General features: G+C 36.8%; 3 protein-coding genes and 1 gene segment (V, D, J or C); 1 reads left to right on the forward strand and 3 right to left on the reverse strand.

Annotated features, from left to right (window-relative positions):
* Positions 1 to 1,341: 1,341 nt before the first annotated feature.
* On the forward strand, positions 1,342 to 4,874 carry LOC140535560 (immunoglobulin kappa variable 1D-17-like). The segment is given in 5 exon segments: positions 1,342 to 1,381; positions 2,633 to 2,941; positions 3,574 to 3,699; positions 4,637 to 4,671; positions 4,866 to 4,874. Coding segments are annotated over 5 exon segments (519 nt in total).
* A 4,252-nt stretch (positions 4,875 to 9,126) lies between these two features.
* LOC140535561 (adhesion G protein-coupled receptor E3-like) lies at positions 9,127 to 22,473 on the reverse strand. The gene is made up of 12 exons (XM_072656959.1): positions 22,446 to 22,473; positions 18,456 to 18,625; positions 15,870 to 16,056; positions 15,371 to 15,484; positions 13,826 to 13,831; positions 13,337 to 13,518; positions 12,789 to 12,956; positions 10,632 to 10,838; positions 10,082 to 10,314; positions 9,823 to 9,889; positions 9,539 to 9,630; positions 9,127 to 9,313 (listed from the first exon to the last, which is right to left on the reverse strand). Exons 1-12 carry the CDS (start codon positions 22,471 to 22,473, stop codon positions 9,127 to 9,129), a joined length of 1,641 nt encoding a protein of 546 aa, XP_072513060.1.
* Positions 22,474 to 29,745: 7,272 nt separating this feature from the next.
* On the reverse strand, positions 29,746 to 48,394 carry LOC140535562 (uncharacterized). The gene is made up of 20 exons (XM_072656960.1): positions 48,154 to 48,394; positions 48,009 to 48,068; positions 47,044 to 47,439; positions 45,126 to 45,197; positions 41,546 to 41,713; positions 39,468 to 39,881; positions 37,775 to 38,161; positions 36,908 to 36,954; positions 36,746 to 36,823; positions 36,442 to 36,628; positions 35,706 to 35,819; positions 35,582 to 35,590; positions 35,106 to 35,287; positions 33,580 to 33,747; positions 32,243 to 32,449; positions 31,785 to 32,017; positions 31,440 to 31,506; positions 30,850 to 30,941; positions 30,498 to 30,660; positions 29,746 to 29,796 (listed from the first exon to the last, which is right to left on the reverse strand). The coding sequence occupies exons 1-20, from the start codon at positions 48,392 to 48,394 to the stop codon at positions 29,746 to 29,748; spliced, it is 3,336 nt and encodes a 1,111-aa protein (XP_072513061.1).
* A 12,387-nt stretch (positions 48,395 to 60,781) lies between these two features.
* The window catches only part of LOC140535563 (adhesion G protein-coupled receptor E3-like), a 14,954-nt gene continuing 3,646 nt past the window's right edge, over positions 60,782 to 72,089 (reverse strand). Inside the window, exons 4-17 of the mRNA XM_072656961.1 lie at positions 71,221 to 71,637; positions 69,883 to 70,052; positions 68,233 to 68,310; positions 67,929 to 68,115; positions 67,351 to 67,464; positions 64,655 to 64,660; positions 64,149 to 64,330; positions 63,558 to 63,725; positions 62,840 to 63,046; positions 62,508 to 62,740; positions 62,117 to 62,183; positions 61,758 to 61,849; positions 61,442 to 61,604; positions 60,782 to 60,832 (exon numbers count right to left, since the gene is read on the reverse strand). Coding sequence (XP_072513062.1) covers positions 60,782 to 60,832; positions 61,442 to 61,604; positions 61,758 to 61,849; positions 62,117 to 62,183; positions 62,508 to 62,740; positions 62,840 to 63,046; positions 63,558 to 63,725; positions 64,149 to 64,330; positions 64,655 to 64,660; positions 67,351 to 67,464; positions 67,929 to 68,115; positions 68,233 to 68,310; positions 69,883 to 70,052; positions 71,221 to 71,637 — 2,135 coding nt within the window. The remainder of the gene's footprint in view (positions 60,833 to 61,441; positions 61,605 to 61,757; positions 61,850 to 62,116; positions 62,184 to 62,507; positions 62,741 to 62,839; positions 63,047 to 63,557; positions 63,726 to 64,148; positions 64,331 to 64,654; positions 64,661 to 67,350; positions 67,465 to 67,928; positions 68,116 to 68,232; positions 68,311 to 69,882; positions 70,053 to 71,220; positions 71,638 to 72,089) is intronic.

Genomic DNA, 72,089 nt, shown 5'->3' on the forward strand with positions numbered 1-72,089 from the left:
ATGGCCTTTTAAGATCCACAAAAGTCGAGCGTCCAGACTTTTTTCTGTCCTGCACCGAAGTGGTGGAACAAACTTCCCCTGGGTGTCCGAACAGCAGAGTCCAACGCTCACTGTCCTTAAACCCAGACTGAAGAGAGTACTCTGGTCTCCATATTGACTTGTGTTGAGTCTAAGCTTAGAGGATCTTTAAATTTTAGTCTATTTAAACTAGCTGAGGTTTTTCTTGAGTAAACAGTGAAGCACTTTTTAAATCACTCTATTTATTTATTTATTTATTTATTTATGTATTTATTTATTTATTTAAGACAGAAGTTAAGGTTAATTCAATCTGGTCAGCCACCTACTGGACAATACAAACTGGAGGATTCAGAGAGGGGAGTGTTCATTGTGACCATCACTGACCTCCAGAAATCAGACACTGGGACTTATTGGTGTGGAGTGGAGAGATGAAATATCAAACATTATATTCGTATGTATGAATATTACAAATCATCTCTTAAAAAAAACATTTTCCTTCTTACCTTTTCTCCCACATGCAAGCTTTTACTCCCTCCTGCACATACCCATTAAAACCTACTCCAACAGTATCATCTGCGAGGACTTTGAGATCTGATGAATCTTCCACCTCCTCAATGTCCACCATCTCCTTTCCCACATCATCCATCATCTCCCCTTTCACAGCTAAACTTCTAGCTCAGAAATACCTTAGCATCTCACCATCACCCACAGGTAACCTAACTTACTACAGTATTCACATATCTGGCTCCTGAAGCTTTATCCAAATAATCATTTAAATGTATACATTTTTAAATCTGGTATAAATGCAAAATATCATGTCATGCTACATTTCGCTTTGTAGAGTAAATATAAATATTTTGATCCAAAATAAGAAATAATCTTTCAAAAAATGACACAACATCATTTTTAGCAGCTCTTTTAATGTCAGTGTAGTACGTATAACCCAGCCCTCGATCTACCCTAAACCAACCAATTTCAGTAGTTTATTAATGGTAATTTAATTAGTAATATTAATTTTAATTGTTGTAATGTTTTCAATATTGCACTCATAATATTCATCAATCAGTATTTTCAGCCTTATTTTCAGAGAGAGAGAGAGAGAGAGAGAGAAAGAGAGAGAGAGAGAGAGAGGCCTGCTTCCTGGCCTAAACCGCTAAAGTGAGGTCAAGACCAAAGACTGATGCTAAACTATCACTTCCTGTTTATGAGGCCCTTCTAACGACACCAGCAGAGACACAGACATGTGAACAAAGGTCTATCTGCTACTTTACTAAAGAAATAGTGAACCACCGCTGCTGACGGAGAATATCTGTGGACGTCAGGATGAGGTACCCCATTTTGGTCGGCTGGATTCTTCTCTCTGGTAAGTCCAGGCCTCTGATATGTCTTGTTGTAGATGTCCCGCATGGCTGGGAGGACAGCTGCAGTGATGTTCTGAACAGTTGTTGAGACGTTGTTGGGTTTTTCTGTTGATGTGTGATGTGTTGAGTGGCCAGGTGAGATCCTCAGCTATGTTAACACCCAGGAACTTGAAGCTGCTCACCTTTTCCACCGTCGATCCTCAGAAGTCCATCAACTCCATATAATAATATTTGTGTTTCACGATGTGGAATACCATTACTGCTGTAAAGGCACTCCTGACTAATTATCAAGTACCATCAAGTACCATCAAGTACCATTGTTTAAGTGATGCAATCTGCAAATATCTGGCCAGTGTTGATTCTTGTGGCCAGAACTTGAAAACAACCCAGGGGTTCTGGACTATTTGGCAACCTAGTACTGGGTCAATACTGGACAGAACCTATGCTGGATTGGGTTATCTCAGGGTTTAGTATGTATCCACTGGGCTGATTTGTTGCAATGAACCAACTCTGGGGTCTTTTCACACAATGCTGGGTTGTAAGGTAGTCGCTATGGGGTTGCTAGGTGGTAGCAAGACTATTGCAGGGTGGTTGCTAAGGTGCTACTATGGTAATAATAACAATAATAATAATAATAATAATAATAATTACAAAAGTGAAATTTCTGTGTTTGCACAGCTTATGTGGTTCCTACTGGTAGGTGGTTGGTTCAGGCCTAGTTTGCCTCAGGAAGGCGATGTTGTTACCCAATGCATTACAACCATCAACTCGATAGCTAATAGACAACAATAACGGTTGATTGGTTGACTAATTTGACTAGAGTTTACAAGCTAAACTTGATGATGTGGTGGCTAGTTGACTTTATAAAAAGTCCAGAAAACACACAGGATCACTGCCAAGAGTGTTTATTATTTTAATAGGTAATATTAATAAGGTATCAAAGTATTAAGTTCTTTGTTAAAATGATTAACAGAGGTTTTCCATAGCGAGGAACATATTGTCAAGTAATCACTAATAGCATCACTAACCACACTGACAGTGTAGCCAAAGCCTACAAAGTCCCTGCTGTAATTAAACAGTGCATATTGTAAGTGTCGAGCAGCTGACCCCTGTGTAATCCGCTGAAGCATTTAGTGACCTGAGTCAGAAAATGAAATACGATTAAAAATGCATTTAAAAATCCTTCTGGAATAACGCACTAATGCTAATGTGCTAATGCTAATGCTGTATTTTATTTATTAAATTTATTCCAGAAGTAAGTGCAGCATCAGAAATCAAAGTGTCAGGACATGTTGGAGGATCTGTGAAGATCTCGTGTTCTCACTTGATTGCTTATTCCAACACCAAGTATTTCTGCAAGGATCCATGTAAAGAAAATAAGCACATTTTAATTCAATCTGCTCAACCATCGACTGGAAAATACAAACTGAAGGATTCAGGGAGTGGAGTGTTCAGTGTGACCATCACTGACCTTCAGAAATCAGACAGCGGAACTTACTGGTGTGGAGTGGAGAGATCAATAAAGGACACATATCACAAAGTGCTCCTCACAGTTACACACGGTAAGAATTATGGGTTATGGGTCCTTGACAAATGAAAGGTCACAGGTTGTGTAGGAATATTAATAATCATAAAAATAATATTTTTCTTATCTTTTTTATCTCTCACATACAAGCTCCTACTCCTCCCCGTCGCACATACCCACCAGATCCTGCTCCAACTGCTGTTCCTGTAAGGACTTTGAGATCTGAAGAACCCTCCACATCCTCAACGTCCACCATCTGTTCTTTCAAACCACCAACCATGTCTCCCTCTAACACTCCACCAGCTGGCATCTCCTCAAGACCCACAGGTATCTTCATCTTAAGATGTTTGTTCTTTATTTAAAACAATACAATTAAATAATATTTATTTTTAATATTTTTCACTTTCCTAAGAATAAACTTATGAATATTCTGAAAACAAACTTCATAAAAAGAAATTCATAAAAATGGGCCTCATTAACCAGTATATTTCTAAGAATGGTCTTTAATTGGTTATTGATAAAGGTCCAAACAGGAAGTCTAGGTGAGGTCTTATATAGAAGGCCCAATAAGAAACCACTGGTAAATGTCAGAATCTTCATCAAAACTACATTAGTGGATTTTTAAGAAGGTTGGTGAACAGGGACTGATGTTCTTCCACTTCTGTTTAGATCCTTTCCATGGACTTACAGCTACCCTGCTCTACACTTGTGCTGGGCTGGTCGCAATTGTGATTATATTTGGACTGAGTCTGGTCACTTTTTTAAAATGTAAAAGGACAGCCAACAAATCCCAGGGTAAGTGCACACACAACCGCCCACCAGAAATCCATAATCAGACAGGGCTAAAAGTTAGTTATGGTCCGAGGCCAAAATGATAAGGGGGACCTTATCAGGAGACAGGGCTCGTACACCAGGGTACATGAGGAAATGTTGACTCTCTTTGTAATTGTAATAGTGACAGTTGTTCTATTCTTCAACTAATGTGATGGATTCCATAAATAAGGAGCACACTAGCCTTCACACCAGCCGTCTCAAAGTTTCACCTGTCAGTTAAACTCCATTTCCATCAGGTTTATTATAACTGGCATTATTACTGCTATAAAACACATGCAGTAGGATAGGATTACTACTACTACTACTGCTTCTACTACTACTACTACTACTACTGCTGCTTCTACTACTACTACTACTACTACTACTACTGCTACTAATAATAATAATGATCATAAAAACTCAACAAAAACATCACTATGCAAAAGTCCAGCTTTTGTTTTTTTTACACTATATTGACAATATTGACAAAAGTATTGGGACATTTGTTTTGTGCATTCTAAAATCAAGGGTTTTCAAAAAGTTTATTTTATTTTGGGAAGGCTTTTTATTGTTTTATTTTTAATGTTGGATGGTCATAACCACACCTCATCATCCCTTAACTTCCCAACTCATCCCAAAAGTTCTGGATGGAGCTCCCTCATCCACCATTCCAGAGAACACAATTCTTCCACTGCTCCACAGCTTAATGCTGGGGGGCTTCATACCCCTCTACTAGCCCACATCTGCCATTAGGCAGGTTTCCACAAATATTCGGACATACAGTGCACAAATGCCATGATTAAAATATAAAACAAATGACATACCAAAATATTTTTTCTTGGACAATGGGGGTGTGGTACTAAGGACAAGTCTCTAGCAGATCACGGTTCAAGTTTTTTTTCTTTGCATTTTTCTACAGATATTATCGCAGAACTAAAGAAACCCCAAATGAAAGTAAGTGTTTATACATCTCCATAACATGTTCAGTAGTTTTACATAACTATGTTCTGTATGCTATATATATATATATATATATATATATATATATATATATATATATATATATATATATATACACTGACAGTGCTGCATGGTCTGGACAAGGCTTGTGTTTCTGTGCTAAGATTCTTTTTCTGGCCATTATGAAGGCAGTCTGAACATGCAGTGCTGAGTTAATACTGCAATAGTGAATGCAGTAATGCAACATTGCTCTAAACTGTGTACATTTTTGCACTATTTGTGAAAACCTAATTTACTTCCATTGCTACAGACCACCTAGGAAAGCTTGTTAACCAATGGCTTGTTCCCTAACAAGTCTATTTATTCAATTTCTTTCCAGTAGTCTTTTTTCTAATATTCTACTGTATTTAGTTCCAAAGCTCCAACACTCTACTGTATATAGCTCAGCACATAGCTCCAAAGCTTCAATATTTTACCATATATAGCTCAGTATATAGCTCCAAAGCTCCAATATTCTACCATATATAGCTCAGTATATAGCTCCAAAGCTCCAATATTCTACCATATATAACTCAGCACATAGCTCCAAAGCTTCAATACTCTATCATGTATAGCTCTGTATATAGCTTAAATATTTTACAGTTTATAAATCGGCATATAGCTTCAAAGCATCAATATTCTACCACATATAGCTCATTATATAGCTCCAAATCTTCAATATTCCACCATATATAGCTCATTATATAGCTCCAAAGCTTCAATATTCTACCATATATAGCTCAGCATATAGCTCAAAAGCTTTAATATTCTATCATATATAGCTCATTATATAGCTCCAAAATCTCCAATATTCTACCAAATATAACTCAGCACATAGCTCCAAAGCTTCAATACTCTACCATATATAGCTCAGTATATAATATCCTACCATATATAGCTCAGTATATAGCTCCAAAGCTCCAATATTCTACCATATAAAGCTCAGTATATAGCTCCAAAGCTCCAATATTCTACCATATATAGCTCAGCACATAGCACATGACACAAGTGGTAAAGTTTATGTCTATATAACCATGTTCTGTATAGTCCCCTCTAGTGGACATGAATGAATCAAGTAATAACACAGCTATCATTGCTTTCATAAAGGTCAACCAGCCAAACAGTTCATCCTCCTTTACTGCAACATCAGACACCAAGATTCTGGAGAACCCGCTGTATGGGACTGTGGAAGTGGAGGAGGAAAGAGAACATTCACACATTTACTTTACAGCTCAGTAACATACAATCATTAAGATACCCGCATTATCTCATGTTGGCCTGAAGATGCCAAGTGTATACATGCGTATCCTGTAGTTTCAGTGTGAGAACTAGGCCACGTGTAACGTGTAACCAGTCAGAGCCTTTTGAACAAAGTTTTACCAGATCTCACCTTGACTTCCACAGTTCCCCTGAACTGCCTTTACACATTAACAGTCTGCACTGTAGAAACTGCAAGCTAAAAGCTGAATGTGGCTACCTTCTTATAGCTTTCCTCTGCCTTGTGGGCAGATGGTGAGTATTGGCACAAGGTTTAAAAACTTATAGAATTTAAAAATCTTGGAAATTTTATTCAGCAGGCACTTTCTAATTACAACTGGGGACACACCAGGGTCTGATTTGCTAAGAAAAGCCTTTACAATGCTTCAAACTTTTACACAGACCATGGTATTATTGATTAACTACCTAATTTAAAGAAAAATGAAAAATGCATCAATGTTTAAACAACTTCTGATCATCCTCACACTGCTAGAAAGAGCATTTCCACATCTGAATTAATCTGCTAAAACACTAAGTTAGATTTAGATTTTAGAGCCAGGCAGTAACATCATTATTTACACGTATTTACATCAACAATCACATGACTAAAATGTACCAAACATTTTATTTTGTGAATTATTACAAAAACAGATAAAAAAAAATACATTTTGAAATATGTACACATTAAAAAAGGGAATAATATGACATATTAAACACTAACATAATATCTATAAAACTGGACACCAAAACTACCCATTAAGACAAAAAGGCCCAGTGCAAAATGTTTTACATGAAATTCCTCATATTCTACATACATTCCAATACAGTACATATACTGTAAATCCAATAACGTTCACATTGTTGAAGTTGAAGTTGATCATCTTTGGACAGTAGAGACAGTTACTCCAACAAAAGCAGGATCAGCTCTTTTTAATAGACTTGATTTCAGAAGAAAACAATGAATGAGCAGGTGTCCCAAATATTTTGTCCAAATAATTTATATACGAAATTCACATATATAAGTGTAATGCTAATAAGGAAACACACAAAAATGCAGACCCTTAAATGTAGCGTAGAAATGAGAGCCCAAATATTCAAATATAAAACAAAAGAATATATAAAAGACTATGAAAACTATTCAAAGCCTTTAGTGATGTATAGTAATATTACACTCTAATTTTTGCTAACTGTAAACCTTGCCTTTACCTTAATGCTAATGGTGGGAAGGGGGCTGTAGTGTCCTCTTCAAATAAAGTCAGACTGAAAGTGATTAATTTTCATTTACAAACCGGATTCCAAAAAAGTTGGGACACTAAACAAATTGTGAATAAAAACTGAATGTAATGATGTGGAGGTGCCAACATCTAATATTTTATTCAGAATAGAACACAAATCACAGATCAAAAGTTTAAACTGAGAGAATGTATCATTTTAAGGGAAAAATATGTTGTTTCAAAATTTCATGACGTCAACAAATCCCAAAAAAGTTGGGACAAGGCCATTTTTACCACTGTGTGGCATCCCCCCTTCTTATTACAGCACTCAACAGACATCTGGGGACAGAGGAGACCAGTTTCTCAAGTTTAGAAATAGGAACGCTCTCCCATTCATGTCTAATACAGGCCTCTAACTGTTCAATCGTCTTGGGCCTTCTTTGTCGCACCTTCCTCTTTATGATGCGCCAAATGTTCTCTATAGGTGAAAGATCAGGACTGCAGGCTGGCCATTTCAGTACCCGGATCCTTCTCCTACGTAGCCAGGATGTTGTGATTGCTGCAGAATGTGGTCTGGCGTTATCTTGTTGAAAAATGCAGGGTCTTCCCTGAAAGAGATGACGTCTAGATGGGAGCATATGTTGTTCTAGAGCCTGAACATAGTTCTCTGCATTAATGGGGCCTTTCCAGACATGCAAGCTGCCCATGCCACAAGCACTCATGCAACCCCATAAAGAACTTCAAATCGTGACTCATCTGACCACAGAACAGTCTTCCATTCTGCCACACTCTATTTTAAAAGACCTCTGGCCCAGTGCAAACGTCTGAGCTTGTGGAGCTTGCTTAGAAATGGCTTCCTCTTTGCACTGTAGAGTTTCAGCTGGCGACGGCGGATGGCACGGTGGATTGTGTTCACTGACAATGATTTCTGGAAGTATTCCTGAGCCCATTCTGTTATTTCCTTGACAGTGGCATTCCTGTTTGAGGTGCAGTGACGTTTAAGGGCCTGGAGATCACGAGCATCTAATAGAGTTTTACGGCCTTGACCCTTACGCACAGCGATTGTTCCAGATTCTCTGAATCTTTTGATGATGTTAAGCACGGTTGATGATGATAACTTAAAAGTCTTTGCTATTTTACGCTGGGGAACACCATTCTGGTATTGCTGCACTTCTTTCTGTGCAACAATGGTGGAATTGGTGATCCTCTTACCATCTTGGCTTCAGAGAGACACTGACACTCTGAGAAGCTCTTTTTATACCCAATCATGTTGTCAATTGACCTAATTAGTGGTAATTGGTCTTCCAGCTGTTCGTTATATGCTCAATTTCCTTTTTCTAGCCACTTATTGCTACTTGTCCCAACTTTTTTGGGATTTGTTGACACTGTGAAATTTTGAATCTACATATTTCTTTAAAATGTTACATTTACTCAGATTAAACTTTTGATCTGTCATCTATGTTCTATTACGAATAAAATATTGACATTTGCCATCTCCACATCATTGCATTCAGTTTTTATTCACAATTTGTTTAGTGTCCCAACTTTTTTGGAATCCGGTTCGTAAATATAATATTCCTTACTAAGCCTTATCTGCTGTAAAGTGCCTGGAACACCATTATTTAACTTTTAATGGTTAATTATTGAGATATTTTACTGCTGAAGTTCACCTTCAGTTCTTATGTGAATGTGGAGTTTCTTCAGTATCTTCTGGATGGTTGCTGAAGCTCATCACTTGAAGACGCAACAGGAACTCATCCACTTTCTGTACTGCTGCCTGACCTGAAAGTAGATCATATAAGTGGTCAGTGCTACTGGATCAGATGGACAGCGCTGAAACTGACCAACATGAACATGAAACCATTTGTTTCTTCTAGGTCACATCTTAATGACCTAGAGTTGCTAATTAATACACCATAAATTAATTAACTGGATAGGACTAGAACAACAGACAGTGGCTGACCGCTCGGTTGAGGACACAGTAGACCAGGAAGATGAAGGTGCCCTGCTGGGAGTTGAGGAAGAGGAAGACCATCTCCAACACCTTACTGCCATCAACGAAGAAACCCAGAATCCAGGGGCAACCGAGGATGGCACTCTGGACCAGGATTTTAAAGACAAGAACTCTACACCGAGAGAGAGAGAGAGAGAGAGAGAGAGAGAGAGAGAGAGAATGAGAGAGAGAGAGAGAGACAGAGAGAGAGAGAGAGAGAGAGAGAGAGAGAGAGAGAATATATATAATTGTTTTATATTCATTACGTTTTTTAAACTTTTGTAAAGTGTAGAGATTTTAAGGAAGTTCTCAGATTTGTTAGAAAGTGGCAACAGAATGAATGTGAGCTGTTTATTACTTTATCTGTTTTATCTGGGAAAGGTCACTGTTTAGTCGTGCCAGAGCAGATCTCAGGGTGAAGATGATGAAGACAAAAATAATCACGTTAACCTGCAAATGTGGTGAAGGTTTATTGATTAAAGATGTGAAATGAATGCTCCTACTGAAAAATTCTGCCCAGTAACAGGTTTTCGTTATATTTCTATTTTGTATGTCATGATTTTTAATAACAATAATAATAATAATAATAATAATAATAATAAACACTTAATCCTAAACTTAGACTGTAGGGTTGATGCTTACTGTAAGAATAAAACACACAGGACCCAGAAAACTCCACACAAAGTTCCTGTCTGTCTTAATCCAGCATCTGCAAAAAGGAAAACAAAAAACTAAATACTAGAGTAATAAACAACACAATATTAAAAACCTTTTGTTTGAAGCTGTCTGGGTGAGCACTAGTTACTTTTATCTTGTACCCATGTGTCCCACGTCTTTCTCAGCTTCTAGGAGCTAAAAAATTAACAACACACCATCTGACAAAACTAACACCTCAACTCACTGTGGACTGCCGTATCCATCAGGAAACAGTCCAACAGACACGCCCACCACAACCAGGGGAATAATGTATCCAATCACGATCAGACATTTCCAGCCGAGAATCTCCTTCTGCTTGGATCTGATCTTTGTGAGGTTCTTCACTGAGATGAAGAGCAGCACAGCTTCAATGAACATCCACACAAAAGCAGAGAGGAAGAGGAAGTGCAGAACACCTGCCAGCACTGCACACAACAACTAGAGAGAGAGAGAGAGAGAGAGAGAGAGAGAGAGAGAGAGAGAGAGAGAGAGAGACAGAGAGAGAGAGACAGAGAGAGAGAGAGAGACAGAGAGAGAGAGAGAGAGAGAGAGAGAGAGAGAGAGACAGAGAGAGAGAGAGAGAGAGAGAGGGACAGAGAGAGAGAGAGAGAGAGAGAGAGAGGGACAGAGAGAGAGAGAGAGAGAGAGAGAGAGAGAGAGGGACAGAGAGAGAGAGAGAGAGAGGTTAAACACTGCTGTGAGACACTCTGATCTTCATCCAGACCTGAAGAGCTTAATCAGAATGGAAAAGTTACCTGATCAGGCTGGATGTACTGTAGGAAGCTCTGTGTGAGGAGGAAGAGGAGGTGAGCCAGCAGCAGACTGATACACAGGTTTATCTGAGAAGTGTTGTTCACTCTCAGGTTTCGCCGACAAAGGGCAAAGGTCAACAGAGTCAAGCTCAGGAACATCAGCCCCACTGCCACAAGTACAGTGCTGAGCAGGTCCAGGTGAGGGTCACTCTGCAAATCAACAGGCAGTCCTTTATTTTCTCACTAGTTTTACTAATTGCAGTTAGACAATGACCCGTTGATTCTGATTTACTCTAAACAGAAATGATATACAATTAAGATAATAAAAGGGAATTGTGAGAAGTTCTATTGGACTATCAGGACTGAAACTAACTTTAATGAGGCACTGTGGCACCAGTATTGAGCACAGCTTCCAAAGAAAATATGCCAGATTTTTCTTTTATAGCAATAAGGTATTTATTTGGATATGGAACATTCAGTGCTTTGAAAGATACTTTACTTTTACATATCATCAACTATCTACCTTTTCCTTTAACCCTAAATCTGTTCCTACCTTTAACCTTAATTCTAATCTCAACCCAAATCCTCAATCAAACCCTAATTTTAATCAAAAACCCAACATGTAAACCTAAACATACCCTTATCCTTCACTTCCTAAACCTTACCTTAGCCTTAATCCCAAACCTTATATCAACCAAAATCTTATATCAAAATCAAAAACCTAAGCCTAACGCTTACCTTAAGACCAAAACCTATTATAACTTTGACTTTACCCTCAAGCCAAAACCTAAATCCAACTCTAATCTAATGTCAAAGCCAAAACCTAAGACTAACGCTTACCTTAAGACCAAAACCTATCCTAACATTATCCTTAATCTCAAGCCAAAACTTAAATCTTACTCTAATCCTAATACCAAAGCCAAAACCTGACTGGCACATTCCTTAACACCAAAACCTATCCTAACCGTTCCCTTAACCTCAATTCAAAACCTAAATCTAACTCTAATCCTAATATCAAAGCCAAAACCTAAGACTAATGTTTTCCTTAAGACCAAAACCTGTCCTAAGATTAACCTTAACCTCAAGTCAAAACCTAAATCTTACTCTAATCCTAATACCAAAGCCAAAACCTAAGACTAACACTTTCCTTAAGACCAAAGCCTATCCTAACATTATCCTTAATCTCAAGCCAAAACTTAAATCTTACCCTAATTCTAATACCAAAGCCAAAACCTAAGACTAGTACTTTCCTTAACACCAAAACCTATTCTAACCATTCCCTTAACCTCAGTTCAAAACCTAAATCTAACTCTAATCCTAATATCAAAGCCAAAACCTAAGACTAATGTTTTCCTTAAGACCAAAACCTATCCTAACATTATCCTTAACCTCAAGTCAAAACCTAAATCTTACTCTAATCCTAATACCAAAGCCAAAACCTAAGACTAACGCTTTCCTTAAGACCAAAACCTATCCTAACATTATCCTTAATCTCAAGACAAAACCTAAATCAAAACCAAAAATAAACCTAACCCCAACATTTACTCCTAACCAACCTTCTAAATCAAACATTAATCTCAAACCAAAACCTAAACTCAAACTTAATCCTTACCCTGACTTTAATCAAAACCTAACCCGAACTTTAACTTAAACCCAACCCTAATCTTAAACCAAAATTTAAACCTAACCCTGACTTTAAGTTGAACTCACAACCAAAACTTAACCTTAACCTCCTCAAAACATGATCCTAACTCTAATCCTGATCCTAAATTTATGACTGGTCCTAATCCTAACACATTTTTGATTAACTGGAACATCAACAGTGTGTCAGGCCTGTATCTGATCTTACAAATGCTCTGTAGACTGAAGTTCTCCATAGACAGAAAGCCTTTCCAGAAAGCTCCAAAAAGAGGGGACAACTTTTTTTGTGTCAAACATCACCAGAGTGCATTAATACAGAATTCAACACTGAATATTTCATAACAGCTTTGAGCATTTGTCAGCCAATCAGAGCAAAGATGCAATTTATGCTGCTCTGTGATGATCTGGAAGAATAAAAAAATGTATTTCTGGATACCTTTACTTTCACTCTTTTTGTTTTGACATCACTTTTAACTCTCAGTCTGGTCTACAGTGTTTTCACTGAGTGATTGATCTTACTGCTTCTCCTGAGGGTGGATTGATCTGCATGATGAGAGCGAAGGTTGACAGGTGTTCACTGGAGCACACAGTGTGACTGCTGTTGGTCTGGAGAAGGTAACAACCATCTTCAACCCATTCAGTGTTCTTCCAGTACACACAGGAGAGTGTAGCGTTAGGCTCAATTTCCTAAAGAAATGTCAGGAGAGAAAATCTCTGAATGGTTTTCATATGTGATGTGATTCAGAAAAGCACTGAAAAGTCACCAGGATCAGGGTTTAGAAGCACAAATTTAATAACCTACTTTTACGTTTTTGCCTTTCCAAAGTAAACATTATCGTACTTTTTAAAAAGTGCCATAATATGTATAAATCTATATTAAAATATAATCATATTATTATTGTTGTGGTTCAGGCATAAAAATTGAATAAATACAACATGAATAAATAGAAATATACTGGCATATAAATAAAAAATAAATAAAAATACTGACAAAACATTTTATAAAAGTATGCTATAACACAAAACTGGTCTAACTGAAGATGTATCAGGTTAGTTAGAAAACTCACTTCAATGTGTTTCATAGTGAAGTTGACCGGTTTGGTGAGCCGTGTGTTGGTGGTTTTGGGCAGTGTGGCCGACACCACAGTGGACATCATGGTTTTCACCGTGTTGTTAGTTGTGTTAAAGAGGTTGGGGCTCAGCATGTTACCCATGTTGGCGTAGCTCATGAAGGCCACAGCAGCTGATCCTGAAGCACAGGGGGAAAAAGCTACATCATCTAATGAATGTTGGGTTAGGCTAAAGTGGAATTTGTTGAGCTCAGAGTCCACAAGACTGGAACTAGGGACCACTATCTAAATCTGTTTCTGCAGTGTTGGAGAAATATGTGCTGGTACCATGTCTTCACTTTTTATCATTCCTGATATTGTTTCAGTAATGACTATAATCAATTCTAGTATAAAGCAAATTAATCAGATTTATTCATTTCTTGATGTCAAAATTGTTGGTACCCCTCTGTTAATGAAAGAAAAACCCACAATGGTCACAGAAATAACTTGAATCTTACAAAAGTAATAATACATAAAAAATAAACAAATAAAAGTCAGACATTGCTTTTCAACCATGCTTTAACAGAATTATTTAAAAAAATAAACTAATGAAACAGGCCTGGATAGAAATGATGGTACCCTTAACTTAATTTTTTGTTGCACAACCTTTTGAGGCAATCACTGCAATCAAACGATTCCTGTAACTTTCTGTGAGACTTCTGCACCTCTCAGCAGGTATTTTGGCTTTGAATTTTGGCTTTGGATTTGAAGGGTGCCTTTTCCAGACGGCATGTTTCAGCTCCATCCAAAGATGCTCAATAGGATTTAGGTCAGGGCTCATAGAAGGCCACTTCAGAATTGTCCAATGTTTTCCTCTTAGCCATTCTTGGGTGTTTTTAACTGTTTTGGGTCATTGTCATGTTGTAAGACCCATAACCTGTGACTGAGACCAAGCTTTCTGACACTTTGCAGCACATTTCTCTCTTGAATCCCTTGATAGTCTTGGGATTTCATTGTATTCTGCACAGATTCAAGACACCCTCCTCCATGTTTCACAGTAAGGACAGTGTTCTTCTCTTGATATGCTTCATTTTTCCATCTGTGAACATAGAGCTGATGTGCCTTGGCAAACAGTTCCATTTTTGTCTCATCAGTCCATAGGACTTTCTTCCAGAAGCTTTGGGGCTTGTCAACATGTAGTTTGGTAAATTTCAGTCTAGCTTTTTTATGATTTGTTTTCAACAATGGTGTCCGTGGTCTCCCATGAAGTCCACTTTGGCTCAAACAATGACAGATGATGCGATCTCACACTGATGTTTCTTGAGCTTGAAGTTCACCTTTAATCTCTTTAGAAGTTTTTCTTTTGTTACCATTCATATTATCCGAGTCTTTGATTTGTCATCAATTTTCCTCCTGTGGCCATGTCCAGGGAGGTTGGATACAGTCCCATAGATCTTAAATTTCTGAATAATATGTGCAACTGTAGTCACAGGAACATCAAGCTGCTTGGAGATGGTCTTATAATCTTTACCTTTAACATGCTTGTCTATAATTTTATTTCTAATCTACTGAGACAACTCTTTCCTTCGCTTCCTCTGGTCCATGTTGAGTGTAGTACACACCATGTCACCAAACAGCACAGTGACTACCTGTAGCCCTATATATAGGCCCACAGACTGATTAAAAGATTGTTGACACCTGTGATGCTAATTAGTGGACACATCTTAACTTAACATGTCCCTTTGGTCACATTATTTTCTGTGGTACCATCATTTTTGTCCAGGCCTGTTTCATGAGTTTACTTTTTAAAATAATTCTGTTGAAGCAATGGTTCAAAATCAATGTCGGATTTTCATTTGTTCATTTTCATAGAATTATTTATTATTACTTTTGTCAGATTCAAGTTATTTCTGTGACCATTTTGGGTTTTTCTTTTATTAACCGAGGGGTACCAACAATTTTGTCCATGTGTGTATGTCCTGACCTGATCATGCATTGATGGAATGATGCCAAAGGTGGACGAATTAAAACATGCAAAGTCTCTTATTATACCATTATTATTCGTTGAAATTTCGATGAGGTCGATTTCCAGCTGAGTGCTGTTCAGGCTGAGCTGAGGAACTTCTTTCATGGAGGCTTTTGGTCCAACTGCAAAGACTTGAATATCTGAGAGATGTAAACCATAACCTCAAGTCATGAACCATATTAATAACATTAAGCTACAGTAGAGCTTTGGATGCTAAATTAATAGGACTGTTTTAAGTATATTGTCACTGTCATACCACAAATGTGATGGTTTTCTTTTTCAGTTGTTCTTTAATGAACTAAAACAGTTGATCATGATGAATGGACCCATAGAAATGCTACAAAATGACTTGGAAAGAAATAATTTTACACTGACTTCCACTGAAAGGTTTTTTTTCATGTTCCTCGAAAGCTTGTATTTTTTTAACAGTAAAATTAAATTAGAAACATTTTTCCTTTCACTGCTAAAATGTGACCTTGCTGTGAGATTTAGGGGTGAAAACATTTATGTTTTTTGTTTTTTTACCTAAGCCATTGCGAGAGATGTTAACTGAGTAGTTGGTTTCTGTTGGCTTCACCAGTGTAGACACCAGTTTCTCAGTCTTGTTCAGCACTGCATTCCCATAAGACACCAGTTTCTCAGGATTTGTTGTTTCAACTTTAAGGAGCTTCTCCTGGGTGTTCAGCACCATGTCTAAATACTTTGTTACAACCTGATCAATAATCAGAAATTTACAGTTTAATGATGCATCCAGAACTACACAGACAGACGACTTTGTTTTATTTTTAGTTATATTTAATTACTTGTTCTGTTTTATTACAGCACTCACTTCTGGTGGGAGGACCTGAGCAGTGATGTTCTCAATTTGGTTAAACAGATCTGCTCCACATTGTGAGGTGAAATTGTTCTAAAAGAAGAATTCAGTATGTTTTAAACTAGGTCAGTGTATAAAGGTCAGAGATCAGATTGATCAGATATAATGTAGAATGAAATTGACACAGACCTGGCATTCTGTCGACTCTGTGATATTCGGAACTGGAAGAGTTATAAATGTAAGAGGATAAAAAAGTATGAATACAGTATCATCAGGTGTATTTAGCTCCACTGCAGCAACATAAAAGCCACATAGCATAATACAATTTCTTTGTATCATTAATTTCAATTCCATTTGTACTTTTAATTTAAATACATCTATTTTTAATGATTATTCTACTACCATTCTACTAGTACAGTAGAAATAGTAGTAGCAACATTAGGAGTAACAGTAGTAGTTGTGGTAATTGTAGCAGTAGTAGCAACAGTAGCAGTAGTAATGGTGGTAGAATTCAAATTAGTAGAAAGAATAGTAGTAAAATAGAATAATAGTAGTAACATCAGTACTAATACTAATTGCAATTGTGGTAGTTATAGGAGTAGTAGAACTAATAGTAGTATCTTTAGCAGTAGTAGTAGTCTTAGTAGTAGTAGTAGTAGTCGCAATAGCAAAAGTAGTAGTAGCAGCGGCAGCAGTAGTAGTGGTAGTACTTTCAGTAGGAGCAGCAGTAGTTTTATTATTAGTAGTTGCAATAGTAGAAGTCATAGTAGTATTATCAGTAGCTTCATTAGTATTATTATTAGTAGTAGTGGTCGTAGTAGTAGTTGCAAAAGTAGTAGGAGAGGTAGGAACTACTGTGAGGAGTGAACGTTGTATTGGAAAACATGTGGCACTGTTCAAATTGTGTTAAATCTGAAAAGAGAGATAGACACATATATTTATAATCTAGATTCTTTTTGTGTGTACATATGTGTGCTTTGATTTTAGAATGATTTCTTGCAGAAGTATTAATTAAGTTAAATAACAACTGTGTTAAAAAAAACAAAAAACAAACAAACAATCAAAAAAATAACAATAATAATCAATGTGGGCTGTGCAAAGGTTAGCCATTCTAATGAGTCAGTACTTTATAATTTCCCATTGGCAGAAATCACAACTTGCAATTCAGCTTCAAGTGAAACACTCCATGAACAGGGAGGAACTACAAACAGCTGAAATAAAGACCAGGCAGAGCATCAGTATGTAAAACCTAGTGCCTGATGATATTTCAGAGGCAGTCTCTGAATTCTTACCAAAAATTATAATGACAGCTTATACAATCTGTACAGAAAGACGACTCAACAATATATATGAACAAGAAACCGTCTGCAAATTAGAGTGGGGGGGCATTTGCAAGACCTCAAAAAGTTTTTCCTTAAGAAAGTAAAATTCAAGCTCAACTGCATTGTGGTCAGGTGGCTGACATAGCCATTACAGAACATTATACTTCTTTGTCCTAAAAAAGTCTTTGGCCTGGTTGGTTGGTCTGCACACAACTGAGAAGATACAATCTGGCAGTTTTACCCCAACACTAAATTTCCAACAGCTAATTACAAGTATGCTAAAATGTTGAGGTAACGGTGATTCTTTGAAAAACCTACCTAGGATTGTGGTTGGTTGAGTGCTGATGGGTGCTGTTGTTGTGGTTGAGACTGGCATGCTGGTATTCACATCTGAAAAGGAAAGAGAACAAAAACATAAAAAAAAAACATTTACCAAAAGTTTTTGTAATTTCTGGGTCATTCAGCTAATGGGATGTCAGTACCTTCAAATTAAAGGTGAATGTCTGAACTTATCATCATCTAAATTCAACTCAAATATGCTGTTTTTAACAGCTTACAGAATAGTGCCTTAATCAGAAGAAGCTGCAGTAGTTACATCTAATACAAGACAAACTGATGTAAAAACACACTCAACTCAAATCAGATAAACACTTAATACATAAATACATCCCTCTGTAAAAGAGACCCTCAAAAACAGAATAACAGTAGAATATAAAAAAGTAGAATATTATAATCTAGCTTATAAAAACAGTAAGTACCTGCACAGTAAGCTGCATGGCAGAAGCTTGTTTTCACAAACTCATAAACATAATAGTTTCCGGGACACGCTTTGACTCGAATTGGGATAGATCTGTAGTAACAGCAGTCACTCCCTGAATTCCCACAGACTCCACGAGTAACTATTCCATCTGTTAGTTGGGGGTGAGAACCATTGAGCCACAGAGATATTTCAGTGCCACATCTGAAACGACTCACACAGCTCTCTGGCATCCGGACACTCATCCCGTTATAGAGCAGTCGGTACCAGCCGCTCCAGTTTAAAGAGCTGTCACAGTAGGATCCTCCAGTCTCATTAGTGCCTCTCCATGACTGGTTCAGAAAAGTGTAGTTACTGCAGGGATCATAACTGGGAATGTCGAAAACAACTGTCAAAACAAAGAAAACAGACAAAAATATTAAATAGTTAACTGTATCAGTTTCAGAATATAAAAGTAAATGCCTCAGTAAAGCCTTTAGTCTGAAATAAAATATGAAGGGAAGTTTTGAATTGTGGTGGGATGTTTACATACACTCTTTATGAACGTGAGAAGATTGAGTGACAACATACTTTTTTAAAAGAAGAAAACAATCATTTAATCAACTTTACATTTTTTAGCTGTTTTGATTTCTGCACATTATACATTTTGTATACATTAGTCATGTGTCTAATTATATATACAGATATTACAGATATATGTCCCTACTGACAAGAGGATCTGTTTTATTTCTTCATAAAAGAGTGAAACACAACACTCTTGACTCTGCAGAAAGAAGATTTTAAGAAACTGTGATGTAAAAATGCAATTAAGCAATAGTTTTTTATATATATATATAAATAAATATCTGGAATAACATGTTTGTGCCAAAATATTGATCTGTTGTGAAGCTCTGTCTCACATTATGGATGGGGTAAGGAGAACTGGAGCAATTGGAGTCTGCTAATCTGCCTGATTTTGACCAACTAATGAAAAGCCAACCTCCTATGAGCTGTTTGGTTTGTTTGCAGCTATGTTAACTGTTCTACAGGATTCTAAAGAAAATGTGGAAGATGGCTTTTCTGAATATTTGACTGCTAAAAGATTGCTTGTTAACCAGGTAGGTTTTAGCAGTCGGGTACTAGCGAGGCAATTATGTCAGCTAGGTCCATAGCGACTAAATCTTATTGTTTAGATTAAAAATCCAATTTTTGCTCATTTTTGTTTTTTCAGAAGATTAAAATTTTGCACCTTTTTGGTCCCATTAAGACCTCAAGTAGGTACGGATGAATTGCTATGTACAACACTACACTGTTTTCATTATATTACAGAGGACATACAAATACGTACCAAATAGTATCTGAAAATGTTAGTTAGCTAGTTGAACATGCTATTATTAGTTAGGACAGTTTCACTTTGTCAGTTATCACAACAGAGAAGTTTGTTTAGTAAAAGAAGACCTGGTCACCAGCAAGACGTATCAGTTAAAGTTAAATAAATTGAGAACTATTGTTTAATGAGAGGACACATTAATGTAATGTAACATTGTAAGACAACATAAGCAAGAATAGACTTTACCTGCACAGTATGTGGGCATTGGAAGTGATAAGGCTGGTCTGATGAGTCTGTAGACATAGTAATTTCCTGGGCAGGCTTTAACTTGGATTGGGTTTGATCTTGATCCTAAATTGCACTGTCTACTGGAAGAGCTGTCAATATAGGATACATAGATTTCTCTGGTGACAATGTCGTCCTGTGGTACTGGATGAGATCCACCAAGGTAAAGTGCTGTGTAGCCTCCACATTCTCTTGATACCACACACCAGTCCAATTCAGGAATCTGAGCACTTTTTCCCTGAAGATACAGCCGATACCAGCCATTCCATCCAACAAGGGTGTCATCATAACCACTGTAGCCATTGTAGATTGATCTCCATGCATTATCAAGAACACTGTAGACATTGCAGGGGTCAAAAGTGATGCTTGTAGTGCTGACTGTAGGGATAAAAAAGTCAATATAATACAAATATGCAAAATAGAGTACGCATCACATCATAATAATATGTATTTACATATTTACAAATATATTCATAACATAGGAGCTGATGTTCCACTATTTTAATCTTTAATGACTTCACATGAAGTCATCAAAGGCTTCTACTGTTAAACTCTCTTACTGCTGAGAGACGGGGTTTAGAATAATGGATTTGGGGCTTAAAATCATCTGTTAATATACTGAACCCCAAATCCATTAATCTAAACCCCATCTCTCAGCAGTGAGAGAGTTTAACTGTAGAAGCTCCAGATCTCATCAGAACAGATAAAGCAGGTGAACATAAATCCAGTAAAAAGGAGAAACAAGAGCTTCTCATTCTGAAGAAAGAAAGTAGTGAGATCTTGTCGGTGAGCTAGTCTGAAGAACAGAGCTCGGTTCCTCCAGGTTTCTCCTGGACGCCTCCACCCAGTCCAGCCAGCACAGCGTATGTTCAACTCCATCAGCAGCAGCAGCAGCAGCTCACCTGATTTACCATCATTAAGCCCTGATTTACCACCAAACCAGGTGTTGATCTGAGGAGAACTCTAAATAATACTAGACTCTATGAGGAGAACTTTGGAGATGTTCTAATGATGAACACAGTGATGGAATTCCAAGACTTTTTGGAGGAAGGAAAAAATGTACATCATATCATCAATCAGTGCTCTGACCGCTGAGCCGCCACTGCCCACACTGACACTAGGTGGTGTATTTTGGCATATTGAAGTTGCATGGTGTGAATATATTAATAACCCAGTTATATCATGTTATATATATAGGTTCTCAAAGAGGTCATTAATTATGTCATTGTCACAAAAATGGTTCATCTCAATTTCTGCTGTTTTAAAATAAAGTAAATCTGGCAGTTGTTGGACCAATAGAAATACTCCAAAATAATGTGAAATAAAATCGAATGACTTTTTTTGCTTGAAATTGATGATATACATTGCATGTAACAATACACTGGATATTCTGCATTCTACAGATATTGATATTATATTATTATCCACTCAGTACATTACCTCTTGCTGAAATTGTACAGGATTGTGACTTCTACCATTCTTACCTCATACATTGCTCATGAGTTGCACAATTCCATTCCTAAAGGTTAATTAAAGTTTGAATTAAAGTTAATATTTTCCATTTTTAGATTTTAGATTTTAGATTATTAATATCTTATATTTTACATCTTTTTTTCCTTATTTTTTATCTTCATATTTTATAAAATTTATTTAACTTTCCCCTTTTTGTTTCTTATGCTGTTTTTGTTTGTTTGTGAGTGGACAGTGATCAGTATTGTTCTCTGCTTGTTGTAAGTGTCAGCCCTGCGGCGCCGCGCCCCCCTCAGGGGCGGCTTCGGGCTGTGGTCCACAGGCTCCTTGGGACTTTTCAGTGGATGTTGGGTTGATGTCAATGTTCATGTACTTTCTGTTCCTCCCGTTGGTTTTCTCACTAAGGACTTTTATGTTGACTGCGGTCTAAGTAAGACGCCATGCTTTCTGTGTATCTCTGTATTATATTATATTATATTATATTATATATATATTATATTAGTTTCACCTGAGTGCTGGAGTACAAAGGGAGCAAACGCAGATGCCAAGCTGTGAGGTTGGCTTCACGTTCAGGAGACTTCTAGGGAGGTCTACGAGTTCAGTAGTAGATGCTCTATCCGAGCGGTTTCTGGTTCACCGGTTGGTCGCCAGGGAGAGTGGGTGTCCGGTTCCCATTGCTCCCTAGTCCAGTAAGTTCATCAGTGCCTGACGAGCGCGGTTTTGGGGTGAGGCTTTGTTTGTTAGTTTCATTGGTTCCTTTGTGTTCTAGTCTTCCTCCCCCCGTTTGATTTGTCCCCTCTCGCTTTGCTCCCGGACTGCTTCCCAGCCTCAGGTGGTTTTCCAGGTTAAGCCCCATTTCAGTTGTCACCTGTTTGTTTTCTGTTTCTGTTTATTGGACCCTGTACTTTGCTGCCTTGTTTTGTTTGTTTGTTTATTTTGTTTGGTCATTAAAGACTGTTTCCCTGCATTGCTCTGTCCCTGCGAGTGTTCCCTTGTCTCGCCTAGCCAGCATGACAGTAAGGTGGATGACAGTGTGTATCACAAATTTAACAGTTATACAAAGTTTAACAGATTAACAAAGTTTTCACACATTTAGAGTTCAAATATTCTTCACATTTCTTGAAAATGTATTAGAGAAACTTACTTGATGCCGCTGTGCTGTTCACATTCATTGGGGCAATGACTGGAGTGATGGAGCTCACATCTGAGTATAGACATATTAATCTTAACAAATCAATCATGAAATCCTATAAAAATCATTTGAAATAATTTTAAGACTATAAGAGTACCTGCACAGTAAGCTGCATTGCAGGTGTTTGGCCTGACAAACTCATAGACAGAATAGTTTCCTAGGCATGCTTTGACTCGAATCGACACAGACCATGAACAGCAGTTATTCCCATAACTACCACAGGTCTGGCGGGAGACAATTCCATCTGCTATCTGAGGATGTGAACCATTGAGCCAAAATGCGACATAAGTGCCACATCTGTAACTATTAATGCAGCTCTCTGGCATCCGGATGTTCATTCCATAATACAGCAGCCGGTACCAGCCGTTCCAGTTGAACTTGCTGTCACAGATCCACAATTGAGTAGCATTAGTGGCTCTCCAGGGTTGATCTAGAACAGTGTAGCTGTTGCAGGGATCTTCAACAGTAGCTGTTGTTGAAACCAATATGATATTTATCAATGGTGAGGAAGACCATTTTCCACAGAAGTGTTTCAACACTGAGCTACACAAGATTATTACCACTCAACCATAGCTTTTTTTTGAAGAGTAAAAACCATAACATAGTAATCATACCACTAATTAAAAAGCTTGTTTTATTTATTAAAAGCTTTCATTTATTATGAAATGTTGTTTCTTGTTTTTTCTCCACTAAACAACTGTATTTGCATTACAAATAAAGAATATAATTATGAATAAACAACATAATATATGTAATATATATTCATAAAGTATGAAAGCAGTTAAAATTGTAAAAATTTGACTTTAAACAGTACTTACTTGCAGCACTGCTATTTGTTATTGCAGTTAGTATGATGACAGGGACCCCTGGTGGAAAGATAAAGGAATGACTGTCTGCTCACTGTTACAGATGATTTGTATAGATTGTGAATGCATTTGGACCCTAACCTTACTATTGATATTTCTGTTAGGCTATGGCTTTATTCATTTTTAAATTATGTCTTTCTTAATGCAACAATCATGTGTAATGCTTAAACAATGAAGGTGAGGGATTCATTACGTGAATCAAAAACATATTTGTAAAAAATAGTCACTGTCTGGTCACTGTTCAGATATGATGTTGAAGTGGGGTCAAATAATTAATGAAAATATTTTTTAGTTCATTTAGTTCATGTTTTATTATGTATCATGGTGGAACACACCTACCTGCAAGCATAAAATCATAAAATTCGAAATCATTTTATGTAATTTTTTAGAAATCTACTGACAATTCAAGTGCATCCAAAAAAATCAGTTAATCAGTTATAAATATATTTCTTTTATCATGGAACCAGTTAAATCAGGTTTAGAGTGAAATATCATTCTTAATATCATCTAAATATCATCATTGTCAATATTTACAATTTGAGGTCAGTTTAATCATTCTGTAAGCAGTTTAAGAAACACGAGCTAAAGTGAACAACTCCAGTCCTAGATGGAGTTGGGCCAGTCTCCAGCTAAATTTAGTAGTTGCCCCAGTTAAACACACCAGATTTGACTAATTACCAGGCAACGCGAGTAAGTATAAGTAAGACAACTACCAAATCTCTCAGGAGATCGTCTCTCCAGGACTGAAGTTATGCCCAAGCTTCTCTCTCTTTTCCTCTAGCAGCAACATTGTGCAATTGTTTAGCAGGGATTCATATATATTATCATTACATTCACACATATAAAGTTTCACTCCATTCCACTCAACTCCTTCTTGCTGCGTAAGTTGGTGCATTTTTTGTCAATAGTTATAAAGACAAACGATCCTTTTAAAGTAAAAAGGTTTTATAATATTGAACCTGAACTTTCAAACTTATAGTTCAAACACTACAAATTCATAACTATTAAATCTATTAAGTTGAAAATTGTGCATGCTTGTTTGGGTAAAACTGCTGTTTTGCCAGAATTGTGTAAATTGGGTTGTGGAAGTACAAGGTGAAGCTCACTGTAGATAAATGGGTCTTAATATTAACAACAAATAAAATATTAATTTTAATTTACATCATTAAAACATGAATATGGCTTCAGAAATAAACACAGCTGAAAATGAGTATTACTAAGACAGGTATAAAGAGTAATGTTACAGTAAAGCTAAATGAGGTCTTTACTCAAGCATCTGAAATCTTGTACAGTTTTTCCACTTGAACTACTGAATATAAATAAATACTCACAAGTCAAAAGAATGATTGTATTTGTGTTCATTTTCATTAATCCTTTGCATCAGTATTTCCACTTGCAGACAGCAGCTTAGAACTGTACTCTCTGGCCTGAAATGTAAAATGTTTTTCCTTAAACATCCTTATTTTACATATTTTACATAAATAATGTGGTTTGTTGGTTTGTTGAGCATCAGCAACAAAAGACAAGTTCACAAGTTCAAGGAAATACTGAACTTAATTTCCATATAGGTTTTCATTTTCCTGTTTCTGTTGTATTTACATATTTTTCTTTACAAGCAATGTAGAACAGGACATATTATGTATCTCATTCATATGCTTAAATATGTTCAAAATACAAAGGTTTTTCGTGGGATCTTAATTGTTTCACATGTTTGTATATGACTTCTGTATTCATATTTGTGTTCTAACACTAAATTGTAAATTACCTTACAGCTTCAGAGTCTTTGTTTTGTGTAAATGACAAATTATTTTTGTATATAAAAGAATAGATACTATGAACACATTCAGTGTATCACAAAAGTGAGTACACCCCTCACATTTCTGCAGATATTTAAGTATACCTTTTCAACACTAACAAAATGACACTTTGACACAATGAAAAGTAGTCTGTGTGCAGCTTATATAACAGTGTAAATTTATTCTTCCCTCAAAATAACTCAATACACAGCCATTAATGTCTAAACCACCGGCAACAAAATTGAGGACACCCCCAAGAGACTACACCCCTAAATGTCCAAATTGAGCACTGCTTGTCATTTTCCCTCCAAAATGTCATGTGATTCGTTAGTGTTACTAGGTCTCAGGTGTGCATAGGGAGCAGGTGTATTAAATTCTGTGGTACAGCTCTCACACTCTCTCATACTGGTCACTGAAAGTTCCAGCATGGCACCTCAGGATCTTAAAAGATGAATTGTTCAGCTACATGAAGATGGCCAGGGCTACAAGAAGATTGGCAACACCCTGAAACTGAGCTGCAGCACAGTGGCCAAGATCATCCAGCATTTTAAAAGAGCAGGGTCCACTCAGAACAGACCTCGCATTGGTCGTCCAAAGAAACTGAGTGCACGTGCTCAGCATCACATGCAAATTCTGTCTTTGAAGGATAGGCGCAGAAGTGCTGTCAGCATTGCTGCAGAGATTGAAGAGGTGGGGGGTCAGCCTGTCAGTAATCAGATCATACGCCACGCTACATCAAATTGGTCTGCATAGCTGTCACCCCAGAAGGAAGCCTCTTCTGAAGTCTGTACACAAGAAAGCCCGTAACCAGTGTGCTGAAGACATGTCAACAAAGGACCTGGATTACTCGAACCATGCCCTATGGTCTGATGAGACCAAGATTAATTTGTTTGGTTCAGATGGTCTCAAGCATGTGTGGCAGCAATTAGGTGAAGAGTACAAAGATAAGTGGGTCATGCCTACAGTCAAGCATGGTGGTGGGAATGCCATGGTCTGGGGCTGCATGAGTGCAGCAGGTGTTGGGGAGTTACATTTCATTGAGGGACACATGAACTCCAATATGTACTGTGAAATACTGAAGCAGAGCATGATCCCCTCCCTCCGGAAACTGGGTCGCAGATCAGCGTTCCAGCAGGAAAATGACCTCAAACACACCTCTAAGACAACCACTGCTTTATTGAAGAGGCTGAGGGTAAAGGTGATGGACTGGCCAAGCATGTCTCCAGACCTAAATCCAATAGAACATCTTTGGGGTATCCTCAAGCGGAAGGTGGAGGAGCGCAAAGTCTCGAATATCCGCCAGCTCCGTGACGTCGTCATGGAGGAGTGGAAAAGCATTCTAGTGGTAACCTCTGAAGCTCTGGTAAAGTCCATGCCCAGGACAGTTTAGGCAGTTCTGGAAAATAATGGTGGCCACACAAAATATTGACACTTTCACTAAGGGGTGTACTCACTTTTGTTGCCGGTGGTTTAGACATTAATGGCTGTATATTAATGGCTGAGTTATTTTGAGGGAAGAATAAATTTACACTGTTATATAATCTGCACACAGACTACTTTTCATTGTGTTTCATTGTGTAATTTTGTTAGCGTTGTCCCATTAAAAGATATACTTAAATATCTGCAGAAATGTGAGCGGTGTACTCACTTTTGTGATACACTGTAACTATAACCCAGGCTTAGGTATGTGCTGAAATCAAAAGACTAGTCAAACAGTACAGAAATAGCTTTTATATTCATGAAAATGCACATCCAACAAATGTTAATAAAAGTAAAAAATCATGTTCAATCAAAAAGGTAAAATCAGTCCATCAGAATATAAAAATCTGAAAAAGTACTTACTTCTTAGTCGGGCCTCGTGTCTGGCCCCCTTAACTCCCAACCAAACTGGCCCCACCTCCCTTTAGGTTCCAGTTAAAAATATTAACTAATCGATTGGCCCTGGATTATTTAGATGTAAGCTGTGTTTCTAGAACACCAAATTACCTAAAGAGGACAAAATGACATCAGTCCCTCAAACCTCTAATGATTCGTTATCTTGCATATTCACACAGACAGGTAAACTACAAACTGCACATATCATGCTACACAGAAATCCTGAACATATTGTTACCAGAACATTTGTGTTTTCTCCATGGTTTAAACCCTATAGCTTCCCTGTATCCTGTACCAATAAATCTGGAAGAGTGGACCAATAGAAATGCTCTAAATTACTTAGAATAAATTTTAATTTGACATTAATTTCCATTCAAAGTTAGGATTGTTTTTGCCTTCTCCTGTAAAGTTGGAGATACGTGTTTTTCATTCGACAGTGACAATATATTTGAACAATAACAATATTTGGAAAATATCTGAACAATAACAATAAAATACAATTGACAAAAATATAATCAAATACAAAATAGGTGAAATAAGTAGCTGTAATAAAATAATACGTACATTTTACATAATGCTTACCATTGCATAATGTTTAGTGAAAGTAGGACAAGACTCCTAAATTTTACAACAAGTCAAAGGAGTTAATAAGAAACATAAGAAACATGGAAAACAAGGTTGATTGTAAGTGGATTTGGTCTCATAAGGGATGTATGATCATGAGATGAGATAAACAATGACAAGGTCCATATTCACACCATTTCCTACTTATATAGATACTATTTAACTTTATTTGCATATGTAAAACTAAACTGCTCCTAGTCTACCTTTCCATAGAGGGTACAGATGGATGATTTGGGTTACAAAACCATAACATATTTAAAATAGTGTTTACTCACTGTTTGAAGTTGAATATTACATTTCCAGTTCTGTTAAACAGCCCACACACACCTCTTCTCCACCTCGTCCCAAACGTAGAGAATCACTATTAATCAAGTCATTTTTGAAAGGTCAGTGAAACCCATATGTAGTCTTACTGTAGGTGAAACAGTAAATATATTTATCATGTATTTGTTATGAAGGAGCAACATTTCAGACATGATAAAATTGGTAAAGGAAAAACATGGAGCTGTCAAATTGTCATGAACTATTAATTTAAGGAATTTTACTTTCAATCAAGACTCAAGAGATATCCAATTGTTTTATTTATTTGTTTTTTTCATTATGTTTTAGCAGTAAACCTATAAGACCACAGTCTCTAAATTAAAATGAAACAGTTAATAAAAATTAAATGCTAGAATGAAAAGAAGTGAAAAGAAAGTTCACACATTATTACACACATTTTTAACTAGTTAATCTTTTGCACTTCCAAAATTTCAGATATGTCATGATTTCTAGTAGAATTTAACTGATATTTTAAAGAAATGGACATGCTCCTGATTACAATATACTACAAATGTTTTACCAAACACTGCTTATGTATACTGTCTAAAACACTGAACACCAAAATGAACTGTTTACAACAAAGGCCCACTGCAAAATGGGCTTATTATTGAATTCCTCATCAAAGCCTAATTAATATGGCAATACAGCAATAAGGGTATACTCTATTCCCACTAAAATTCATACTGTTTATAGATGCTTTTATTCGCTTTCTAAAATAAATAAATACATAAATAAATAAATAAATGGAAAACATGTATGGGTCAGTAATTCCAAACAATTTTTAATACACAATATAAATGTAATTTATATTCTTAGACAGAGTAAGTACATGGGAGATGAGTACATTTTGTAGATGGCATGTTTGGGGGGTTAAGGGCGAGAAGTGTACTTATCGCTGGAGAATAAAACAAAAGAAGAAAAATAAACACAAGGAGAGAGAAGGCAAAACAAAATAGCATGAGCAGAATAGCTAAAACTAAACTATGAGACATTCAAACATAAAACATTAAAAACATGACAATGTTTGAAGCTCCAAAAATGTGTTAAAAACGGTAAAGCTTTATTTGTATAGGACCATTTAGCTTCTTTGCTGATATTTTTTAACTGAACGTTCTGCAGGCTGGGTGCACTACATATTAAGGTGTTATAGAAGTGGGGCTATCACAGCTGATGAGCTTCTTAAGCCTACATGTTTGTTTGTTCATTCATTAAATTATATGGAGTGCTATAGAATGCATTTATTGGAAAGTTGCTAAAGCTACTAAATGCACTTTTATAAACAATTTCTTCACTTTAAAGCTAATCCCCACTTTTAGCTCAAGCCGCCTGATGAACTCAATTAAGGTGCAGAGATAATTTGTTGACAATTAAACCGAACACCTGTATAGAGGGCTATAATGTGGAGGGCTATAGGGTAGAGGGCTATAGTGAGCACATACACTCCCACAGTGCTGGGCAGCCAACTCCATTGCCCAGGGAGCAGAGAGGGTGAAGGGCCTTGCTAGTATAAAGGGCTATAGTGTAGAGGGCTATTGTGTAGTGTAATGATAGTATAAATAATAAATATATTTATTGTATATTGTGTATTCATTTATATCCTTAAAAACATTTTAATCTCACACTTAGCCTAATCTTCCGTGAACTGTCTGGAACACCATTATTTCAGTGTTAATGGTGAATTATTGAGATATTTTACTGCTGAAGTTCAGCTTCAGTTCGAACGCGAATGTGGAGTTACTTCAGTATCTTCTAGATGGTTGCTGAAGCTCATCATCTAAACATGCAACAGGAACTCATCCACTTTCTGTACTGCTGCCTGATCTGAAAGTAGATCACATGAGCAGAGAGCAGGAAGTTAGTTATACACTATATGTCCAAATGTTTGTGGACACCCATTCTAATGAATGTATTCAGCTGCTTTCAGTTGTTGAGACAGGTGTGCAAATGAACAGATGAGCATGAACCTAATCGGCACCATGCCACAATGCCAGGGTTGGGCTAGAGGGGTATAAAGCCCCCCAGTATTGAGTTGTAGAGCAGTGGAACTGTGTTTACCATTGGTAGGTCCTGGTAGGTTCTACATTTCACCTGAAAGGGCTGAAAGCTAGAGAGGGATGGAGTGGTGATCACATTTGAAGGATACTTTAATTAATCTACCAATATAACTGGATAGGGAAAGATGAAATACTGAATAGATTAGTGAGACTGTAGTTACTGGTCTTTATCAAAATAAGTGAACTGTAGGGATATCCTACAGAAAATCTGGTCTTTTAGTGTAAATTCAATAGCAAGTGTATCACATTTCGCTCATCTCTTAAAAATGTATTTAATTTATATCATTTACATTTATATAATTCTATCCAGCCTACATACAGCCATAGAATAGCGGCAATGATTTTGTCCAAATTTGGATGTCAGAACACAGCCACAATGAACTGCAGTTAGAACTGTTGTTCAAACAGTTTACCTGATATGCTTAATGTGAGCCAATTTCAGCTTTTATTTATATATTAGTGGCTGACCTCTTGGTTGAGGACACAGTAGACCAGAAAGATGAAGGTGCCCTGCTGGGAGTTGAGGAAGAGGAAGACCATCTCCAGCACCTTACTGCCATCAATGACGAAACCCAGAATCCAGGGGCAACCGAGGATGGCACTCTGAACCAGGGTTTTAAAAACAAGAATTCTACAGAGAGAGAGAGAGAGAGAGAGAGAGAGAGAGAGAGAGAGAATATATTAATATATTCTAATAAAATATAATATATTAATATACATTTGGTTTATATTCATTACATTTTGTAAAGTGTAGAGATTTTAAAGAAGTTCTCAGATTTGTTAGAAAGTGGCAACAGAATGAATGTGAGCTGTATATTACTTTATCTGTTTTATCTGGGAAAGGTCACTGTTCAGTCGTGCCAGGGCAGATCTCAGGGTGAAGATGACGACGACAAAGATGATCACATTAATCTGCAAATGTGGTGAAAGTTTATTACAAGGTAAATTCATCTTCTGGAAAAGTCAGAGAACTGCTTGTTAGACATATTTTGCATTGTTTGGAATTTTTACTGTTTTAATGCAGAAGCATTCTGTGTTTTTTTTTACCCTTTTATTTCATTTTTGTTACATATAACAAAATCTAAAGGTATATACTTTAATGCAAAAGTATTATTTGATGGTATAACTGATATTCCAATTTTAAATCATATTGTGACAGGAATTATAACTGAAATGTTTAACTCTGAATTCTTATGTTCATACCTGTTTTAAATGTAACCATTGCTTTCACAAATACAATTAATTGAACATTTTATATATTTGACATAGACACAATTTCAACACATTTTATACCATTTTTGAAAGGCTTAAACTTCACAGACTAAAATTATTTCAGTGTGTATTATTCCTATCTTAAGGATCCTACTGTTCTTTCTATTTTATAGTAGGGTCAATACTTTCAGAATTTACCGTAAGAATAAAACACACAGGACCCAGAAAACTCCACACAAAGTTCCTGTCTGTCTTAATCCAGCATCTGCAAAAAGGAAAACATGACCATAAAACTAAATAGAAGAGTAACAAACAGTTCATTTCCCTTTTTATAAATCAGATATTTGGATTAAATATGTGGCTTACCTCTTATAATAATAATAATAATAATAATAATAATAATAATAATATTACTTAAAAGTTGACCAAATGAAGTTCCCCTTTTTGGTATGTCATTCAACTATAATAAAGTGTTTCTCAGCTTCTATGGTTTAACAAATCAACAAACATCTGACAAAACCAACACCTCCTCTGTGAACTCACTGTTCACTGCCGTAACCATCAGGAAACAGTCCAACAGACACGCCCACCACAACCAGGGGAATAATGTATCCAATCACGATCAGACATTTCCAGCCGAGAATCTCCTTCTGCTTGGATCTAAACTTTGTGAGGTTCTTCACTGAGATGAAGAGCAGCACAGCTTCAATGAACATCCACACAAAAGCAGAGAGGAAGAGGAAGTGCAGAACACCTGCCAGCACTGCACACAACAACTAGAGAGAGAGAGAGAGAGCGAGAGAGAGACAGAGAGAGAGAGAGAGAGAGAGAGAGAGAGAGAGAGAGAGAGAGAGAGAGACAAAGAGAGAGAGAGAGACAGAGAGAGAGAGACAGAGAGAGAGAGAGGGACAGAGAGAGAGAGAGAGAGAGGTTAAACACTGCTGTGAGACACTCTGATCTTCATCCAGACCTGAAGAGCTTAATCAGAATGGAAAAGTTACCTGATCAGGCTGGATGTACTGTAGGAAGCTCTGTGTGAGGAGGAAGAGGAGGTGAGCCAGCAGCAGACTGATACACAGGTTTATCCGAGGAGTGTTGTTCACTCTCAGTTTTCGCCGACAAAGGGCAAAGGTCAACAGCGTCAAGCTCAGGAACATCAGCCCCACTGCCACAAGTACAGTGCTGAGCAGGTCCAGGTGAGAGTCACTCTGCAAATCAACAGGCAGTCCTTTATTTTCTAAAGAAAGCTAACGACCCAACAGGCTGATTTGCTCTAAACAGAATGTAAACGCAATACATGAAATAATAACATTTGTTTTACATTAATTTTCACTGTGAGAATCACCATGGTTATACTATAGGTGGCAACCATAATAAGCAGATAGGAGTTAGGAGTCTTACCAAAGGACTCGTAAGGGTGTGCAGTGTTGTTACCCGCTACCCAACACCAACTATTCTGTAGTGCTTTATTGTCACCTTTAACTTGCAACTTACTAAATACATCATCTAAAAGAGTCATCTAGATTTTACCTTTATCCTAAAAATTTTCAAAATCCCAACCCTAACACTGACCTCAACTTTAGACCTTAACCCTAACCTTAAGCTCAACCCAAAAACTAAAGTTTACCTACCTCTAAACTTAAAATTAACTCAAAACCTAAGTCTAATTCCAACTATTAGCCCAATTTAAACCTAACTTAATCTTTATCCTCCTCAAAACTTAAATCTAACTTTAATTTTAACCTTAAATCAAAACCTTAAACTTAGCATATCTTTAACCTCCTCAAAACCTAAACCTAATCCTAACTTTAAGATCATCTCAAAACCTAAATTCTAACCTTACTTTTCACCTCAACTCTAAACTAAGATTACTCTTAACCTTCCCAAACCCTAAATCTAATCATACTTATAACCTCAATTGAAAACCAAAACCTAACCTTAGCTTATGTGACTTAAATGACTTAAAACCTAAACTGAACCTTAAACTCCTCAAAATCTAAGCCTAACCTTTTCATTAACAGGAAAGCATTCCCAGAAAAGTAGGGCTGTTTTGCCCATGATTTGAAAACAAAATATCCAACAAGCAATCTGACAAACATTAAGTCAAGAGGAATTTCAGAGTGCATTAATACAAAATTCAACACTGAATAATTCACAACAGCTTTATAATTCAGCCAGTCAGAGCAGATATACTAAAATGTTGCTGCTCTGTGATGATTTGAAAGAATAAATGTAATTTACTTCAGAACTGAAAATCTAGATGTTTCACTTTCACTCTTTCCATCACTTTTAGCTCTCAGTCTGGTCTACAGTGTTTTCAGTGTGTGATTGATCTTACTGCTTCTCCTGAGGGTGGATTGATCTGCATGATAAGAGCGAAGGTTGACAGGTGTTCACTGGAGCACACAGTGTGACTGCTGTTGGTCTGGAGAAGGTAACAACCATCTTCAACCCATTCAGTGTTCTTCCAGTACACACAGGAGAGTGTAGCGTTAGGCTCAATTTCCTAAAGAAACATCAGGAGAGAAAATCATGTCTTTAAGGTTATGGAGTTGATGTGAGAGGCAGCTATTAATTAGGAATGTAATATCATTAAACTCATGTGATTTAAATAGTTATATTACAACATAAATTATATATATACTTATATAATTTATTTAAAAACATATATTTAATATTATATAATTTATTAAAATATATATAAAACATACTTTCATGGTTAATTAAAAATATACCACAATAAGCAGAATACACTATATTATAATCAAGTTGAACATGCTATACAATAAATAATAGTTAAGGATAATAAACTACCACCTAAATAAAAAGAAAGACTGATTTACTTTGGTGAAGATTGTGTGTGAAGGTGTGTCAGGAATAGAAACGGGGTTCACCACCAAAAGACAGCCAAACCCTCCCAGGTAAGTTCAATATCCCACATGCTTTTTATTAATATTCACACCACATAAAAATAGAATAGAAAAATAGAAAGGAAAAAAACATACAAAAAGAAAAATAAATGCTTTAAAAGTACTCTAGTCTCACAAGACTTCCCGCAGTACATAAGGTAAGTTTTGCTGACTTGACAACAGCCAGAGTTAGTCTACAGCCACAAGAAAGTGTAGACATAACACTTTCCCTCCAAAAGAGGCCCCCTAGGTCTCCCACTCCCCCCTTTTAAATCTCTAGCCCCGCCCCTAATCTACCTGGGCTCTACCATTACTACAGAGTGGGCATACTCAGAAAATACAAACACACAAACACAAGATTACTGTCGACAGAATATATATAGACGTAGATGTAATTTTCTTACATATACATATCATCACTTTAGAATTAATAACTTAACCTTCTCCCCCACAGGTATCCCAGAAGAACATTCACCACATAAGAGATAGAGCTGGCTGGACGCAAGTCCCCCAGGAAGTCCTTGAGGAGCAGGTTCAGGTAAGTACACACACACACACACACACACACCTACCTCAGACAATACCCAGTGTTCATTAAAATGTCTCTAAACAAGCTTGGTGATGGGTCAGGTCTTCTACCTTCATCACAATTCTGATTGCTGTAGCTGCTCTATACACTTTGTAAATTATTTTGGATAAATGGGCCAATAAAAAGGTTATGAATAAATTAAATAATCTTAAAATGACTTGTAATCAAGGTTAAGAACATGTTTGCCTTCTCCTGTAAAGTCTTATTTTTGGAGATACATGTGTTTTTAGAACAGCAACAATACATAGTAGTAGACATGCATGCATCCATATACAAAAGTAAACATATAGGAACATAAAACTCTACATTATAAAACAAACCTGCTCTGATTAAATATTAAATGTATCAGTTTAGTCAGAAACTCACTTCAATGTGTTTCATAGTGAAGTTGACCGGTTTGGTGAGCCGTGTGTTGGTGATTTTGGGCAGGGTAGCCGACACCACAGTGGACATCATGGTTTTCACTGTGTTGTTAGTTGTGTTGAAGAGGTTGGGGCTTAGCATGTTACCCATGTTGGCGTAGCTCATGAAGGCCACAGCAGCCGATCCTGAAGCATGGAGAGAAAAAAAGCAACATCATCTAATGAATGTTGGGTTAGGCTAAAGTGGAATGTGTAGAGCTCAGAGTCCACAAGACTGGAACTAGGAACCACTATCTCTATCACTAACTCTGTTTCTACAGTGTTGGAGAAATAGGTTCTATGTTATCTGGTACTATGACATTGTTTTCTGCAATCCCTGATATTGTCTACACAATATAGTGTAAAGGACTACAATCAATTCCATTAATTTCCAATGCAAACGCAGTTTAATAAATTAAGCCATTAGAATTAAATTTCAACTGGTTTGATCTGAAATGCCAGAAGATGCCTGGATGTTGGTGCTTTAAATTATTATTAAAGAAACAATATAGAAACATAGAGAATTTTGTCAAAGAATTAAAACATGCAAAGTCTGTTATGATACCATTATTATTCATTGAAATCTGGATGAGGTCGATTTCCATCTGAGTGCTGTTCAGGCTGAGCTGAGGAATTTCTTTCATGGAGGCCTTTGGTCCAACTGCAAAGACTTGAATATCTGAGAGATGTAAACCATAACCTTACTTTAATGCGTTTCATATAGTCACTGGAGGGCAGTTTATTTTGTACATTGCACATAATTGCATAAATTGTGTCATTTCTAAATTATGATGACTAGAGGAATATATAAAGGTATTTACAAGTATTGCATGTCTTTGTAACCCCTTAACACTCTTATTACACAATAAGGTGCATTGTATAACTCTAGGGGGCATCTGTACAAACTGGTGGGGTTATCTCTGGTAATAGAAGTTTGTGATAACCCACTGGTGGGACATATACTTTTCGGTTGAGTTGGGAAGTTGGGTATGAGATGGATTGGTGATCATCCAATATTCAGACCTCCCTAACACCGTTGTTGCTGAATGCAATCAATTGCTTACAGCAATGCTCCAAAATCTAATAAAACGCCTTCTCCAACAAAAGCAAAATAAACTCTTTTAATAGCCTTGATTTCAGAAGACACAATGACTAAGCCAAAAATGTATTCCATATAGGCTATGAGGTTTTTGTGTAACAGCAGTGTTATGTTTCCTTAACAGTAAAAGTAAAAGAATGTCTAATTAAATATTTATTACAATTTTATCAATTAACTATTTATGTATTATCATTATTTTTACCTAAGCCATTTCGGGAGATGCTAACTGAATAGGTGGTTTCTGTTGGCTTCACCAGTGTAGAAACCAGTTTCTCAGTCTTGTTCAACACTGCTTTGCCACTAGACACCAGTTTCTCAGGATTTGTTGTTTCAACTTTAAGGAGCTTCTCCTGGGTGTTCAGCACCATGTCTAAATACTTTGTTACAACCTGATCAATAATCAGAAAAGTACAGTTTAATGATGCATCCAGAACTACACAGACAGACGACTTTGTTTTATCTTTAGTTACATTTAATTACTTGTTCTGTTTTATTACATCACTCACTTCTGGTGGGAGGACCTGAGCAGTGATGTTCTCAATTTGGTTAAACAGATCTGCTCCACATTGTGAGGTGAAATTGTTCTAAAAGAAGAATTCAGTATGTCAGTGAATAAAGGTCAGAGGTCAGATTGATCAGATATAATGTAGAAAGAAGCTGATACAGACCTGGCATTCTGTCGACACTGTGATATTAGGAGCTGGCGGAGACACGACTATAAAATATGAATAATCAGCACAAATAAAAGAAGGGGTGGAGTTATATAAATAATAGCAGTAGTGGTATTTATAGTAGTAGTAGAGGTAGCATATGCAGTAATAGTAGTAGTAGTAGTAGTATTCATAGTAGTTTTAAGAGAAGTAGTAGTACTCATAATAGTATTAGTACTAGTAGAAGTAGCACTAGGGGTAGTAGTACTTCTATCCCTAATAGTAGTAATAGTAGCAGCAGCAGTAGTAGTAGTAGTAGTAGTAGTAGTAGTAATGGTAGTAGTAGTGTACATAGTAGTGGTAGTAGTAGTAGTAGTAGCAGCAGTTGTAGTAGTAGTAGCAGTAGTTGTGGCAGTAGTAGTGTACATAGTAGTAATAGTAGTAGCAGCTGTAGTAGTAGTCATAGTAGTAGTTGTAGTAGAAGTAGCAGCAGTAATAGTAGCAGCAATAGTATTCATAGTAGTAGTAGTGGTAGTAGTAGTAGTAATGGTGGTAGTAGTAGTAGAAATAGCAGTTGTTGTAGCAGTTGTAGTAGTAACTCACCACTGTGAGGCTTAAACATTGTATGAAATATAATCATTTTTAAAATGTCAACTTTAACAGGTTAATAATAACTACTAATTATAATGACTAATAATTAATAATAACTTTGTTATTGAAACTCAATGTTAAAAAAAAAAGTTTAGTAAGTAAAGTTTAGTGTACCTGCTGTTTCAGAAACAGGAGCTGCAGTTGTTACATCTAAAACCAGACAAGCTGATATCATAACGCATTCACCGATTATTTATCATCATTCTGTAATAAATAAAAATTTAATTAAATTACCTGCACAGTAAGCTGTATTGCAGAAGCTTGTCTTCACAAACTCATAAACATAATAGTTTCCGGGACACGCTTTGACTTGAATTGGGATAGATCTGTGGTAACAGCAATCACTCCCTGAATTCCCACAGACTCCACGAGTAACTATTCCATCTGATAGTTGGGGGTGAGAACCATTGAGCCACAGAGATACTTCAGTGCCACATCTGGAATGAGTGACGCAGCTCTCTGGCATCCGGACGCTTATCCCATTATAGAATAGTCGGTACCAGCCGCTCCAGTTTAAAGAGCTGTCACAGTAGGATCCTCCAGTCTCATTAGTGCCTCTCCACGACTGGTTCAGAAAAGTATAGTTACTGCAGGGGTCATAACTGGGAATGTTGAAAACAACTGTCAAAACAAAGAAAAAAGACAAAAATATTAAATAGTTAACTGTATCAGTTTCAGAATATAAAAGTAAATGCCTCAGTAAAGCCTTTGATCTGAAATAAAATATGAGTGACATTAGTGAGCTCAATAAACAGTTAAAAAGTTCATATGCTTATTATGGACATGAATATCACATATTCATGTCACATTTTTTTTCCTTTAGAGCCTTGAGGATTAAACAGATTATTATCACTTCAGTGAACCCACTTTACTATGTTGTAGAGTTCTGTGTCTCACCTTGTGGATTAGGTGAGGAGCACGCTAGGGAAACTGAAGTCTAACCATCTTGAAAAATTAGCTAGCATAGTAACAACTATGTTAACTATCTCACAGCATTTTAGGATTATAAGAAAACCATATAGCTAACACACTAGCAAGCCAGGCCCTGCTTGTGGTAGATGACCTGTAAACACAGAGGCACTCATCAGACTGGTAAGTGATATGCCTCGTTCAACTTATAGTTGATTTAAGTTAGCTGGTTATAAGACCAAGTTATGGATAACAAGACCTAAACTAGACAAACAGCAGCCTAGTACTTGCCAGGAAATTACGTTCGATAGGTAGTTAGCTACCAGTGTTGCCGATTAGATAAACAATGATTCACATTAGTACGTAGAAATAACTAGGTAAGCTGATATGAACTAACAAATGTTTATTTGTCATTTTAGTTGATTGTTTAACAAATCTTCAATCATTTTTTGTCTTGTTAGCTAGCTAATTTGCACTACTTAAGCCCTGAAGTAAATACTGATGAATAACTATTTAAAACAATACACTGTTTTGTGATATCATAGAGAACACTTTAGTGTATTTCAAATATTATCTGTTTAAAACAAATAAAAGGATAACAAAAGCATTTTTTGTTGAACATTTGATATCTGATTATGATTATTCAAATATTGGATTACAATATGCTTTTTACATACTTGTCAACTGTACAAACAAACTGTTAATATTGGCTCACTTTTAGCAATATCTGTCAAGTTTACATATCTAAGTTACACCAATTAGATTTATGTTGAGCTAAATGTTACCACACCTGCTAGTTGTCTAAACAAGGTTTTACTAGTTGGGTAAGTTTCAGTTTATTAGTTAACACAACAGAATCGCTTGCTAAGTAAAGTAAGATCTAATCACCAGCAGGACGTATCTCAAAAAATTTAGCAAATTAAGAAGATTCCCATTTTTTAATTGAGACGACACATTATTTTTTATAGTGCGATCATGTCAGGTAGGGTAAGACAACATGGGCAAGAGCAGACTTTACCTGCACAGTATGTCGGCATTGGAAGTGATAAGGCTGGCCTGACGAGTCTGTAGACAAAGTAGTTTCCTGGGCAGGCTTTAACTTGGACTGGGTTTGATCTTGAGTTTGAAATGCATTGTGCACTTTTTTGATTGTCAACAAAGAATTCGTAGATTTCTCTGGTGACAATGCCATCCTGGGGTAGTGGATGAGATCCACCAAGGTAAAGTGCTGTGTAACCTCCACATTTTAAATAAGATGCACACAAACCCAATTCAATAATCTGAGCATTCTGCCCCTGAAGATAAATCCGATACCAGCTGTTCCATTCAACAAGGGTGTCGTCATGACCAGTGTAGCCACTGTACACTGATCTCCATCCATTATCGAGAACACTGTAGCCATTGCAGGGGTCATAAGTGATGTCTGTAGTTACTGTAGAGTGGAGAACAAAGTCATCAGAAACAAACATGCAAAACCCCCAATAGTACACACCCAAAAAATGACTAAATACGAATTTATAAATGTATTATAATACACCTGCTTAAAGCAGCATTATGCGATAATTGGCATTCTATTATTCTACTTTTAACAAGTCAGTGGAAATTTTAAAGCTGATAATTTAAGTGAAAGTGTTGTTTTTAAAAACTACTATTTAAATTTTTTGGCTGAAACTGTATATTGCAGTGCGAGAAATAAATCCCTAATCCCATTATTATAAATCCTGTCTCTCAGCAATAAAAAGATCCCATCAGAACAGATGCAGGTAAACATAATTACAATAAAAAAGGGACTAGAGCTTCTCATTCTGAAGAAAGTAGATAAGATATTGTGAGCTAGTCTGAAGAGCAAAGCTCTGTTCCAGCCACTTCCACCACTTTCCTGGTGCAGTAAAGTGTAGACACAGATGGAATTTGGCCTCCGGCTGCACCGCGGCATCCAGGAATTAAGAGAGTTAAGTGTCTTGCTCAAATGTCCAACAATAGCAGCTAAGCTTGGGTATCAACCCCACAACCCTGTCATCAATAGCCTAGTGCTCTAACCACTGAGCCACCACTGGCCCCACTGAGCCACCACTGCCCCCAAATACTTTTGTCCATATAATGTAGTTTAAACTGACACTAGTCAAGGAAAGTGGTGTAGTTTGGTATATTTAAGTTGTGTGGTGTGAATATATTGATAACCCAGTTATATCCTGTTATCAGTGACTATAGGTTCTCAAACAGGACACTAATTAAGTGATTGTCACAACATTGTGCATCTACATTTTTGCTGCTTTAAATAAATTAAATCTGGCAGATGTTTTAAATGTACCAATAGAAATTAATCAAAATAATGTGGAATGAAATCTGGATAATGAATATATATATATATTTATTTTTATATAGGTTTTTGCATGACAGTGATGATATACCTTGCATGGAGCAATTCAATGACAATTCTGCATTCTACAGATATTGATATTATGTTATATAGTCATCCATAAACCTACATTACCTCCTGTTGAAATTGTACAGCATTGTAACATCTACCATTCTTACCTCATACATTGCTCACAGCTGCTCACTTCCATTCTTAAATTTCTATTACCGTTCCATTTTCTATTTTTAGATTTATTAACAATTTTATGTTCTATATTTCTTCTAATACATTTTGATGTGATATGTTATTTTTTGTTTTTAATCTTAATTTTTTTGTTATTTATATATTTCTCCTTTTTGTAAGGTGTATGCCTGTATATTTGCTTACTTGATGATGAAGTGCTGTTCACCATTATTGGAGCAATGACTGGAGTGATGGAACTCACATCTGAGTAAAGGACATATTATTCTTAATAAAACAATCACAAAATCCTATAAAAATCATTTGAAATAATTTTAAGACCATAAGAGTACCTGCACAGTAAGCTGCATTGCAGACGTTTGGCCTGACAAACTCATAGACAGAATAGTTTCCTGGGCACGCTTTTACTCGAATTGGCAGAGACCTTGAACAACAGTCCTTTCCATAACTACCACAGGTCTGGCGGGTGACAATTCCATCTGCTATCTGAGGATGTGAACCATTAAACCAAAATGCGACATTAGTGCCACATCTACCACTATTAATGCAGCTCTCTGGCATCCGGATGTTCATCCCATAATACAGCAGCCGGTACCAGCCGTTCCAGTTGAACTTGCTGTCACAGATCCACAATCGAGTAGCATTAGTGGCTCTCCAGGGTTGGTCTAGAACAGTGTAGCTGTTGCAGGGATCTTCAACAGTAGCTGTTGTTGAAACCAATATGATATTTATCAATGGTGAGGAAGACCATTTTCCACAGAGGTGTTTCAACACTGAGCTGCACAAGATCATTACTACTTAACCATAGCACATTTTTATAGAGTAAAAACCATTACACAATAATCTTTCTACTGATTAAAAAGCTTGTTTCATTTATTTAAAACACATAAATTACAGATAAACAACATAATTATTAATAAACAACATATCATATTCACATCAACAAAATATTAAAGCACAACATCTTATAAGTTAAATTGTTGTGAAAGCTTTTTGGGTGACTTTAAACAGTACTTACTTGCAGCACTGCTATTTGTTATTGAAATTAGTATGATGACAGGGACCCCTGGTGGAAAGATAAAGGAATCACTGTCTGCTCACTGTAACATTGATATAACCTGTCTTACCTGTCAGGCTGATTACAGATGCTGTGTTTGTTTAGTTAAAGCTTGATTTGTATAGATTGTGAATGCATTTGTACCCTAATGAGATACTTCCCCTTAATTTTACTATTGATATTTCAGCTATGGCAATCTAATAAATGCAAAGTACTGCTCAGTCTTTATTAGTTGTTTAATCATTTATTTCAATGCAACAATCATGTGTAACAATTAAATGAAGGTGCTGTATAAATTCATCAGTATTTATGTGAATCAAAAAACAAATTCAGGAAAAAAATAAAAATGTGATGTGGGGTCAAATATTAATATATATATATATATGTTTATAAAATATATATTTTTAGTTTTTTATCGTGGGGGAACACACCTACCTACATGCACAAATATATAAAAAGCAAAATAACATTTTATGTAATTTTTTTAATTTAATTGCATCCACAAAAATACACAGTTATAAATATTTCTTAACATGGAAAAAGTTTAATTAGGTTTAGAGTGAAATATCATTCTTACAGCTGTATTTTTATTATTTAATATTTGAGCTCAGTTCAGTCATTCTGTAAGCGATCAAACTTAGCATTTAAGTAACACGAGCAAGGATAAACAACTCCCATCCTGGAGGGCCAGTCTCCAGCAAGTTTGGTAGTTGCCCCAGTCAAACACACCTGATTCAACTCATTACCAGGCAAAGTGAGTAAGTATGAGTAGGACAACTACCAAATCTTTCAGGAGATCAGCCCTCCAGGACTGAAGTTTTGCACCCCTGATTTAGTGCCTAAATGAATAAACATTAAAATGAATAACTCAAAACATTACTTTCATGCTTGTTTTGAAATTTTGTATGCTTGCTTAAGTTGATATTTTTTCTGTTTTTGTGTTTTTAGTAGTTAACCAACAGCTTTCTCTACTTCATGATATAACATTCACACAAGCCAACATCCGTAAGTGGAAAACAACGCTATTCAAGGATTGACTTTTAGTTTTTTTTTATACTGAATACAGTCATTATTCAACTTTATTTGTGACCCTGCCTCTCCATCTGCTTTTCCTCTGTTTTATTTGACTTACACTTTGACTTGATGCAAATGTCCATCCTACTGTTTTGTCTGCCATCCTGACTGAGCAAATCACCAAATTAGGCTAATTGCCAAATAAACAAACACACATACTAATGTTTAGTGTTGTGAGCATACTCACATTGTTAATGAGTCTTAATGTCAAAAACAGAAAAAAATAGATTAAAATGACCTGTTGATCTATCCCCAAATCTCAATAAAACACAATGAATATGGCTTTTGAAATAAATACACAACCAAAAAATCTTACTATTAAGAGAAGTATGAACAATAGAGACAGCTAAACTAACTTAGATCTTTACTCAAACATCTGAAATCTTTATACTTTGACTGTATTTTCATTCTAAGCTGAAATGAAATGAATACTCACATGGCAAAAGAATAATCATATTTCTGTACATTTGTACTACTCCTTTGTGTCAGTATTCCAATTTGTACACAGCAGCTCAGACCTGTTCTCGGTGGCCTGAAATGGGAAATGTTCTTCCTTAAAAATTATTATTGTACATGCTTTCTATGCACATTGTGGTTTTGAATACTCTCTGCTGGTTTGATGAGCATCAGTTACAATAGACTTCACATGAACATCATTTCCATACATGTTTTTATGTTTCTGTTCCTGAAGCATTTACATATAAGCATTTACATTTTCATAGAGCAATGTGCAACAAGATATCAGGAGAATTCGACCCTTCCTTTCTAAATAAACCGCCCAGGTGCTTGTTCAGTCTCTCGTCACTTCCAGACTTGACCACTGCAACTCTCTTCTGGCTGGTCTCTTTCTGCACAACTTCAGGCCCCTGCAACTTATCAGCGGCACGGGTCGTCTTCAATGTCCCTAAATTCAACCATGTCACTCCACTGCTGCATTCTCTCTTCACTGGCTTCTTGTAGCTGCTGCCCAGGTCATCAGATTCAGACCCCTGACGCTGGCCTACAAAGCCAAGAACGGACCAGCCCCTCCGTATTTGATGGCAATGGTCAAAAGCCGATCTGCATCAAGAGCCCTTCGAGCTTCAAGTACGGCTCGGCTTGACCCACCATCCCTCAAAATCCGCGGAAGACAAGCGTCCAGGCTTTTTTCTGTCCTGGAACCAAAGTGGTGGAACGAGCTGCCCCTGGGTGTCCGAACGGCCGAGTCGCTCGCTGTCTTCAAACGCAGACTGAAGACCCACCTCTTCAGAGAGTACTTGGACGACTAGTTCTATGGTCACCTTATTGTCTTGTGTTTAGCAATGTCTAAAGCTTAGAGGTATCTTTTGAATTATTAGTCTATTCTAACTAGCTAAGGCTTTTCTTGGGTAAATAGCAAAGCACTTTGTAAGTCGCTCTGGATAAGAGCGTCTGCTAAATACCATAAATGTAAATGTAAATGTAGTTGTGGTAATTGTAGCAGTAATAGCAACAGTAGCAGTAGTAATGGTGGTAGAATTCAAATTAGTAGAAAGAATAGTAGTAAAATAGAATAATAGTAGTAACATCAGTACTAATACTAATTGTAATTGTAGTAGTAATATGAGTAGTAAAACTAATTATAGTATCTTTAGCAGTAGTAGTAGTCTTAGTAGTAGTAGTAGTAGTTGTCACATTAGTAGTAGTAGCAGTAGTGGCAATCTTAGTAGTAGTAGCAGCAGTAGCAGTATTAGTAGTAGTTTCAGTAGGAGCAGCAGTAGTTTTATTAGATAGTAGTTGCAATAGTAGTAGTCATAGTAGTATTATCAGTAGCTTCAGTAATATTATTATTAGCAGTAGTAGTCATAGTAGTAGTTGCAAAAGTAGTAGGAGATGTTGGAACTACTGTGAGAAGTGAAAGTTGTATTGGAAAAAATGTGGCACTGTTCAAATTGAAAATTCAAAATCAACTAATTATAATTATGCTAAAATGTTGAGGAAACAGTGATTCTTAAAAAAAAAACTACCTAGGATCGTGGTTGGTTGAGTGCTGATGGGTGCTGTTGTTGTGGTTGAGACTGGCATGCTGGCATTCACATCTGAAAAGGAAAGAGAACAAAAACATAAAAAAAAAACATTTACAAAAGGTTTTTGTAATTTCTGGGTCATTCAGCTAATGGGATGTCAGCACATTCAAATTAAAGGTGAATGTCCGAACTTATCATCATCTAAATTCAACTCAAATATGTTGTTTCTAACAGCTTACAGAATAGTGCCTTAATCAGAAGAAGCTGCAGTAGTTACATCTACTACAAGACAAACTGATGTAAAAACACACTCAACTCAAATCAGATAAACACTTAATACATAAATACATCCCTCTGTAAAAGAGACCCTCAAAAACAGAATAACAGTAGAAAATAAAAAAGTATAATATTATAATCTAGCTTATAAAAACAGTAAGTACCTGCACAGTAAGCTGTATTGCAGAAGCTTGTCTGGACAAACTCATAAACATAATAGTTTCCGGGACATGCTTTGACTCGAATTGGGATAGATCTGAAGTAACAGCAGTCACTCCCTGAATTCCCACAGACCCCACGAGTAACTATTCCATCTGTTAGTTGGGGGTGAGAACCATTGAGCCACAGAGATATACCAGTGCCACATCTGGAATGAGTGACGCAGCTCTCTGGCATCCGGACGCTTATCCCATTATAGAATAGTCGGTACCAGCCGCTCCAGTTTAAAGAGCTGTCACAGTTGGACCCTCCAGTCTCATTAGTGCCTCTCCACGACTGGTTCAGAAAAGTGTAATTACTGCAGGGGTCATAACTGGGAATGTCAAAAACAAAAAAAGACAAAAGATATTGAATAGTTAACTGTATCAGTTTCAGAATGTAAAAGTAAAGGCCTCAGTAAAGTCTTTAGTCTGAAAGCCTTTATATTGAGTGACAACATACATTTTTATTAAAAAAAACATAATTTAATCAATTTGATATTTTTAACTGATTTCAGCACATTATACATTTTGTATACATTAGTCATGTGTCTAATTATATATACAGATATTACAGATATATGTCCCTACTGACAAGAGGATCTAGTTCATTTCTTCATAAAAGAGTGAAAAAACACTCTTGACTCTGCAGAAAGAAGATTTTAAGAAACTGTGCTGTAAAAATACAATTAAGCAATAGTTTTTTTTATATATATATAAATAAATATCTGGAATAACATGTTTGTGCCAAAATATTGATCTGTTGTGAAGCTCTGTCTCACATTATGGATGGGGTAAGGAGACCTGGAGCAACTGGAGTCTGCTAATCTGCCTGATTTTGACCAACTAATGAAATTAGCCAACCTCTTACGAACTGTTTGGTTTGTTGTCATCTATGTTAACTGTTCTACAGGATTATAAAGAAAATGTGGCAGAATGGATTTTCTGATTATTTGACTGCTAAAAGATTGCTTGTTGACCAGGTAGGTTTTAGCAGTCTGGTACTAGCAAGGCAATTATGTCAGCTAGGTCCATAGCGACTAAATCTTATTGTTTAGATTAAAGAAATCCAATTTTTGCTCATTTTAGTTTTTTTTCAGAAGGTTCAAATTTTGCATCTTTTTGGTGCCATTAAGACCTCAAATAGGTACGGATTAATTGCTATGTACAACACTACACTGTTTTCATTATATTACAGAGGACATACAAATACGTACCGAATAGTATCTGAAAATGTTAGTTAGCTAGTTGAACATGCTATTATTAGTTAGGACAGTTTTACTTTGTCAGTTATCACAACAGAGAAGTTTGTTTAGTAAAGGAAGACCTGGTCACCAGCAAGACGTATCAGTTAAAGTTAAATAAATTGAGAACTATTGTTTAATGAGAGGACACATTAATGTAATGTAACATTGTAAGACAACATAAGCAAGAGTAGACTTTACCTGCACAGTATGTGGGCATTGGAAGTGATAAGGTTGGTCTGATGAGTCTGTAGACATAGTAATTTCCTGGGCAGGCTTTAACTTGAATTGGGTTTGATCTTGATCCTAAATTGCACTGTCTACTGGAAGAGCTGTCAATATAGGATACATAGATTTCTCTGGTGACAATGTCGTCCTGTGGTACTGGATGAGTGTAGCCTCCACATTCTCTTGATACCACACACCAGTCCAATTCCGGAATCTGAGCCCTTTTTCCCTGAAGATACAACCGATACCAGCCATTCCATTCAACAAGGGTGTCATCATAAACACTGTAGCCATTGTAGATTGATCTCCATGCATTATCAAGAACACTGTAGACATTGCAGGGGTCAAAAGTGATGCTTGTAGTGGTGACTGTAGGGATAAAAAAGTCAATATAATACAAATATGCAAAATAGAGTACGCATCACAGCATAATAATATGTATTTACAGATTTACAAAAATATTCATTACATAGGAGCTGATGTTCCACTATTTTAATCTTTAATGACACATAATTTACTGTTAATATACTATACAGTTCAGAGGTTCTAAGCCCCAAATCCATTATTCTAAACCCCGTCTCTCAGCAGTGAGAGAGTTTTATTGTATAAGCTCCAGATCTCATCAGAACAGATGCAGGTGAAAAGGAAAAACAAGAGTTTATCAGGTTTCTCCTGGATTTTATTTTTTATTGCAGAGTATTTTTCTCTGCAAGTTGTAAGGTGGATGACAGTGTGTATCACAAATAAACTTTGATTTGACAGTTATATTCAACATTCGACTGTGTCTGACACTAATGCTGGTTCATCTAGTATATCATTTAGTATATCTTCATTTGCAAAATTATAAATCCAGCAGTCTTTTTTAGACAACAAATCTTTCACAAATTTAGAGTTTAAATATTTACTTTATTTCTTGAAAATGTATTAGTGAAACTTACTTGATGCTGGAGTGCTGTTCACATTGATTGGGGCAATAACTGGAGTGATGGAGCTCACATCTGAGTATGGACATATTAATCTTAACAAATCAATTATGAAAGCCTATAAAAATCATTTGAAATAATTTTAAGACCATAAGAGTACCTGCACAGTAAGCTGCATTGCAGGTGTTTGGCCTGACAAACTCATAGACAGAATAGTTTCCTAGGCACGCTTTGACTCGAATCGACACAGACCTTGAACAGCAGCCAGGCTCATAACTACCACAGGCCTGGCGGGAGACAATTCCATCTGCTATCTGAGGATGTGAACCATTGAGCCAAAATGCAACATCAGTGCCACATCTGTACCTATTAATGCAGCTCTCTGGCATCCGGATGTTCATCCCATAATACTGCAGCTGGTACCAGCCGTTCCAGTTGAAGCTTTTGTCACAGATCCACAATCGAGTAGCATTAGTGGCTCTCCAGGGTTGGTCCAGAGCAGTTTAGTTGTAGTTGCAGGGATCTTCAACAGTAGCTGTTGTTGAAACCAATATGATATTTATCAATGGTGAGGAAGACCATTTTCCACAGAAGTGTTTCAACACTGTGCTGCATAAGATTATTACCACTCAACCATAGCTTATACATTTTTTGAAGAGTAAAAACCATAACATAGTAATCATACCACTAATTAAAAAGCTTGTTTTATTTATTAAAAGCTTTCATTTATTATCAAATGCTGTTTCTTGTTTTTTCTCCACTAAACAACTGTATTTGGATCACAAATAAAGAATATAATTATGAATAAACAACATAATATACGTAATATATATTCATAAAGTATGAAAGCAGAACTTCTAAGTTAAAATTGTAAAAATAAAAACTGTTTGGGTGACTTTAAACAGTACTTACTTGCAGCACTGCTATTTGTAATTGCAGTTAGTATGATGACAGGGACCCCTGGTGGAAAGATAAAGGAATGGCTGTCTGCTCACTGTAACATTGAAATAACCATTGAAATAAATTACTTGTCAGGCTAGTTACAGATGATTTGTATAGATTGTGAATGTATTTGGACCCTAACCTTACTATTGATATTTCTGTTAGGCTATGGCTTTATTCATTTTTAAATTATGTCTTTCTTAATGCAACAATCATGTGTAATGCTTAAACAATGAAGGTGAGGGATTCATTACGTGAATCAAAAACATATTTGTGAAAAATAGTCACTGTCTGGTCACTGTTCAGATATGATGTTGAAGTGGGGTCAAATAATTAATGAAAATATTTTTTAGTTCATTTAGTTCATGTTTTATGATGTATCATGGTGGAACACACCTACCTGCAAGCATAAAATCATATAATTCGAAATAATTTGATGTAATTTTTTAGAAATCTACTGACAATTCAAGTGCATCCAAAAAAATCAGTTAATCAGTTATAAATATATTTATTTTATCATGGAACCAGTTAAATGAGGTTTAGAGTGAAATATCATTCTTAATATCATCTAAATATCATCATTGTCAATATTTGATATTTGAGGTCAATAAACAGCATTTAAAAAACATGAGCTAAAGTGAACAACTCCAGTCCTAGATGTCTAGCAAAATGTAATAGTTTCCACAGTTAAACACACCTGATTCGACTAATTACCAGGCAACGCGAGTAAGTATAAGTAAGACAACTACCAAATCTCTCAGGAGATCGTCTCACCAGGACTGAAGTTAAGCAAAGTTATGCAATTGTTTAGCAGGGATTCATATATATTATCATGACATTCACACATATAAAGTTTCACTCCATTCCACTCAACTCCTTCTTGCTGCGATTTTCTGTCAATATTTATATAAAGACAAATTATCCTTTTTTAAGTAAAAAGGTTTTAAACATTTAACCTGAACTTTCAAACTTATAGTTCAAACACTACAAATTCATAACTTTTAAATCTATTAAGTTGAAAATTGTGCATGCTTGTTTGGGTAAAATTGCCGTTTTGCCAGTATTGTGTAAATTGGGTTGTGGAAGTACAAGGTGAAGCTCACTATAGATAAATGGGTCTTAATATCAACAACAAATAAAATATTCATTTTAATTTACATCATTAAAACATGAATATGGCTTCAAAAATAAACACAGCTGAAAATGAGTATTACTAAGACAGGTAGAAAGAGTAATGTTAGAGTTAAGCTAAATGAGGTCTTTACTCAAGCATCTGAAATCTTGTACAGTTTTTCCACTTGAACTACTGAATATAAATAAATACTCACAAGTCAAAAGAATGATTGTATTTGTGTTCATTTTCATTAATCCTTTGCATCAGTATTTCCACTTACAGACAGCAGCTCAGAACTGTCCTCTCTGGCCTACAATGTAAAATGTTTTTCCTTAAACATCCTTATTTTACATATTTTCCATAAATAATGTGGTTTGCAGGTTTGCCGAAAAGAAAACAAAGACTTTACAAGTTCAAGGAAGAATTTACGTATTTTTCTTTACAAGCAATGTAGAACAGGGTATGCCTATAGTAGCACAACTGCTTTCCAATAAACATATGACTGCAATTATATTAGGGAAAGTTGACATCTAAAAGAATCTGTGATAAAGTGAAATATATGATATTGTGCTGACAACATCAACTTTCTCCCAGTTAGTGTCACACAGTTGTAGATTTTGGTTGTTCGACCTCTCAAGGACATATTTGTCAGCCCTGCGGCGCCGCGCCCCCCTCAGGGGCGGCTTCGGGCCGCGGTCCACAGGCTCCTTGGGACTTTTCAGTCGATGTTGGGTTGATTTCAATGTTCATGTACTTTCTGTTCCTCCCGTTGGTTTTCTCACTAAGGACTTTTATGTTGACTGCGGTCGCAGTAAGACGCCATGCTTTCTGTGTATCTCTGTATTATATTATATTATATTATATATATATTATATTAGTTTCACCTGAGTGCTGGGGTACAAAGGGAGCAAACACAGATGCCTCGGCGCCGAGAATTACTCTTGCGATGCCAAGCTGTGAGGTTGGCTTCACGTTCAGGAGACTTCTAGGGAGGTCTACGAGTTCAGTAGTAGATGCTCTATCCGAGCGGTTTCACGTTCAGGAGACTTCTAGGGAGGTCTACGAGTTCAGTAGTAGATGCTCTATCGGAGCGGTTTCACGTTCAGAAGACTTCTAGGGAGGTCTACAAGTTCAGTAGTAGATGCTCTATCGGAGCGGTTTCACGTTCAGGAGACTTCTAGGGAGGTCTACGAGTTCAGTAGTAGATGCTCTATCCGAGCGGTTTCACGTTCAGGAGACTTCTAGGGAGGTCTACGAGTTCAGTAGTAGATGCTCTATCCGAGCGGTTTCACGTTCAGGAGACTTCTAGGGAGGTCTACGAGTTCAGTAGTAGATGCTCTATCCGAGCGGTTTCACGTTCAGAAGACTTCTAGGGAGGTCTACAAGTTCAGTAGTAGATGCTCTATCCGAGCGGTTTCACGTTCAGGAGACTTCTAGGGAGGTCTACGAGTTCAGTAGTAGATGCTCTATCAGAGCGGTTTCACGTTCAGGAGACTTCTAGGGAGGTCTACAAGTTCAGTAGTAGATGCTCTATCCGAGCGGTTTCACGTTCAGGAGACTTCTAGGGAGGTCTACGAGTTCAGTAGTAGATGCTCTATCGGAGCGGTTTCACGTTCAGGAGACTTCTAGGGAGGTCTACGAGTTCAGTAGTAGATGCTCTATCGGAGCGGTTTCACGTTCAGAAGACTTCTAGGGAGGTCTACGAGTTCAGTAGTAGATGCTCTATCGGAGCGGTTTCACGTTCAGGAGACTTCTAGGGAGGTCTACGAGTTCAGTAGTAGATGCTCTATCCGAGCGGTTTCACGTTCAGGAGACTTCTAGGGAGGTCTACGAGTTCAGTAGTAGATGCTCTATCCGAGCGGTTTCACGTTCAGGAGACTTCTAGGGAGGTCTACAAGTTCAGTAGTAGATGCTCTATCGGAGCGGTTTCACGTTCAGAAGACTTCTAGGGAGGTCTACGAGTTCAGTAGTAGATGCTCTATCCGAGCGGTTTCACGTTCAGAAGACTTCTAGGGAGGTCTACAAGTTCAGTAGTAGATGCTCTATCCGAGCGGTTTCACGTTCAGAAGACTTCTAGGGAGGTGTATGAGTTCAGTAGTAGATGCTCTATCAGAGCGGTTTCATGTTCAGGAGACTTCTAGGGAGGTTTACGAGTTCAGTAGTAGATGCTCTATCGGAGCGGTTTCACGTTCAGGAGACTTCTAGGGAGGTCTACGAGTTCAGTAGTAGATGCTCTATCGGAGCGGTTTCACGTTCAGAAGACTTCTAGGGAGGTCTACAAGTTCAGTAGTAGATGCTCTATCCGAGCGGTTTCACGTTCAGGAGACTTCTAGGGAGGTCTACGAGTTCAGTAGTAGATGCTCTATCAGAGCGGTTTCACGTTCAGGAGACTTCTAGGGAGGTCTACAAGTTCAGTAGTAGATGCTCTATCGGAGCGGTTTCACGTTCAGGAGACTTCTAGGGAGGTCTACGAGTTCAGTAGTAGATGCTCTTTTGGAGCGGTTTCACGTTCAGAAGACTTCTAGGGAGGTCTACGAGTTCAGTAGTAGATGCTCTATCGGAGCGGTTTCACGTTCAGGAGACTTCTAGGGAGGTCTACGAGTTCAGTAGTAGATGCTCTATCGGAGCGGTTTCACGTTCAGAAGACTTCTAGGGAGGTCTACGAGTTCAGTAGTAGATGCTCTATCGGAGCGGTTTCACGTTCAGGAGACTTCTAGGGAGGTCTACGAGTTCAGTAGTAGATGCTCTATCCGAGCGGTTTCACGTTCAGGAGACTTCTAGGGAGGTCTACGAGTTCAGTAGTAGATGCTCTATCCGAGCGGTTTCACGTTCAGGAGACTTCTAGGGAGGTCTACAAGTTCAGTAGTAGATGCTCTATCGGAGCGGTTTCACGTTCAGAAGACTTCTAGGGAGGTCTACGAGTTCAGTAGTAGATGCTCTATCCGAGCGGTTTCACGTTCAGAAGACTTCTAGGGAGGTCTACAAGTTCAGTAGTAGATGCTCTATCCGAGCGGTTTCACGTTCAGAAGACTTCTAGGGAGGTGTATGAGTTCAGTAGTAGATGCTCTATCAGAGCGGTTTCATGTTCAGGAGACTTCTAGGGAGGTTTACGAGTTCAGTAGTAGATGCTCTATCGGAGCGGTTTCACGTTCAGGAGACTTCTAGGGAGGTCTACGAGTTCAGTAGTAGATGCTCTATCGGAGCGGTTTCACGTTCAGAAGACTTCTAGGGAGGTCTACGAGTTCAGTAGTAGATGCTCTATCCGAGCGGTTTCTGGTTCACCGGTTGGTCGCCAGGGAGAGTGGGCGTCCGGTCCCCTTGCACCCTAGTCCAGTAAGTTCATCAGCACCTGACGAGCGCGGTTTTGGGGTGAGGCTTTTGTTTGTTAGTTTCTTTGGTTCTTTTGTGTTCTAGTCTTCCTCCCCCCCATTTGATTTGTCCCCTCTCGCTTTGCTCCCGGACTACTTTCCAGCCTCAGGTGGTCTTCCAGGTTAAGCCCCATTTCAGTTGTCACCTGTTTGTTTTCTGTTTCTGTTTATTGGACCCTGTACTTTGCTGCCTCGTTTTGGTTGTGTTGGTTTGTTTTGGTTTGGTCATTAAAGACTGTTTCCCTGCATTGCTCTGTCCCTGCGAGTGTTCCCTTGTCTCGCCTAGCCAGCATGACAATATTATCTCTCAACATTGTTCAAATAAAGGTCAAATGTCCAGATGCTTAAATATGTTCAAAAATACAAAGGTTTTTTGAGGGATCTTAATTGTTTCACATGTTTGTATATGACTTCTGTATTCATATTTGTGTTCTGACATTAAATTGTAAATTACCTTACAGCTTCAGAGTCTTTGTTTTTTGTATGACAAATGATTTTTTGTATATAAAAGAATTAATATTATGAACACATAGCTATAGCCCAGGCTTAGGTAAAATCGGTACAAAAAAAAAAAAAATCTGTCAATTTTTGAGATAAAAATCTGAAATCTGACTTCTTAGTCAGGCCTCGTGTCTGGCCCCCCACCTCCCTTTAGGTTCCGGTTAAAAATATTCTCAAACTAATTGATTGACCCTGGATCATTGAGATGTAAACTGTGTTTCTAGAACAATAACAATATTTGGAAAATATCTGAACAATAACAATAAGTAAAATACAATTTACAAAAATATAATCAAATACAAAATAGGTGAAAATAAGTAGTAGTAATAAAATAATATGTACATTTTACATAATGCTTACCATTGAATAATGTTTAGTGAAATTAGGACAAGACCCCTAAATTTTACAACAAGTCAAAGGAGTTAATAAGAAACATAAGAAACATGGAAAACAAGGTTGATTGTAAGTGGATTTGGTCTCATAAGGGATGTATGATCATGAGATGAGATAAACAATGACAAGGTCCATATTCACACCATTTCCTACTTATATAGATACTATTTAACTTAACTAAACTGCTGCTAGTCTGCCTTTCCATAGAGGGTACAGATGGATGATCTGGCTTATACAACCATAACATATTTAAAATAATGTCAGTGAAAGGTCAGTGAAACCCATATGTAGTCTTACTGTAGGTGAAACAGTAAATATATTTATCATCTATTTGTTATGAAGGAGCAATGTTTCAGACATGGTAAAATTAGTACAGTAAAAACTGTAACTGTAAAAGCTGTCAAATTGTCATGAACTGTTCATTTAAGGATATCCAATGTGTTATTTACTTGTTTGTTTGTTTGTTCAAAATGTTTTTAGCAGTAAACATAAACTTTCATTACATTCCTATAAGACTACAGTCTCTAAATTAAAATGAAACAGTTCATATAAATTACATGCTAGAATGAAAAGAAGTAAAAAGAAAGTCCAAACATTATTACACACATTTTTAAGTAGTTAATCTTCCACATGCCAAAATGTGATGTGGGGTCGAAAATAAAAAAAAAATATATATATTTATAAAATATGAAATATAGTTTTTTAGTTTTTCATCATGGGGGAACACACCTACCTACATGCACAAATACTTTAAAAGCAAAATAACTTTTTATGTAATTTTGGAAATGTACTGACAGTTTAATTCAAACCCATAAAATATAAATATTTCTTAACATGGAACTAGTTTAATTAGGTTTAGAATAAAATATCATTCTTACAGCTGTATTATTTATATTTAATATTTGACAGAAAAGAATAATCATATTTCTGTACATTTGTACTAATCCTTTGTTATTATCACTGTACATGCTTCCTATATTGTGGTTTTGAATACCCTTTGGTTTGGTGAGCATCAGTTACAATAGACTTCACATGTTCAAGGAAGTACTGAACATCATTTCCATATATGTTTTCATGTTTCTGTTTCTGAAGCATTTACATATATTTTTCTTTAAGAGCAATGTGCAACAAGATATGCCTACAATAACACACCTGCTGATAGACAGTCAAGTTTTTTATTATTAAAACAACAACAAATTAAGTTATGTTAAGTTAAGTTATATTAAGACAGTAATGTGAGATTAGTTACACACATGGGCAAAAAAAAAACACTGGTCACAGAAATAACTTTAATTTGACAAAAGTAATATAAATTTAAAAAATGCTATGAAAATTAACCAATGAAAGTCAGACTTTTTTTTTAACCATGCTTCAACAAAATTCTTAAAAAAATAAACTCATGAAAGAGGCCTGGACAGAAATGATGGTACCCTTAACTTAATATTTTGTTGCACAACCTTTTAAGGCAATCACTGCAATCAAATGATTCCTGTAACTGTCAATAAGACGTCTGTACCTCTCAGCAGGTATTTTGGCCCACTCCTTATGAGCAAACTTCTCCACTAATCGAGTCCATTATCACAGCCTCCATAACTATCTGTTTTTTTTTCCTCCACCTCACTAGAAAGAACCAAACTCCAGCGCATCATCAGGACAGCAGAGAGGATCATCGGATGTAACCTGCCATCACTTCAGCAGATCTACACCAGCAGGGTGAGGAAGCGGGCTGGCAAGATTACATCTGACCCCTCACATCCTGGACACCCCCTCTTCCAGACACTCCCCTCTGGTAGAAGACTGCGTTCCATCAAAACCAGCACAACACGCCATGCTAACAGCTTCTTCCCTAGAGCTGTAGCGCTCCTCAACCACAGTGGACACCTCCCACTGTAAACCTCAAAAACATAAAACTGAACTATACCAAACCGGACTGAACAGCTATTTTGCACTCTGTCTATTTGCACACTGTACAGATGTTCATTTCTGTAAATATATTTTTCAGCTCTTTATAACCTTTAGTACTTCTTACTTTTTTAATTTATCGCATACCCTATTTATTGTTTAGTGTCATTTTCCTTTAGTTTAAGACTGTGTTCTGTGTTTTTTGTTACTTGTCATACGTGTTGCTCTCACCAAGACAAATTCCTTGTATGTGTAACATACTTGGTGAAATAAAGAGATTCTGATTCTGATTCTGATTCAGTTGTCTCAGGTTTGAAGGGGGCCTTTTCCAGATGACATGTTTCAGCTCCTTCCAAAGATGCTCAGTAGGATTTAGGTCAGGGCTCATAGAAGGCCACTTCAGAATTGCCCAATGTTTTCCTCTTAGCCATTCTTGGGTGTTTTTCAATGTGTTTTGGGTCATTATCATGTTGTAAGACATGACCTGTGACTGAGACCAAGCTTTCTGACACTGGGCAGCACATTTCTCTCTAGAATCCCTTGACAGTCTTGAGATTTCATTGTACCCTGCAAAGATTCAAGACACCCTGTGTCAGATGCAGCAAAGCAGCCCCAGAACATCACAGAGCCTCCTCCATGTTTCACAGAAGGGACAGTGTTCTTTTCATGATATGCTTTATTTTTCTGTCTGTGAACATAGAGCTGATGTGCCTTGGCAAGAAGTTCCATTTTTGTCTCATCTGTTTATACGACATTCTCCCAGAAGCTTTGGGGCTCGTCAACATGTAGTTTGGCAAATTCCAGTCTGGCTTTTTTATGATTTATTTTAAACAATGGTGTCCTCCTTGGTCGTCTCCCATAAAATTCACTTAGGCTCAAATAATGCCGGATGGTTCGATCTGACACTGATGTTCCCTGAGCTTGAGCATGTTATCTCACTTAGATTTGCATATGTAAAACTACTGGTAAAAGATACAGATGAAGATACAGATGAATGTTCTAGGCTTCTTCCATATCACAAAACCATGCCAAAAAGAAATAGTTAATAAATTATAATAAATAATAATAATAATAAATTTAAACAATTCTGACCTATTTTTAAGGTTGCCAGTTTAAAGGTGCAAAAAATGCATTTGTTGCAAATGTTTAGCATAAGTTATAGTAACACTATTATTTATATTAAATTAGCTGCAAATGTTGTCCTTAATACTGCTCAATAATAAAGTAAAAAATGTAAAAAAACGTATATTATTTAATTCTAATTCAATAATTATACATAAATAATATTTTTTTATATTATTACTCATTATTTTATTGAGCAACAGTGAATTATCAATGACACATGTCCATTAACAAGCACATGATGAATGATTAGTGCTAAAAAAGATTATTTGAGTAACTATTAAATAATCTAAAAAATCTAAAGATGTGTAAGGCTTCGTTTAATTGATGACACCAACGTCCTTCTATTTTTAAAGGTCACTCCCACTTTGTAGACTTCTGCACAGCTCTGGTCTCATTGTTTTACATGGGCTGTTATAACTGATGTGCATTTCAAAGGTTTAAGGTGGCACAATTTATTTTGCTCTCTATGGCAATGGCGGAAAATTAAGATTCAGCTGTGCGAGTGTGGGACCACACTTTTAGGCGGCAAAACAGCCAAAAGCTTGCTCATTTTAAGTGGCATTTCATGTTGCATAACACACTATTGATATAGTTTTTTAAAAACATATGTGATTTATCCGATTACGACAGAATTGACAGAATCAATACCCAATACCAAAAATATTCAATAGTTGCAGCCCTACTAATGATGTACCAAACAATTATGTATACCATAAGATATACTCATATTTACCATATAACTTTTGATCAGGGTCATTTGGATGTTTTTGGTTGTCATTATGATTTAAAAAGAGAAAACACATTCATATGACAATAAATGGCTTCACCCAACCACTAACCATGAGTGGAAGAAATTTTTCTTTTGTGTTATCATTCATATTTTGAATGAGAGTGGGGGAAACTGGAGTAGTGTATAGAATGTAATCTGAGAAAGGAGGAAGAGAGAGGGTTTTGCATTATAATGCACTGATCCTTGTTTCCTGGTGCACCTGCAATCAAAGATTCAAATAGTGAACTAGTGTCCTCTACAGGGAGATATTTGATACATTTGCAGTGCAGTTGGACCCAGGTATTCAGCAAGAGGCAATTTGGACGCACCTCCAGTCCATTATAGACAATGATGGGTAGTACATTTTCCAGGGGATTGGCCATGTAAAATACTGGTGGCGGTGTCAGACAGACTAGTTTTGTGGTGGTGTATTTTAGTGCTGTGTATATTGTGGTTGTTGTAGTGTTTTAGTATACTTTGTATGCAGAACTTTTAAGTGTGACATGTTTGTGTATGGCTTTAATTGGTGGATCTCCCTCTAACTGAGTTTGATGGATAACTGGAATGGACCTCACAGCGTCCCAGCATGGATACAGCAGCCAATGGGAATTTTGGATCTGAGCCTCAACAAAAACAACTAAGGTATAACACCAGTGGGATCTGTAGAACTGTCATTTGCTGTGGGATGAATGCAAAAATTGCCCTGTTGAAATTACTCTGGGATCTGGGGTTTCCCCCTTCTCCTGGGCAGATTGTAAGTATTACTTGTAGCAGGTGGAAGGCAAATCCCCCTTTTCGGTGTTGAATGGAGATATAAAGTGGCTATTGTAACATAGCATGGAATTTATATTCACAGTGTTGGTCAAAGAACTGCTATTGTCTCTTCTTATTTTCAATTGGTTACATGTTGTTAGTCACATGGAGTTGGCGTGCATGAAAGTTAAAGACCAGAGAAAGAGAGAAAGAGACAGACTGAGCTACATTGCATCCAATACGTTCTGCATCACCCACATGCCTTTTCTTTTATTGTGTTGACCGAGCTGTAGTTTATTGCTTCATGTTTAAGCGAAACTGATGTAGTGTCTGCTTTACCTTATGATTACATGTAGTTGTCTGAGATATTTTCTTTTCTTATTTTTCTTTTATTTCCTTTTTTCAGGGTTGTTGCATATTGGGCTGTAGCTCCTATAGATGGATAACTATGAGTTATACGTTAAATTTCTTTCTTTCATGTTTTGAATTGGGCACTGTATGTCTAGCTCCTATTGTGGGTTTGAGTATTAGGTAAGGTGAGGCACATACATGTGGTAATTCAAATTGTGGGTAGTCCTCATTGTAGTTATTCCCTGTATTTTTCCTTTTGTTGTTATTTTAAAAGGGTGTACGATGCAGAGCTGTTGTTTCTTTGATGTGGGACTACAGGGAAGGGTGTTTTTTGAATAGTCCCTTATTTTAACTGCTTCTTAATAAAGTATACTTGATCTGGTGAATGTGTGGTCTATCTTGAACTGCTTACTACTACTACAAGATCCTGTATTTAGTGAGGGGGTTATCTGTCTAGTTTGACTTGCACTCCCAGGTGGCATAGTCAGATACAATTGACAAATCATGACCCTGTAGGTGTCATGATTATATATGCAGTAGCTTATGCATATCAATATTTGTGGGTGTTTAATATTACCTGTTAAATCCCAGTAATGTATTCATATTCCGTCACATTACTAATGTGCAGTGACTTATGCTAATGCCTCATTAACAGGCGCAAATGGACAAGGTACATATTCCTCAGGCATGTGTGACACACTAGGGAAATTTAATGCCATTCATGAACACAAAACATTAGTTGAATATAACCATAACAATCATGCAATAACATAGCCATTATCACTTTCATCTATTTCAGGGTCAAACAGTCTATCTTCCTTTACTGCAATACCAGACACTGAGACTCTGTATGTATGGGACTGTGGAATTGGTGGATGAAAGAGAAGATTCACACATTTACTCAGTTATTATACAGTAATATACAATCACTAAGATTTTAAGATTTTAAGCTTTTTATCATGTTGGTCTGTAGATGCCATGTGCATAAATGTGAATCTTGTAGTTTCTATGTAAGATGTAGACCACTTGAATGATCTTGATGAGCTTTGAACAAAGTTTTCTTGGTTTCCCAGATTTCATCTTGAATTCCACAGTTCCCCTGAACTGCCTTTATGTATTAACAGTTTGCACTGTAGAAACTGCAAGCTGAACACTGAATATGGCTACCTTCTTAAAGCTTTCCTTTAATTTAATTTATACATTTGGAAATTTGTTTCAGCAGACACTTTCTAATGACAACTGGTGACGCATCAAGGCCTGATTAACATGTAATCAATTTTGAATTAGTTACTTAGAGGCTGTGCTTCCTACTTCTTAATTTAAAGAAAAATATAAAATGTATCAATATTTAAAAAAAGATGAACATCCTCACACTGTTAAAAAGAGCATTTCCATATATAAATGAATCTGTAAAAACATTCATGTGGTAAAACAGGTAGATTATAGAGCCAGGCAATGACATCATTATTTACACCTATTTGCATCAACAATCACATGACTGAAAATGTACCAAACATTTTTAGAAGTTATTACAAAAAATATATATATATATATTGGTTGCTGAAGCTCATCACTTGAAGATGCAACAGGAACTCATCCACTTTCTGTACTGCTGCCTGACCTGAAAGTAGATCATATAAGCGGTCAGTGCTACTGGATCAGATGGACAGCGCTGAAACTGACCAACATGAACCTGAAATCTCATTCCTGAAGCTCATTATAATAACATGCTGATCTCTGATCTCCACATGGTTCAGGTATATAAATATAAATTTACCTGGTTGGTGATGACAGGTAATGTCAAATACACAATGTGTCCAAATGTTTGTGGACACCCCTTCTAAGAAATGCATTTAGAATCTTTAGGTTGCAGTCATTGCTGACACTCCATGTTGAAAAGAACTGCCAACTGAATAGGACTGTCTGAAGCAGATAAACATTAACCTGTTGCAACTCCCTGAAAAACTGTTCACAACACAATGGAAGTGTTTCTGGAGGATATTTTAAGGACAAGGGACCATGTACATTTGTAAACAGATCCTTGCTGAGCTGCAGAAGCGTCTCTAATGTGAAGTATGTGTGGTTATGTTTGCTAACTACAATTATCGTGGTTTTATTAAGGCCATTTGTTTGTTCTAGGTCACATCTTAATGATATTGTCCTAGAGTTGCTAATTAATACACCATAACTAATTAACTGGATAGGACTAGAACAACAGACAGTGGCTGACCTCTTGGTTGAGGACACAGTAGACCAGGAAGATGAAGGTGCCCTGCTGGGAGTTGAGGAAGAGGAAGACCATCTCCAACACCTTACTGCCATCAATGAAGAAACCCAGAATCCAGGGGCAACCGAGGATGGCACTCTGAACCAGGGTTTTAAAAACAAGAATTCTACAGAGAGAGAGAGAGAGAGAGAGAGAGAGAATATATATAATTGTTTTATATTCATTATGTTTTTTAAACTTTTGTAAAGTGTAGAGATTTTAAGGAAGTTCTCAGATTTGTTAGAAAGTGGCAACAGAATGAATGTGAGCTGTTTATTACTTTATCTGTTTTATCTGGGAAAGGTCACTGTTCAGTCGTCCCAGGGCGGATCTCAGGGTGAAGATGATGAAGACAAAAATAATCACGTTAACCTGCAAATGTGGTGAAGGTTTATTGATTAAAGATGTGAAATGAATGCTCCTACTGAAAAATTCTGCCCAGTAGACACATTATACAGCTTTTGTCTGTAAAAAGGTTTTCGTATTTTGTATGTCATGATTTTTATTATTATTATTATTATTATTATTATTATTATTATTATTGTTCTTAATAATAATAATAATAATAATAATAATAATAATAATAATAATAATAATAAACACTTAATCCTAAACTAAGACTGTAGGGTTGATGCTTACTGAAAGAATAAAACACACAGGACCCAGAAAACTCCACACAAAGTTCCTGTCTGTCTTAATCCAGCATCTGCAAAAAAGAAAACATAAAACTAAATACTAGAGTAATAAACAACACAATGCCTTTTTCCTTTTTCTCTGGTATTTTAGTTTACATTTATGGATTAGCAGTTATTTAGTGTGGTATATACAGTAATAATACCTATTAAAAACCTTTTGTTTGAAGCTGTCTGGGTGAGCACAAGTTACTTTTATCTTGTACCCATGTGAAGTCCCCCTTTTGTGTCTTTTGTCAACTGCAGCTTAAATTACAAAACTGAACAAAAAGTCTTCCTCAGCTTCTAGGAGCTAAAAAACTAACACACCATCTGACAAAACTAACACCTCAACTCACTGTGGACTGCCGTATCCATCAGCAAACAGTCCAACAGACACGCCCACCACAACCAGGGGAATAATGTATCCAATCACGATCAGACATTTCCAGCCGAGAATCTCCTTCTGCTTGGATCTGATCTTTGTGAGGTTCTTCACTGAGATGAAGAGCAGCACAGCTTCAATGAACATCCACACAAAAGCAGAGAGGAAGAGAAAGTGCAGAACACCTGCCAGCACTGCACACAACAACTGGAGAGAGAGAGAGAGAGAGAGAGAGGTTAAACACTGCTGTGAGACACTCTGATCTTCATCCAGACCTGAAGAGCTTAATCAGAATGGAAAAGTTACCTGATCAGGCTGGATGTACTGTAGGAAGCTCTGTGTGAGGAGGAAGAGGAGGTGAGCCAGCAGCAGACTGATACACAGGTTTATCCGAGGAGTGTTGTTCATTCTCAGGTTTTGCCGACAAAGGGCAAAGGTCAACAGAGTCAAGCTCAGGAACATCAGCCCCACTGCCACAAGTACAGTGCTGAGCAGGTCCAGGTGAGGATCACTCTGAAAATCAACAGGCATATTATAATATAATTAATATAATAAATAATAATATAATTAATTATAAATAATTAAATAATATATAAATAATTATAAAAGGGAATTGTGAAACGTTCTATTGGACTATAAGGCCTGAAACTAACTTTAATGAGGTACTGCGGCACCAGTATTGAGCACACCTTCCAAAGATTATATGAAAATAAGATATTTATTTGGAAATGACACATTTAATGCCATATCCTAACCTTACCATAACCTTAAACCAAACCCTGACTTTAACTTGAACAACCAAAACATAACCTTAACACTGAATATTTCATAAAAGCTTTGAGTATTCATCAGCCAATCAAATCAAAGATGACATTTATGCTGCTCTGTAATGATCTGAAAGTTAAAATGTAAAAAAAATGTAAAAAAAAAATGTATTTCTGGATAGCTTTACCTTTACTCTTTTGTTTTTCACTTTTAACTTTCAGTCTGGTCTACAGTGTTTTCAGTGTGTGATTGATCTTACTGCTTCTCCTGAGGGTGGATTGATCTGCATGATAAGAGCGAAGGTTGACAGGTGTTCACTGGAGCACACAGTGTGACTGCTGTTGGTCTGGAGAAGGTAACAACCATCTTCAACCCATTCAGTGTTCTTCCAGTACACACAGGAGAGTGTAGCGTTAGGCTCAATTTCCTAAAGAAATGTCAGGAGAGAAAATCTCTGAATGGTGTTCATGTGAGAGGTGAATCACAAAAGCACTGAAAAGTGCAGCACATGGGGATGCCAGGATCAAGGTTAAGAACCACTGATATAATAACCTACTTGTAGATTACCTACTAACCTGCTTTGCCTTTCCAAAGCAAAGCATTCTCTCACTTTTTGAAAAGTGCTATAATATGTAAAATCTTTATTACAAAAAATTCAATTATTAGTATGAATAAGGCATAAAAAAATAGAGGAACATACTAAGTAAATACATACATACATAAGTAAATATACTGGCATATAAATTAAAAATAAATACTGACACAAAACATTTTATAAAAGTATGCTATAAAACAAAACTGGACTGACTGGAGACTAAAGGTATCAATTTAGTTAAAAAAGAAAACTCACTTCAATGTGTTTCATAGTGAAGTTGACCGGTTTGGTGAGCCGTGTGTTGGTGGTTTTGGGCAGTGTGGCCGACACCACAGTAGACATCATGGTTTTCACCGTGTTGTTAGTTGTGTTGAAGAGGTTGGGGCTCAGCATGTTACCCATGTTGGCGTAGCTCATGAAGGCCACAGCAGCTGATCCTAAAGCAAAGAGAAAAAATGTATCATCTAATGAATGTTGGGTTCGGCTAAAGTGGAATTCGTAGAGCTCAGAGACCACAAGACTAGAACTAGGAATTACTATCTAAATCTGTTTCTACTGTGTTGGAGAAATGCTGGACATCACTTTTTACCATTCCTGATATTGTGTAAGTAATGACAGTAATCAATCCCAGTGTAAAGCAAATTAGAATGCAGATTTATTCATTTCTTGATGTCAAGGTCATGAATGTACACACATGGAAAAAATGGTTGGTACCCTTTGTTCAATGAAAGAACAGCCCCCACAACGGTCACAGAAATAACTTGAATCTGACAAAAGTAATAATGAATAAAACTTATTATTAAAAATTGAATTATTAAAAAAAAATAAACTCATGAAAGAGGCTGGGACAGAAATTATGGTACCCTTAACTTAATATTTTGTTGCACAATCACTGCAATCAAACGATTCCTGTAACTGTCAATGAGACTTCTGCACCTCTCAGCAGGTATTTTGGTCCACTCCTCATGAGCAAACTGCTCCAGTTGTCTCAGGTTTGAAGGACGCCTTTTCCAGATGGCATGTTTCAACTCCTTCCAAAGATGCTCAATAGAATGTAGGTCAGGGCTTATAGAAGACCACTTCAGAATAGTCCAATGTTTTTTTCTTGATATGCTTAATTTTTTCTGTCTGTGAACACAGAGCTGATGTGCTTTGGCAATTTTTGTCTCCTCTGTCCACAGGACATTCTCCCAGAAGCTTTGGGGCTTTTCAACATGTAGTTTGTCAAATTCCAGTCTGGCTTTTTTGATTTGTTTTCAACAATGGTGTCCTCCTTGGTCGTCTCCCATGAAGTCTACTTTGGCATAAACAACAACGGATGGTGCAATCTGACACTGATGTTCCCTGAGCTTGAAATTCACCTTTAATCTCTCTAGAAGTTTTTCTAGGCTCTTTTGTTACCATTATTATTTTCCGTCTAATTGATTTGCAATCCAATTTTCCTCTTGCAGCCATGTCCAGGGACGTTGGATACAGTCCCATGGATCTGATTTTCTGAATAATATGTGCAACTGTAGTCACAGGAACATCCAAATTGTGCAAGTTCTCCCACTTAAATAGATGATAGAGGCCTGTAATTGACATCATAGGTAGACCTCAACTATGAGAGACAAAATGAGAAAAAAAATTCTGAAAATCACATTGTCTGTTTTTTAAAGAATTTATTTGCAAATAATGGTGGAAAATAAGTATTTGGTCAATAACAAAAGTTCATCTCAATACTTTGTTATATATCCTTTGTTGGCAATGACAGAGGTCAAACGTTTTCTGTAAGTCTTCACAAGGTTGGCACACACCGTTGCTGGTATGTTGGCCCATTCCTCCATGCAGATCTCCTCTAGAACAGTGATGTTTTGGGGCTGTCGGCGGGCAACACGGACTTTCAATTCCCTCCAAAGGTTTTCTATGGGGTTGAGATCTGGAGACTGGCTAGAGACTGGAGACTCCAGGACCTTGAAATGCTTCTTACGAAGCCACTCCTTTGTTGCCCTGGCAGTGTGCTTGGGATCATTGTCATGCTGAAAGACCCAGCCACATTTCATCTTCAATGCCCTTGCTGATGGAAGGAGGTTTGCACTCAAAATTTCACAATACATGGCCTCATTCATTCTTTCATGTACACGGACCAGTCGTCCCAGTCCCTTTGCAGAGAAACAGCCCCAAAGCATGATGTTGCCACCCCCAAACTTCACAGTTGGTATGGTGTTCTTAGGATGCAACTCAGCATTCACTCTCCTCCAAAAACAACGAGTTGTGTTTGTACCAAACAGTTCTACTTTGGTTTCATCTGACCATAAGACATTCTCCCAATACTCTTCCGGAACGTCCAAATCCTCTCTAGCAAACTTCAGACGCGTCCGGATATGTACTGGCTTAAGCAGGGGAACACGTCTGGCACTGCAAGATCTGAGTCCCTGGCGGCGTAGTGTGTTACTGATGGTAGCCTTTGTAACATTGTAACTTTCTGCAGGTCATTCACTAGGTCCCCCCGTGTGGTTCTGGGATTTTTGCTCACCGTTCTTGTGATCATTTTGTCCCCACGGGCTGAGATCTTGCGTCGAGCCCCTGATCGAGGGAGATTAGCAGTGGTCTTGTAGGTCTCCCATTTCTTCACACCAAGCTGCTTGCCTATTGCAGATTCAGTCTTCCCAGCCTGGTGCAGGTCTAAAATTTTGTTTCTGCTGTCCTTCGACAGCTCTTTGGTCTTCACCATAGTGGAGTTTGGAGTGTGACTGTTTGAGGTTGTGGGCAGGTGTCTTTTATACTGTTAACGAGTTCAAACAGGTGCCATTAATACAGGTAATGAGTGGAGGACAGAGAAGCCTCTTAAAGAAGAAGTTACAGGTCTGTGACAGCCAGAAATCTTGCTTGTTTGTAGGTGACCAAATACTTATTTTCCACCATTATTTGCAAATAAATTCTTTAATTCTTGATTTTGATTTTCAGATTTTTTTCTCATTTTGTCTCTCATAGTTGAGGTCTACCTAGGATGTCAGTTACAGGCCTCTCTCATTTTTTTAAGTGGGAGAACTTGCACAATTGGTGACTGACTAAATACTTTTTTCCCCCACTATATATAGGCCCACTGACTGATTACAAGATTGTGTACACATGTGATGCTAATTAGTGGGCACACCTTGATTTAACATGTCCCTTTGTTCAAACTGTTTTTAGGGGTATTATAATTTTTGTCCAGGCCTGTTTCATGAGTTTACTTTTTAACATAATTCTGTTAAAGCATGGTTCAAAATCATTTGATTTTCATTTGTTTATTTTCATAGAATTTTAATTTATTATTTCTTTTGTCAGATTCAAGTTATTTCTGTGACCATCGTGGGTTTTTCTTTTATTAACCGAGGGGTACCAACAATTTTGTCAATTGTCCTGACCTGATCATGCATTGATGGAAAGATGCCAAAGGTGGACGAATTAAAACATGCAAAGTCTGTTATCATACCGTTATTATTCATTGAAATCTGGATGAGGTCGATTTCCATCTCAGTGCTGTTCAGGCTGAGCTGAGGAATTTCTTTCATGGAGGCATTTGGTCCAACTGCAAAGACTTGAATATCTAAAAGAGATGTAAACCATAAACTCAAGTCATGAACCATATTAATACCATTAAGCTACAGTAGAGCTTTGGATTCTAAATTAAGAAGATTGTTTTCAGCACATTGTCACTGTCATACCACAAATGTGATGGTTTTCATTTTTATAAATTTTAAATCTATCAGTCGTTCTTTTCTGGACTAAAACAGTTGATCATGATGAATGGACCCATAGAAATGTTACAAAATGACTTCGTTTCATGAAATCGTTTCACACTGACTTCCACTGAAAGTTTAAAAGTTTTTTTCCATGTTCCTGCAAAGCTTCACTTTTTTTTTAACAGTAAAATTAAATTAGAAACATTTTTCCAGTCACTGCTAAAATGTGACCATGCTATGAGATCCAGGGGTGAAAACAACTTGGCACAATTTTATCATTAAACTATTTATGTATTTGTTGTTGTTGTTGTTGTTGTTGCTTTTTTACCTAAGCCATTGCGAGAGATGTTAACTGAGTAGCTGGTTTCTGTTGGCTTAACCAGTGTAGACACCAGTTTCTCAGTCTTGTTTAGCACTGCATTCCCATAAGACACCAGTTTCTCAGGATTTGTTGTTTCAACTTTAAGGAGCTTCTCCTGGGTGTTCAGCACCATGTCTAAATACTTTGTAACAACCTGATCAATAATCAGAAAAGTACAGTTTAATGATGCATCCAGAACTACACAGACAGATGACTTTGTTTTATCTTTAGTTATATTTTATTACTTGTTCTGTTTTATTACAGCACTCACTTCTGGTGGGAGGACCTGAGCAGTGATGTTCTCAATTTGGTTAAACAGATCTGCTCCACATTGTGAGGTGAAATTGTTCTAGAAGAAGAATTCAGTATTTTAGTAAACTAGGTCAGTGTATAAAGGTCAGAGATCAGATTGATCAGATATAATGTAGAATGAAATTGACACAGACCTGGCATTCTGTCGATTCTGTGATATTCGGAACTGGAAGAGTTATAAATGTAAGAGGATAAAAAAAGTTTATAGTTTATAGTTTAAAGTGAATACAGTATCATCAGGTGTATTTAGCTCCACTGCAGCAACAAAAAAGCCACATAGCATTATACAATTTTTTTGTATCATTTGTATAATTTAAATACATCTATTTTTTTAATTATGGTATACGTAGCAGTAGTAGCAACAGTAACAGTAGTAATGGTAGTAGAATTCAAATTAGTAGAAAGAATAGTAGTAAAATATAATAGTAGTAGTAACAGTATACAGTATAGTATAGTAGTATAGTAGTAGTAGTAGCAGCAGCAGCAACAGCAGCAGCAGCAGCAGTAGTAGTAGTAGTAGTAGAGGTAGCAGCAGCAATATTAGCATTATTATTAGTAGTTGCAATAGTAGTAATCATAGTAGTAGTATCAGTAGCTTCAGCAGTATTATTATTATTATTAGTAGTAATAGTAGTTGCAAAAGTAGTAGGAGAGGTATGAACTACTGTGAGGAGTGAAAGTTGTATTGGAAAAATGGGGTACATTTGCAGGACCTCAAAAATTTCTACTTAAATAAGTGAAATGTGAGCTCAATTGGATTGTGATCATGTGACTGATATAGCCATTACAGAATATTATACATTATTGTCCTAATAAAGTCTTTGGCTTGGTTGGTTGGTCTGCATAAAACTGCGAAGATACAATCTGGCGGTTTTACCCCAACACTAAATTTCCAACAGCTAATTATAATTATGCTAAAATGTTGAGGAAACAGTGATTCTTTGGACACCTACTTAGAATCGTGGTTAGTTGAGTGCTGATGGGTGCTGTTGTTGTGGGAGCGACTGACATGCTGGTATTCACATCTGAAAAGGAAAAAGAACAAAAACATTTACCAAAAGGTTTTGTAATTTCTGGGTCATTCAGCTAATGGAATGTCAGTACCATCAAATTAAAGGTGAAAGTCTGCACTTATCATCATCTAAATTATTAATAATAACTGCTTACAGAATAGTGCATTAATCATAAGAAGCTGCAGTAGTTATATTTAATATAATTAATACAATTTAATTTAATACAAGAGAAACTGATGTAAAAACACACTCAACTCAAATCAGATAAACACTTAATACATAAACACATCCCTCTTTTAAAAGAGACCCTCAAAAATGGAATAACAGTAGAATCAAAAAAGTAGAATATTATAATCTAGCTTATAACAACAGTAAGTACCTGCACAGTAAGCTGTATGGCAGAAGCTTGTTTTCACAAACTCATAAACATAATAGTTTCCGGGACACGCTTTGACTCGAATTGGGATAGATCTGTAGTAACAGCAGTCACTCCCTGAATTCCCACAGACTCCACGAGTAACTATTCCATCTGTTAGTTGGGGGTGAGAACCATTGAGCCACAGAGATATGTCAGTGCCACATCTGAAACGACTCACACAGCTCTCTGGCATCCGGACACTCATCCCGTTATAGAGCAGTCGGTACCAGCCGCTCCAGTTTAAAGAGCTGTCACAGTAGGATCCTCCAGTCTCATTAGTGCCTCTCCATGACTGGTTCAGAAAAGTGTAGTTACTGCAGGGATCATAACTGGGAATGTCGAAAACAACTGTCATGAAAAAATAAATAAATATTAAATAATTTCATGTATCAGTTACAGAATATAATGGCAAATAGCTCAGTAAAGCCTTTAGTCTGAAATAAAATATAAGTGACAGTTCTGAGTTGCGGTGGGACATCTATATGCACTCTTCATGGACATGAATGCCATGGAAATATTTCAATGATTACCATGGCATTCAAATTTCAATATAAAAATATCTGAAACAAAATGTATGTGCCAAAATATTGATCTGGTAATTGTTCCCTAATTGAGTGGAACTGAATTCTTAATTGCCTTGAGGATTAAACAGTTCTGTAAACAAACATTAATGTGTTGTGAAGCTCTGTTTTGCCTCATGGATTGAATGAGTAGAGCTGGAGCAACTGGAGTCTGCTAATCTGTCTTTGACCAATTAATGAAATTAGCCAACGTCATATGAGCTGTTTCGTTCATGAATTAGCTATGTTAACTGTCCTACAGCATTCTATAGAAAACATGTGGCTGGCAATATAACCAGGTATGGATTTAGCTAATATTTCTACTAAACAAGGTGTTAACTACTGAGCTAACACTAGCAAGCTAGACCCAGCTTGTGGGTCTGTAAAGATATAGAGACACTCATCCCACTTCAATGCTGCTCAGTGAAATGACTTTTTTGATTATTTGACTGATAAAAGATGGTGGGTTTTATTGTTTAGGTCATGGATAAGAAGATCTAGAGTTGAACTAGAGTAATACCAGTCCGGTACTAGCAAGGTAATTATGTCAGCTAGGTGCCTAGCAACTAAATCTTATTGTTTAAAATAAATAAATACAAGTTTTGCTCAGTTTAGTTTTTTTCAGATGGTGCAAATTTTGCATCTTTTTGGTGCCATTAAAACCTCAAATAGGTAAGGATTAATTGCTATGTACAACACTACACTGTTTTCATTATATTTCAGAGTACATACAAATACATACCAAATAGTATTTGAAAAAGTTAGTTAGCTAGTTTCACTTTGTCAGTTATTACAACAGAGAAGTTTGTTTAGTAAAGGAAGACCTGGTCATCAGCAGGACGTATCAGTTAAAGTTAAATAAATTGAGAACTATTTTTAATTGAGAGGATGCATTAATGTAATGTAACATTAATGTTGGCCCATTGTAAGACAACATAAGCAAGAGTAGACTTTACCTGCACAGTATGTTGGCATTGGAAGTAATAAGGCTGGTCTGATGAGTCTGTAGACATAGTAATTTCCTGGGCAGGCTTTAACTTGGATTGGGTTTGATCTTGATCCTAAATTGCACTGTCTACTGGAAGAGCTGTCAATATAGGATACATAGATTTCTCTGGTGACAATGTCGTCCTGTGGTACTGGATGAGACCCACCAAGGTAAAGTGCTGTGTAGCCTCCACATTCTCTTGATACCACACACCAGTCCAATTCAGGAATCTGAGCCCTTTTTCCCTGAAGATACAGCCGATACCAGCCATTCCATCCAACAAGGGTGTCATCATAACCACTGTAGCCATTGTAGATTGATCTCCATGCATTATCAAGAACACTGTAGACATTGCAGGGGTCAAAACTGATGCTTGTAGTGGTGACTGTAGGGATGGAAAAAAAGTCAACAAATATGCAAAATGGAGTACAAATCACATCGTAATTATATGTATTTACATATTCACAAATATATTCATAACATAGGAGCTGAAGTACCACTATTTAAATTTTCTCCTGTGATCTTTATTGACTTCACACGATTTACTTTTAATATACAGAACAATTCAGAGGTTTTAAGCTCCCCTGATTTTCCGTGATTAAGCACTGATTTACCAAACCGGGTGTTGGAGGAGAACTCTAAATAATACTAGACTCCATGAGCTGAACATAATGAACACAGTAATGGAAATCCATGACTTTTTGGAGGAAGGAAGACATTTACATTATATAATCAATAGCCAAGTGCTCTAACCGCTGATCCACCACTTGCCCTACTGAGCCAACATTGCCCCAAATACTATTTGTCCATATAGAGTAGTTTACACTGACACTAGTA

Source organism: Salminus brasiliensis, chromosome 15, assembly GCF_030463535.1.
Source record: "Salminus brasiliensis chromosome 15, fSalBra1.hap2, whole genome shotgun sequence".
Classification (NCBI taxonomy): domain Eukaryota; kingdom Metazoa; phylum Chordata; class Actinopteri; order Characiformes; family Bryconidae; genus Salminus; species Salminus brasiliensis.

Excerpts from the sequence above, each read along its gene's own strand:
- LOC140535561 (XM_072656959.1), bottom strand. The coding sequence starts at position 22,473 with ATGAATGTGAACAGCACAGCGGCATCAA. Across the intron at positions 10,315-10,631 it reads AGTACATCCAGCCTGATCAG|TTGTTGTGTGCAGTGCTGGC; the intron begins GTAACTTTTCCA and ends CTCTCTCTCTAG. Across the intron at positions 9,631-9,822 it reads CTGTGTGTTTTATTCTTACA|GTTAACGTGATTATTTTTGT; the intron begins GTAAGCATCAAC and ends CCACATTTGCAG.
- LOC140535562 (XM_072656960.1), bottom strand. The coding sequence starts at position 48,394 with ATGAACATCCGGATGCCAGAGAGCTGCATTAATAGGTACAGATGTGGC. Across the intron at positions 32,018-32,242 it reads AGTACATCCAGCCTGATCAG|TTGTTGTGTGCAGTGCTGGC; the intron begins GTAACTTTTCCA and ends CTCTCTCTCTAG. Across the intron at positions 30,661-30,849 it reads TCCCAGATAAAACAGATAAA|AATTCTTGTTTTTAAAACCC; the intron begins GTAATATACAGC and ends CTCTCTCTGTAG.